This window comes from Poecilia reticulata, chromosome 4 (assembly GCF_904066995.2).
Source record: "Poecilia reticulata chromosome 4, P_reticulata-male-v2, whole genome shotgun sequence".
NCBI classification, from domain to species: Eukaryota; Metazoa; Chordata; class Actinopteri; order Cyprinodontiformes; family Poeciliidae; genus Poecilia; species Poecilia reticulata.
The window spans coordinates 324,400-396,488 of NC_088833.1; the positions used below are offsets into that span (position 1 = coordinate 324,400).

At 42.2% G+C, this 72,089-nt stretch overlaps 1 protein-coding gene, 2 long non-coding RNA genes and 1 pseudogene across 4 annotated transcripts; all 4 read right to left on the minus strand.

The window, feature by feature from the left end:
- Positions 1-13,588: 13,588 nt before the first annotated feature.
- LOC145551290 (uncharacterized) lies at positions 13,589-15,926 on the minus strand. Its single transcript, XR_014087098.1, has 3 exons — positions 15,316-15,926; positions 14,202-14,375; positions 13,589-13,681 (listed from the first exon to the last, which is right to left on the minus strand). It is a non-coding gene; the product is annotated as an uncharacterized LOC145551290 (long non-coding RNA).
- A 6,634-nt stretch (positions 15,927-22,560) lies between these two features.
- LOC145551357 (uncharacterized) lies at positions 22,561-31,013 on the minus strand. Its single transcript, XM_081605865.1, has 6 exons — positions 30,792-31,013; positions 28,176-28,281; positions 28,025-28,099; positions 26,799-26,877; positions 26,471-26,693; positions 22,561-23,198 (listed from the first exon to the last, which is right to left on the minus strand). The coding sequence occupies exons 2-6, from the start codon at positions 28,205-28,207 to the stop codon at positions 22,660-22,662; spliced, it is 948 nt and encodes a 315-aa protein (XP_081461991.1). The 5' UTR covers positions 28,208-28,281; positions 30,792-31,013; the 3' UTR covers positions 22,561-22,659.
- A 17,648-nt stretch (positions 31,014-48,661) lies between these two features.
- Positions 48,662-59,355, minus strand: LOC145551256 (NLR family CARD domain-containing protein 3-like; annotated as a pseudogene). Its single transcript, XR_014087086.1, has 7 exons — positions 59,106-59,355; positions 58,779-59,000; positions 53,584-55,338; positions 51,686-51,865; positions 50,572-50,745; positions 49,898-50,050; positions 48,662-49,386 (listed from the first exon to the last, which is right to left on the minus strand). The product of XR_014087086.1 is annotated as an NLR family CARD domain-containing protein 3-like (transcript).
- A 974-nt stretch (positions 59,356-60,329) lies between these two features.
- Positions 60,330-62,553, minus strand: LOC145551296 (uncharacterized). The gene is made up of 3 exons (XR_014087103.1): positions 62,339-62,553; positions 60,480-60,585; positions 60,330-60,403 (listed from the first exon to the last, which is right to left on the minus strand). It is a non-coding gene; the product is annotated as an uncharacterized LOC145551296 (long non-coding RNA).
- Positions 62,554-72,089: the final 9,536 nt, after the last annotated feature.

Genomic DNA, 72,089 nt, shown 5'->3' on the forward strand with positions numbered 1-72,089 from the left:
TAATTTATTAAGTACTGTATCATTTGTGTGCTCTAAAAACAACAATGTAAAAGAAACAAAACTTTGTTGTTTTTTCTTACAGAACGAACAAACATCAGTTGTTCCTGTTAATTCAGGAGCTGCAGAAGAAGAGAGGAGCAGATCCAGTAGAGATTATTGATTAGGACATTATTTACCAACTATCATGTAGCTTATTAGCATGATGTTACATAAAACCTAAAGATAAAAATAAACCTAAAGATAATAAAATAAAATAAAAAAAAAAACCTAAAGATAAAAATAAAACCTAAAGATAAAATAAACCTAAAGATAAAATAAACCTAAAGATAAAATAAACCTAAAGATAAAAATAAACCTAAAGATAAAAATAAAAAAAAAAACCTAAAGATAAAAATAAACCTAAAGATAAAAATAAAACCTAAAGATAAAAATAAAACCTAAAGATAAATGTACACTTGTGACTTATAAAGCAACATTTTCACTGGTTGTTCTCTGTGTTTCTCTTTCTTGTTAAAACTCTGACATGTTAAACAAACGTTGGATGATGGTTGTGGGGAGGATCGGTTCAGCATGAGGCGTTCTGATTGCGTCTTAATGTGATTTTACTACGAGACTTTATGGAACTCCAGTGGTGTCCATTAATAAAGATACAAAAAAGAAGGCAGCAAATGTTCATGTTGGCTCCACAGGGTCCCCCTGAAAATATAGATCAAATCAGACATGACAGGGTAAAAGTCATCTGAACAGGGGGAAGCATATAAACAAGTCAATAACAAGTCAATGACATGATGCAATCTGCATTTTTAACTCAGATAACTTATTATTTTTTTACTGACTTAATACATTTTAATTGCTGCACTGTTAAGTAGAATGGAAATGACTTTTTTGGAAACTGTCTCGAGATTACCTATTGTAAATTAGTGTAATTTAAATCAACTGAATTGTTTTAAGAAAGGTTACAATTTGCCCAACGGACTGGACCGTTGGTATGGACATACCATAGCCTGGTGTCTGAGCAGGTAAAGGTCAGCCCTTGTGATAATAAGAAGCTGTTGTCAGAAACCGTGATGTTAAGTTTGACTTGCGAAGCAATTTTCTGAGACACGAGTCATAATATCCTGTTCAACATAATTCTCAGTAAACAGAGTATTAAAAGTCTAAAAACGAGCATAAGAATCAGCATAAAGTCATGAGAAAAATGCTTGTGAAAACATTCTTGCTCCTGAATCTGGATCAGGAAAATTAAAATGTGAAAAAATAATAAAATCAGCTAAAGTGGGTGGAGCTTTAAGGTACAGAGAGACACAGCCAAGTGTTGGGGTAGATGGAGAGGAGTTAACCAAGGCTGTAGTAGCGCTGTTACCAACTTGGTACTTTATTGTTATAGTTTTCTCCAAGTCCTGCTTGAAGAAAGTACCAACATGTGCAAAACTGAGAAACTCTATCGGTCAACCAGCTGGACATTGAACTGCAGATGTATGCCATCTAGTACATTTCCTTTGTTTTTGTTTGGTTTGAGGCAAATATCTCCATCACAGTGTAAAGCCTGACACAAATTAAATTTAAAGATTCACAGGAAAGTTAAATTTTAATAAATAAAATAAATTATAAATAACTAATGAATTTAATCTGCCTCATGTTCTTTGTTGGATCATTTTTGAGCTGGATGTAGTAGTAGTAGTAATATCATGTGGTGCGATAGTGACAGAGATACTTGATATTTATCATTTATATGGAGGACCAAAACTGACATAATAAAAATTATATATATATATATATTTATATTATATATTTCTTTTATTTATATCTTTATTTTGTATTTATTTTATTTATATATTTATCTTTTATTATTATGTTGTGTGTGTATATATATATTTTTTTCTTTTTTTGCTAAAAATAAAAGCATAAATACATATTTTATAAATATATTATTCTTTATATATTTTTATTGTATTTATATTTATATTTATATGGAGGACCAAAACTGACATAATAAAAATTATATATATATATATATATATTTTATTTATATTTTTATTTTTTATTTATTTTATTTATATATTTATCTTTTATTATTATGTTGTGTGTGTGTATATATATATATATATTTTTTTTTGCTAAAAAATAAAAGCATAAATACATATTTTTATAAATATATTATTCTTTATATATTTATTATTTTATTTATATATTTATATTTATATGGAGGACCAAAACTGACATAATAAAAATAAAATAAAATAAAAATATATATATACACTGCTCAAAAAAATAAAAGGAACACTTAAGTAAACACTTAAGTGTTCCCTTTATTTTTTGAGCAGTATATATCAGGCTGCACAGCTGGTGGCATGGCTGGTTCCTGAACGCCATCCTGTTTTTCTCCGTCCGCCGCAGTCTTCTCGCCTTCGTCCGCCGCAGTCTTCTCGCCTCCGTCCGCCGCCGTCTTCTCGCCTTCGTCCGCCGCAGTCTTCTCGCCGTCGTCCGCAGACTCCATCCGCCGCAGTCTTCTCGCCGTCGTCCGCCGCAGTCTTCTCGCCTCCGTCCGCCGCAGTCTTCTCTCCTTCGTCCGCCGCAGTCTTCTCTCCTTCGTCCGCCGCAGTCTTCTCGCCGCCGTCCGCCGCAGTCTTCTCTCCTCCGTCCGCCGCAGTCTTCTCTCCTTCGTCCGCCGCAGTCTTCTCGCCGCAGTCTTCTCGCCTCCGTCCGCCGACTCCATCCGCCGCAGTCTTCTCTCCTCCATCCGCCGCAGTTTTCTCGCCTCCGTCCGCCGCATCTTCTCTCCTCCGTCCGCCGCAGTCTTTTCGCCTGCATCCACCGCAGTCTTCTCGCCTCCGTCCGCCGCAGTCTTCTCGCCTCCGTCCGCCGCAGTCTTCTCTCCTCTGNCCGCCGCAGTCTTCTCTCCTCCGTCAGCCGTAGTCTTCTCGCCGCAGTCCATCCGCCGCAGTCTTTTCGCCTCTGTCCGCCGCAGTCTTCTCGCCTCCGTCCGCCTCCAAGTCATTCTCCATGGGCTCTGGGAACTTCCTCTACACCCGAGTTTCTCCCTTTGCGACCACCCGAGCTGCATGCTAGTTGGACTGCCAGTATCCATCAGCTGCTTCCAGGGTGTCAGTCCAAAAAGACCTGATAGTTCTCTATCTTTGGTTTGAGAGCATCCCTCCCTTCTGGTGCCTACGAGCTGATTTTAGGGTCGTCCCCAAACCAGGCACAGAAAATCTTGTGGCCACATCTCCGATAAGCCGCATTGACAATGGGGCGATGTTCTATCCACTTTCTCCAAAATGTGTTCAAGTTCTTCCAGAGGTGAAATTTGAAGCTCTGTTTCACAGACTCTGCCAGGATCCTCACAACACTTTTGGGCCTCTCTGGTTTGACTGGAAGTTGACTGATGATTGGGAGGATGCCAACCAGGGAGTGGTCAGTGGACAGCTCTGCCTGTCTTCACCCAAGAGTCCAAGACATACAGCCACAGATCAGATGGGAAACAACAAAGTCTACCATAGAACTGTGGCCATGGTGTCCTTGTGCTATGAGCACAAATGGACACCCGTATGCTTGAACAAGGTGTACATTATGGACAGTCCATGACGAGCACAGAAGTCACATAACAGTACACTACTCGGGTTTAGATCAGGGTGGCCGATCCTCTCAACCACCAGCCTCCAGGTCTCACTGTGAGTGCCCATGTGAGTGTTGAAATCCCCCAGCAGAAAGAGGAGTCTCTTGGAGGGACACTCTCCAGCACCCCTCCAACAGCTCCACAAAAGGTGCCCAATGCGAACTGTTACTTGTTGGCTTTTCTCCTTGGTAGCAGATTAGCCAACCTACTGCCCTGCTGGCGAAGCCACTCGGAAACTCGTGACCTTAAATTTCCGGCATTTCTGCTTTCAGAAGGGACGTCCTCAAAAGAAACATCCACTTCTTCAACATCATTGCTTTCATGATGTTGTGGCTCAATCTGAACATGTTCTGAGCTTTCTTCAGAATCCATTTCTTCTGAGGTTGAACACTCAGAAATTCTCTCTAAAGGTGGCACGTAATTCTCCAAATTTAAATATCCCCGGATGGATGATCTCCTAGAGGAAAACCCTCCTGTAATAATTTTTGAAGAATTCAATGTCATCTTCTGTGAGAATTTCTGAAGAAGATGGTTTTTCTGAAGAATGCTCAGAAACTTCTTCAAAATGTGCCACACATTATCAGCAGCTGTGTCAGAAGAAGGGATTTCCTTTGAGGCGACGTCCGTATCTGCAGCGTCCATGCCATCAAAATGGTCTGCGTAATTCTGAACTCCGTCTTCTGAGTTTCCATCAACAGAAGACGCCTCTTCTACCAATGGATCCTCATAGACTGGTTCTAAATTTATCGCATCTTCCTGGCCGTCACAGCTCGTTTCAACGGCCAGGTCCATTTCGTCAAGGGGAACATCGACACTTGTACAGACATCAGTGTCTGCGTCCCCTGGACAAGTTTCCAAGTGGAGTCCACAGATGTTTTCCAAAGCCACAGGAGCTTCATCAGTAAAAGATTCCAAACTTGTCAAGACACCTGAAGTGCCACTGACAAGGCTGGCAGAAGCGTCCATGTCACTTTGGTCTTCATCTGCGTCTCAGGGCATGTTTCTAAGTCCAGTTCACATCTGGTGGCAAAAGCCACGGTGTCTTCAGGGGTAAAATCAGGTAAAGGTGTCAATACCCCTGAAGCGGCACTGACAGGGTTGGTGGAAGCGTCCATGTCATCTTTTTCTTCATCTGTGTCCTCAGAGCAAGTTTCCCAATTCATTGCACAGATGGTCTCCAAAGCCACGGCGTCTTCAGGGGTGAAACTTGTAATCTCGTCACAACACCTGAAATGGCGCTGGCGATGTTGGCGGAAACGTCCGCGTGGCTTTGGTCCTCTGGAATTAACTCCTCAAACCCAAAATATCTCCACCTGATATCCTCGTCTCGGTCTTCGACAACTTCTTCTTTATGTTGTCCTAGAAGTTTTTCCACTCCTTTAGAGGCTAAGTAGCCCAGGCCCCAACCGATCGATAGCATCATTTTTCAGTTGAAATGGTGTGAAATTCTCTTTACGTGGATTCTAAGGCAGCTGGAGAGCAAACTGACAATTCTTGTATTCCAAATGATAATAATAATCTTTTGAACCTTTATGACATCATAGATGAGAACATTGGTGGCATGATGATGTCAAACAATCTGTGACAGGTTCTTGTTTGTTTTAGTTGCTATGGAAACACAGAGTTATGTGTAAGGTGGGACTACTGTCAATAAAAAATGCATGGTAGACATTTAAATCCATGAATGAAAGTCAATAAATGTGCATAAATTTAAGTTTTGTATTTGTCCTGTTTTTCAATTCATACGTGTAAAAATCAAACAAAGTGTTTTATAGAATATTTTTCCAGAAGTTAAACACATCAGTCACATTTAGAAACTGTCTCTAAGCCTCTGCTGATCTATTTTGAACCGTCAGTGAGGAGGATCCCCTTAAACAGATCATATTTGCCTTAATTGCTTGTTTTGTTCATAAGGAAAATATTTAACATCTAACAATTAGATTTTTTTTTACATTTGAATCAGTGACAAGGATGATGCACCAAGCAGATCAGCCAATTAATTAATTAATCTCACCTTCTTTATTTATTTTTGTACCTTTTCTCATTCTCTAACCTCTCAGCCTCTTCACTGTGTGTTTATGAATCGCCCCTCTGTGAGATCTCCTGTTTACTCTTAGCACCGCAGCATAAAGTGACAGTCCACCCAAAACATTTTGCTTCTCTGATTGCAGGACCAGTTAATGTTGTTCTGTCAGTTTAGTTGAGTTTTGTTGCCTCTCCTAGTCATTTTTGAGTAAATGAGGTTTTTTCCCCTGTTGCGTTATTAAGCATGTTGCGATAAAAAACCATAATAAAAGTAGCAGGGAGAACCTGATACCACAGTTATGAATAGTTCCCCATTCATTTCCATGAAGCATTTGGAACAAACAGCAAATACCTGCAGCGATGCTACAGCTGGGTTGATGGAAACATCCATACAGGTCAGCGTGTGTCCAGATTGAAAAGAGGCGAGTGGGATCCGAGCTGAGGTCAACTCAATCCAGCTACGGCAACGCGCAGAGGCAACGCGCCGCAGAGGCAACACGCCGCAGAGGCAACACGCCGCAGAGGCAACACGCCGCAGAGGCAACACGCCGCAGAGGCAACGCACAGGGGCAACACGCCGCAGAGGCAACGCGCAGAGGCAACACGCCGCAGAGGCAACACGCACAGGCAACGCGCAGAGGCAACACGCAGAGGCAACGCGCAGAGGCAACGCGCAGAGGCAACACGCAGAGGCAACACGCAGAGGCAACACGCCGCAGAGGCAACACGCACAGGCAACGCGCAGAGGCAACGCGCAGAGGCAACACGAAGAGGCAACACGTAGAGGCAACACGCCGCAGAGGCAACACGCAGAGGCAACACGCCGCAGAGGCAACACGCCACAGAGGCAACGCGCAGAGGCAACACGCACAGGCAACACGCAGAGGCAACACGCCGCAGAGGCAACACGCAGAGGCAACGCGCAGAGGCAACACGCAGAGGCAACACGCCGCAGAGGCAACGCGCAGAGCCACCACGCCGCAGAGGCAACACGCAGAGGCAACGAGAAGAGGCAACACGCCGCAGAGGCAACACGCAGAGGCAACGCGCAGAGGCAACACGCAGAGGCAACACGCCGCAGAGGCAACACGCCACAGAGGCAACACGCAGAGGCAACGCGAGAGGCAACACGCAGAGGCAACACGTAGAGGCAACACGCAGAGGCAACACGTAGAGGCAACACGCAGAGGCAACACGTAGAGGCAACACGCAGAGGCAACACGTAGAGGCAACACGCCGCAGAGGCAACAGCAGAGGCAACACGCCGCAGAGGCAACACGCAGAGGCAACACGCAGAGGCAACACGCAGAGGCAACACGCAGAGGCAACACGTAGAGGCAACACGCAGAGGCAACACGTAGAGGCAACACGCAGAGGCAACACGTAGAGGCAACACGCCGCAGAGGCAACACGCAGAGGCAACACGTAGAGGCAACACGCAGAGGCAACACGTAGAGGCAACACGCAGAGGCAACACGTAGAGGCAACACGCAGAGGCAACACGCAGAGGCAACACGAGAGGCAACACGCCGCAGAGGCAACACGAGAGGCAACACGCAGAGCAACACGTAGAGGCAAAGCGCAGAGGCAACGGCCCAGAGGCAACATGCCGCAGAGGCAACACGCAGAGGCAACACGCCGCAGAGGCAACACGCCGCAGAGGCAACACGCCGCAGAGGCAACAGCAGAGGCAACACGCCGCAGAGGCAACACAAAGAGCAACACACAGAGGCAACACGCAGAGGCAACACGCAGAGGCAACGCGCAGAGGCAACGCGCAGAGGCAACACACGCAGAGGCAACACACAGAGGCAACGCGCCGCAGAGGCAACGCGCAGTGGCAACACACAGAGGCAACACGCAGAGGCAACACACAGAGCAACACACAGAGGCAACACGCAGAGGCAACACGCAGAGGCAACACGCAGAGGCAACACGCAGAGGCAACACACAGAGGCAACACGCAGAGGCAACACACAGAGGCAACACGCAGAGGCAACACGCAGAGGCAACACGCAGAGGCAACACGCAGAGGCAACACCAGAGGCAACGCAGAGGCAACACCAGAGGCAACACCAGAGGCAACACGCAGAGGCAACACAGCCACAGAGCAACACCAGAGCAACACGCAGAGGCAACACGCAGGCAACGCGCAGACCGCCAAGCAACGCGCAGAGGCAACACGCCGCAGAGGCAACACGCCGCAGAGGCAACGCCGCAGAGGCAACACCGCAGAGGCAACGCGCCGCAGAGGCAACGCGCCGCAGAGGCAACGCGTCGCAGAGGCAACGCGCGCAGAGGCAACACGCCGCAGAGGCAACGCGCCGCAGAGGCAACGCGCCGCAGAGGCAACGCGCAGAGGCAACGCGCAGAGGCAACGCGCAGAGGCAACGCGCAGAGCAACGCAGAGACACACGCAGAGCAACGCGCAGAGGCAACACGCAGAGGCAACACGCCGCAGAGGCAACGCGCAGAGGCAACGCGCCGAAATGGCAACACGCAGAGGCAACACGCAGAGGCAACGAGCAGAGGCAACACGCAGAGGCAACACGCCGCAGAGGCAACGCGCAGAGGCAACACGCCGAAATGGCAACACGCAGAGGCAACGCGCAGAGGCAACATGCAGAGGCAACACGCAGAGGCAACACGCCGCAGAGGCAAAGCGCCGAAATGGCAACACGCAGAGGCAACGCGCAGAGGCAACACGCAGAGGCAACACGCAGAGGCAACACGCAGAGGCAACACGCAGAGGCAACGCGCAGAGGCAACGCGCCGCAGAGGCAACACGCAGAGGCAACGCGCCGCAGAGGCAACGCGCAGAGGCAACACGCAGAGGCAACACGCAGAGGCAACACGCAGAGGCAACACACAGAGGCAAAGCGCAGAGGCAACACGCCGCAGAGGCAACACGCAGAGGCAACGCGCAGAGGCAACACGCAGAGGCAACACGCAGAGGCAACGTGCAGAGGCAACACGCCGCAGAGGCAACGCGCAGAGGCAACACACAGAGGCAACACGCCGCAGAGGCAACACACAGAGCAACGCGCAGAGGCAACACGCCGCAGAGGCAACACGCCGCAGAGGCAACACGCAGAGGCAACACACAGAGGCAACGCGCAGAGGCAATGCGCAGAGGCAATACGCAGAGGCAACACGCAGAGGCAACGCGCAGACAAGTGTTTTGTTGTTGACTTACCGTCAGGAAACCACTTGCTGCGTTCTTGTTGGTTGTGAAGTAGGTTCCACTTCTACTATTCAAGGATGTACAGTTGTACTATTGCACATCTGTTTGCAGCCATTTTCATTTCCGAGTGTAAACGTTGAGCCGGGGAGCGTGGCTAGGTGCAGCACATTTGGATTTAAAGTGGCCATAAAACGACTCTTACTGAAAGAAGCTCAAAATAGGTAGAAGAAAAGAAAATGTCTCTAAAATGCCCTTTGGTCTGAGCGTGTCTGGATTTTATGTGTCAGATTAGATGGTGAGAGTCTGTGGATATCATCAGTTTTTATTTTTAGTTATTGATTTAGCTTTGAATTCAGGTTTGGTCTTTGACTAGGCCATTTTAACACATGAATGTTCTTTGAGTTAAACAATTCCTCTATAGTTCTGACTGCACATTTAGGCTGTTGAACCATTTTCATACGTGTAGATCTTGAAAGTATAACTTATCTTCCAAGACTGGAAAACTATTTTCTGTTTTGATGAATTTTGCTTTAAAGCTTTGGTAAAATGTAGTATTTTAAATCCATGCATCACTTACAGCATCTGCAACTGGGGATATCAGAGCTCTGAGCCAGTTTAGATGAAAATATCCTACCCTGGCTAACTTTGAGAGTCAAAGTCTGGAAAACATTTAAACTAAAAACATTTATTGTTAATCAGCTTCAACCAGCTGAGATCAGGACCTCAAGCAGGTAGAACCACCTAAAGAACAATTAATACAATTAAAAAGTCAATGAAGCTTTTAAAAATATTAAACTGTAGTAAACAGAAGATTATTTTACATTTTTGTTTTTGCCACTCGCTCTCTTCCGCCCTCATGTGGTCACACATTGTAACTACACACTAAAATCCTTCAAACTAACGTAGAAGAATATAATTATATTAATAGTTAAATGTTATGTTAATTCACATAAAGATATGTTTTACTGAAAAGGAATGTATTATGTCGAATGTGCGGGTCAATCTGACCCAGTAAGTTGTTGTGCAAGGAATTCCTGGCAAGTGTCCTTTCATTATGTCGGAGCTGAAATATTATTATATATTATTATATTATTCTGTTTGAACAGATAAGAACTAACAATTGACTAATGATCCTCTGAAGGAGCAGATTTAACTTCCACGAGGTCAAACCCAGAATTCTTGGAACTTCCAACACAGACTCAATGTAAAACAGAGCCAGAAGCAAGATTCAGAACGCCATTGGTCAGACGGTTTCCAATACACAATAGCAGACTGAAACGGTATAAATGCTCGAAGCCAGAAGCAGGAGACAAGACATTTTGGATTCTGAGACGATGAAAATGAGATGATGAAAATGTAATGTGTGATTCCGCAGATGTGCATTAAATGTCTTCCTGTTTGCCTGTGAGCCGGAGAGAATGGAGTTTTGTGTATCGTCTCTTAATTCATGAGTTTAGCACCTTTGAATTCCTCCATAAAGTGGTGACCCCGACGTGATTCCTTTATTGTATTGTCACAGTTTTGTTCAATTCTGATTTACGTTGTTCCTTCACTGAGTGATAGTGGGGAGGAATGTTGAGGTGGTAATAATATGACATGGACAATATGTTAAATGTATATGGAAGGTCCTCATGCGCAGGTCACATGTGAGTTATTAATAGGACTTTAGAATCCAATAAGGAGCATCAAGGATTTCTCCAACAAGTAATGAAGACCTTTAATTGGAACATGTTGTACTATAAGATACTGCTCAGTTTTCCTGTCTTTCAGGGCAACCAGAGTGACTGGCGGTTCAGGGACCCTCTGTGTGTTGGACTCAGAGACTCATGGACATGGGAATGTGATGGGACCCTGAACCTGGACAGTGAGAAGGCAGAGTAATAAATTCAAGGCAACATCAACCCGGAACAACAATTTGCATCTGCGACCGAGGACAGGAACTGTACTACACAACGCTGCACTGCATCGCTGCAGAGAAGTCAAGCTTACTACTACTCGGTTCAAACCAAGCCGATTGTCCTATGATGGTGTTTGAGTAGAAATCATTGTGGGTACCATGGTCATTGATTTCACTGGTGCCTGAGGGTGGTTGCCTGGAGGGCCATAGGATAATGTTTCCCCTCGGATGAAAGGATTGTCAGAGAGGGTTTTTCGATTCTATACCATTGGAACCTCTGACCATGGGAGAGCAATGCACTACAGATTAACAAGAAAATAAGTGTACTTATTTTAGGGGGGATTGTAGAATATAATTATATTAATAGCTAAAAGTGATGTTAATTCACATTAAGATATGTTTTACTGAAAAGGAATTCAGTAAGATTGAATGATGAATCGGTTTAATGATAAAATCACAACCGATTATCAGTGAACTGAAGGACAGACTCCATTGTTCAGCATCAGAGTTTAGATCTGCAGCTGCTGATAATCAGTTTGTGTTTAAAACGAGCTGCTGCTTAAACCTGTTAGCATCGTTAGCATCGTTAGCTCCGCTCAGAGTCTCTGCCGGCTGACAGAGAAACCATTACAGTGAACCCAGGAGAAGAATCTGCCTTCATTTATATCACTGGGAACCAGTTAACCTGCTAGTCTGAAGCTGGAAAATGGTTAACCTGCTAGTCTGAAGCTGGGAACCAGTTAACCTGCTGGTCTGAAGTTGGAAACCAGTTAACCTGCTAGTCTAAAGCTGGGAACCAGTTAACCTGCTAGTCTGAAGCTGGAAACCAGTTAGGCTGGGAACCAGTTAACCTGCTAGTCTGAAGCTGGAAAATGGTTAACCTGCTAGTCTGAAGCTGGGAACCAGTTAACCTGCTAGTCTGAAGCTGGGAACCAGTTAACCTGCTAGTCTGAAGCTGGGAACCAGTTAACCTGCTAGTCTGAAGCTGGAAACCAGTTAGCCTGCTGGTCTGAAGCTGTAAACCAGTTAACCTGCTAGTCTGAAGCTGTAAACCAGTTAGCCTGCTAGTCTGAAGCTGTAAACCAGTTAACCTGCTAGTCTGAAGCTGGGAACCAGTTAGCCTGCTAGTCTGAAGCTGGGAACCAGTTAACCTGCTAGTCTGAAGCTGGAAACCAGTTAGCCTGCTAGTCTGAAGCTGGGAACCAGTTAACCTGCTAGTCTGAAGCTGGGAAACAGTTAACCTGCTAGTCTGAAGCTGGTAACCAGTTACCTGCTAGTCTGAAGCTGGGAAACCAGTTAGCTCGTGTATTTTATTTAAATATTCTTGGTCTAAACAATGAAAATAAACTGCTCTCTAAATTAGAAGCTTAAAGCTCAGATCAAGTGAACAGGATGTTTCTGTTGTTACTAAATAAACCTAAATTATTTAGTCAACCTAAATAAAAAAAGTAAAAATAAAAACTTTAATATATTTTAATTTCTTTGTTGATCCAAATACAAAAAGCTGGACAGCATGAAGGATTAAAATAAAAGGTGCAGTTATTATATTTGTACAAAGAACATTATTAAAATCTTTATTAACCAAATAACACATATTAGGTTAGAAGAAATATAAAAATAACATAAACCAATCAGCACATTATCCCAGTGATTCTCTGAGGTCTGAATAAGTCAATAAAATCTCAGTAAAGAGCCTGATGTGACACATCGAGTCCTAAAGTTCTCTAGAAAACTAAAACATGAAACATGGAGTTAAAAAGTAAAACACAAAAACAATCAGAGTTTCTGTGGGACATCCAGTTCTAAACTGGTTCAACTGGTTTCTGTGATGGAAGCTGAAGTTTCTCTGCAGTTTCCAGTAAAGCATCTTTTTATCTGTGGAGCTTTGAGGAACATTTTCCTGTCAGCAGAAGAAGAAGCAGCAGAGAAAAGAGGTTTGAATGTCTTTCATGATTCAGAGCTGAACTGAAATGATTCCCATGTTTCCATCTCAGACCATTTCTGGTTCCAGGATGAAAATGAACCAGAGAGAAAAAAGATCAACTTTCCAGTTGAATCCAGTTCAGATCAAAACTCCATGAAGCCTCTAAATGGAGCCCAGTTTGAATCGGAGGATCTTTATTGATCCAAAGAGACAAACAACATCAGACACTAAATGACAGACATCTTGGAGGTCAGAGGTCATCATCAGGATCCAGTCAGAGTCTCTTTAGACTCAAACTGCTGCAGCTTCAACCTCTGAGGATCAGCAGGACACAGAGACCGTTCTCTACTTTACAGAGATCATCAGTCCTCCCACCTGCAGAGAGAAGAAGGATCAGATCAGTGAGTGTTTCCAGCCTCTCCTGCAGCAGTCAGTGACGCAGCACATCCAGTAGACGGTTTCCAGGCTGCAGTCAGACTGATCTCAGAGCTGTGACCAAGATGAACCTGATCATTTGTTTCCTGTTGAACTGAGAGAACAAGCAGATCTGAGATCAGATCTGCTGCTGCCACAGTCTGATGAATGAGGACCACTGTCTCTAGACATGCTGGACGGCTGGACGCTGGAGTCCAGCTGGACGTCCTGGAGACATGGACACAGCAACAACACTCATCTTCACACCAACACAAACACAGGAACACAGCAAGCTGCTGCTGCTCTGATTGGCTGGTTGCTGTCTCTGTGTCCAATCAGGAAGCCTGAACCATTCTCCTCCCACTGAGAAGCTGCAGCTTTACTGGGAACACTGGAGCTTTGCTCTGATGCTAACTGGGTTTAGCTCAACATGCTGACAGCAGATGGACTCACTACAAACATTTACTTACAGTAAAGTCTCTACAAAACGTTTCAGCTGCTGAACATCTGAATCCTTCAGGTTGTTTCTCCAGGTCCAGTTCTGTCAGACGGAGGCTGTTGGACTTCAGAGCTGAGGCCAGAAAATCACAGCTGATCTTTGACAACCTGCAGCTGATCAACCTGAATAAAGAATAAAAGATGAGCTGAAGCCAACAGGATGCAGGTGAACCAGTCCAACAGAACCAGTTAAAGATTATCAATAATATTAAAGCCAATAAGCTGCTGCTTCAATAAAGTCCTGCTGACTTCAGAACCAGAACCATAACCGGGTACTGGGTAATGTTGTGTTCGAGGATTTTAGTCAGTAAAATCAGTCCAGGTTCTGATCAAGTGTTGAAGCATCAATCATTGATTATTGATTTGTTCCTGTCAGATTCCAGGAGCTGGAATTCACTTTTCTAGACTGGGTTGAATGACCTTTGACCTCCTTCAGAGGAGGGGGATTTCTACACAATGGGGGTCCGAATGCTGTCCTGTTCTGACCCGAGATCAGCAGGTCCAACTCAGAGGGACTAAATTAAACTCTGGATCCAGGAACAAACTCAGAAAATATTGATTAGATCAGAAGAAATGAACTTTGATTTATGATCAATTATAGATAATTATTCACTCAAATATCAATAATTATATAATTACAAACCTCAATGTTTCCAGTCTGCAGCCTTCAGTCTGTAGAAAACCACAGAGCTCCTTCAGTCCAGAACCTTCCAGGTTGTTGTAGCTCAGGTCCAGTTCTGTCAGATGGGTCGGGTTGGACTTCAGAGCTGAGAACAGAGACGTCCAGCTGGTCTCTGACAAACTGCAGCTATAAAATCTGAATAAAGAATAAAAGATGAGCTGAAGCAACAGGATGCAGTTAAAACTGAAACATGAACAAATAATAAAATGTAGAAAATTAATTTCCCTGAATGTAAAAGAAACTTGATGAACTGATTCTAACATCTGATCCAGTCAAACTGGGTTAAAGAGTCCAAACCAGCAGAACCAGAACATTTGATCAACAAAGAAACTCAAAGTTTTCTCTGAGCAGCAGCCTGGATGAGCTGAGCTATTTCTGCTGGTTCTGATCATCAGCTGGAGACCCGACTTGGTAACCGGATCAGAACCACTCAGTTTATCCATGAATGGCTTTGGGTTCTTCTTAAAGCTGCTGAAATCAATGGAGGCCATTATTTCCTCAGGAGACGAGACCTGATGAAGCTTCATCACAGAGACGAGGCTCCAACCGACTGAAGAGGACGGTTCCTCTCTGACCCGGCCCAACAGAACCACAGCTTCAGGACAGAGGGAGGAACCTGCTGCTGCAAACCTCACTGTCATTCAGCTCATCTAGATTTGCTTTTCTACAATCAGTCACTTCTTAGATGTTTCATTAATGGTGATCTGAACTGGTCAGTGTTTGTGGCTCGACTGGAGGATCAACATTTCATTCTGGATGTAAAGATGAGAATCAGAAATAAAACCATCTGAATCTTTACCAACCAAACTGAAACATCTCCATCATTAATTCACTTCATTTGGATTATTTTACTCAGTTTGTTCATCAGTCAGAAACATTTTAAAAACTGAGAAACAAAGTTCAATAACCTCAAAGTCTGAAATGAGAAAATAATTCATTTATAAGGTTAAATGTTTTAGACATTTTAATCTGACATTTAAACATGTTGGTTTAAAATATTACAATAAAATTATTAATTAAACTAAGAACTAAAGTATCAATGAATAATTTTATTGGATAAATAGAGAAGACAAACCTCAGATTCTTCACTTTACTGACTGAACTCGCTAGGATTTCAGACAGATTTTTCATATCAGAGTCTCCAATGGCATCACCAAACAGTGTTCCCAGTTTGATCTGACTTATTTCCAGTTCAGTCAGATGTTGGTTGGACTTCAGAGCTGAAGCCACAACTTCACATTCAGCCTTTCGGATCAAACAGCCACCAAGTCTGTGATGAGAGAAGAAATAAATTCAGTTCTAATGAAATCAATCTGGATCATAAACAGGTAAAATATGATAACAGTGATGTCATCATGATGTCATCATCTGATCAACATCTGATCTTCAGTTTCCCGAGTTTGACCCGACAGAGAGTCTGTGCAGCTCCTGACTACAGTCCAGGTTCTGGTTCTGGTTCTGGTCCAGGCTTCATGTCCTCAGACCTTCAGCTCAGTCAGATGTTGAAGATCTTCTATCATCTGTGAAGGAAAGTTCAGTTTCTCTGCAGCATCAGAGCCTCAAAGGAGCTGCAGCAGCTGATGCAGAGGCTGACTGAGCTGGATGAAGGAAACTACTGGAGATGATGGAGAGGAGGAGGAGCTGCTCACAGCTCTGACTTGGACTAGACCGTTTGGCTCCTTGAGATCTTCCATCCAGCAGGAAGTGAGTTATAAATGAAGTGAGCAGAGCAGGAAGTCCAGCCTGCTGTGGACCTCTGGCCTCTCTGGGTTTGTTTAGCCCATATCTGCTGCTGCAGCATCTAGAATCCTCCTCATCATTAATAATAGTAGCATATTCTATAGAAACGTGGCTCCCAGCAGCAGATGATTAAATGCTGCCACAGAGGAAACTGGGAGCAGACCAGACACATGATGCTCCCAGTTGTGTCTCCGTCATCTGCTGGATTTGATGCTTTAACAAAGTAGAAAGTGGACAGTCGTCAACCTGCTTCAGCTAAAAGCTGCAGATTGTTCTGGTCGTCCTGCAGAGCAGCAGCAGAACCGGTCCTGCTGCTCCTTCGGTCTGGACCGTCCTCTGTTGGTCTGAGAGGAACTGGGACAAACTGCTTGGAAGAGGGACACATGTCTCTGCAGTGGTCTGTCCATCGTCTCAGAGGAACAAAGGTTTGGATGTCAGAAGAAATTGTTGCTAAACTCCTAAAGAGCTGAAGAGCAAAACCCCTGGAGGAGACGGAGCGTTTGGGTCCAGCAGCATCTTCATGGTGAAGCAGTGAAAGTTCTCCAGGAACTAAAGAGGCTGGGATGTCTAAAGAGGTGAAGCTCATGTCTCTGCAGGTCTTCATGGAGGACAGCTAACAGCTTCAACAGAGGCTGCAGATGAAGAGCTGATGAGGAAAATGGTTCCAGCTCTGGAAGCAGATTCTCAGAGCTTTGGGAGGATCTGACAGAAACCAGGACTTTTTCTGGAACCAGACAACAATCACCACATTTTGGTCTCACACTCTAAAAGTGTTTTTGGGCTGAAGTTCATCTTATGGACTTATTGACATTAATTTAACTTAATTCTTTTGCTGTTGCTATGCCAACTTACTGTTTGTGTTCATTTAACTCAAAACTTACACTAAATAGTTGAACCAACTTAATTGAATTGCTTCCAGAGGTAACAAGCAATTCAATTAAGTTTATCCAACTTAATTTATTAAGTTTAACCAATTCAATATATTCTAATCATCCAACTCAATTTGTTAATTTTATTTAACAAATGTATTAAGTATGTTTAAGATAACAGATTTAAGTCACTCTTACTCAAATCATTTATTTTCTTCTAATAAACATTTAAAATCTCTTTGTCTTAATTCTACAGAAAGTCAACTCAAACTTTTAAGTTGTTCCAAACTAAATATTTTGAAAAACTCTTTTTACAGTGTCCTCTAAATATGCTCTAATTTAAAAGTTACAAATCTTTTCCTTAAAGGACCTTTTTACTTTGACTTTACTTGAAATAATTAAGTTCAATATTTGTATCCCACGTCTGACCATGACTCCAGCTACCAGGACAGATTCCCCAGTAAGCGACTGTGTCTCTGTGGGTAGAGCAGTCGTCTTGTGATCGGAAGGTTGTAGGTTCAATTCCAGCTTCCTCCTGCCACACATCGATATGGATATTGGTGTGTGAATGTGACTCTAATGTGAAGAGCTTTGAGTGGTCAAAGTGACTGGAAAGGTGCTGTGTAAGTTCAATGATTTGAGTAAGACTGACTTAAATCTGTTAATACATTTGTTTAAATTGAGTTGGATGATTAGAATATATTGAATTGGTTAAACTTAATTAAGTTGGATAAATGTGAAGTCAAATCAGGAAAGAAAAAAAAAGGAACAAAAAAGTGACGCGCTTCCACACGGACCTAAAAGAGGGACGGACAAGGAAAAAAAAGAAAAGACGGAAGAGAAAGCATAGACATCAATACTAGACGCCTCATGGAGCGCTGAGTCGTACGTAAAAGCGTCCGCCATCTTGAATGTGGCAACAGGGGATCGGAGCTCCTTAAGTCCTTTGCTGTGTGTTTCAACCGTTTTACAAAACAAACTGGATTCATTAGGATTACCTTCCCCAGGTAAGGAAGAAAGATCAGAATTACTTTACAGCCAGAAATTTGCTTCTAAACAACCGGAAAATATTTCCTATGTAGCTAAATTGGCCAGCAAAATAACCGCTGATTGTTAGCATAGCAGCTAATATAACCGCTGATTGTTAGCGTACCAGCTAATATAACTACTGATTGTTAGCGTACCAGCTAATATAACTACTGATTGTTAACGTAGCAGCTAATATAACTGCTGATTGTTAGCATAGCAACAATATAACCGCTGATTGTTAGCGTAGCAGCTAATATAACCGCTGATTGTTAACATAGCAGCTAATATAACCGCTGATTGTTAGCGTAGCAGCTAATATATTCACTGATTGTTAACATAGCAGCTAATATAACCGCTGATTGTTAGCGTAGCAGCTAATATAACGCTGATTGTTAGCGTAGCAGCTAATATAACCGCTGATTGTTAGCGTAGCAGCTAATATAACGCTGATTGTTAACATAGCAGCTAATATAACCGCTGATTGTTAGCGTAGCAGCTAATATAACCGCTGATTGTTAGCATAGCAGCTAATATAACCGCTGATTGTTAGCGTAGCAGCTAATATAACCGCTGGTTGTTAGCGTAGCAGCTAATATAACCGCTGGTTGTTAGCGTAGCAGCTAATATAACTGCTGATTGTTAGCATAGCAGGTAATATAACCGCTGATTGTTAGCGTAGCAGCTAATATAAACGCTGATTGTTAGCATAGCAGCTAGTGTTTCATACTGTTTTGTAATGAGAGCTGATGAGAAACGGCTGTTAGAGGAGAAGTTAGTTAAAAACCAGAGGATTTAGTGAGTAAAGATCAGTCAGGATCAGAGCTGGAGCTGCTGGTCTTCAGTCTGTTTCCAGCTCAGCTTCACCATGTCGGTATTTAGCTATAAAGATGCTACGAGTCAGAGCCCAACATGCTAAAAATGGCTTTTTATGAATGTGAAGGAACATTATGTATTTTCTATTTCACTTTGGGATAATTTCTCTTTATTCTTGGCTTTAGCCTGTGAACCAGGACGTCTCAGAAGTCATTGAGTTCTCCCAGTGTGACCAGCAGACTGAAGCCTGTGACCAGTGTTCCCAGTATAATAAATACATGTTTTATTCTTTCACTTTGTGTATTTTTAAATACCTCAATCTGAAGCATTAGTGTAATAATGTAGCTTTTGTAATGAAATATAATTTACTCTGTTAGAATTATTTTCACTCTTTGCTGTCAATAGTAGAGCTGACAAACTGTAATATATATATACTGCTTAAAAAATAAAGGGAACACTCAAATAACACATCCTAGATCTGAATGAATGAAATATTCTCATTGAATACTTTGTTCTGTACAAAGTTGAATGTGCTGACAGCAGGTGAAATTGATGGTCAATCAGTGTTGCTTCCTAAGTGGACAGTTTGATTTCACAGAAGTTTGATTTACTTGGAGTTATATTGTGCTGTTTAAGTGTTCCCTTTATTTTTTGAGCAGTGTATATTCTCTGGAAAAAAAGTAAGAAAAATATGTAGTTTAATTTTTGACAATTATTGATTTATAAATCAAGTCATTTCTCAATAACATATAAAAATACAGGAAAATTATTTGTTTGTCTTGAAATGTTAAATGTATGGAATTATGTAAATATATTATTTAATAAAACACTGTAAAAGTGTGTCTGTTCATCAATTTCAATATAAAATGATCAGAATCATTTCTATCAAATAAAACATTGTGCTCTTTATTCAGAAATGCCTCAAAACAATTAAATAATCACAGTCCATTCACTTTTATCAGCTACTGGCAGAGATGCCACATTCAATATGGCGGACGCTGTTACGTATCGCAGCAACGGGCCGGCCCGCTCCATGACCTTTGACCCGCTCCATGAGGCGTCTACGTATTAATGTCTATGAGAGAAAGCCGCCAAACAAAGAGGGCAGGAGTTTGCGGACTTGTTGAATCACAGATCCAAGTCAACCTGTGTAAAACTGGATGATCTTGTAGATGAGCAGAGAGGCAGCCGGTAAGACATGAGCTGTATTGTTATGAGATCGGACCGCAAAGTTGTCTACATTCCTCCAGCCAGGCTTCCAGTTTGGCCGATCGGATCATTAACACCTAATAGTGACGCTTGCCGTTCATTGATTGATGGACTTTTATGATTGAATTGTTTATTGTATTGATGAAATGGATTTGGGTACCGAGTTTAATTGTTAATTCATTTATCATCTACTTGAAAGAATAATTTAAAGCTAAATTTATAATAAATATTATTATTAATGTTGAGAGCGGCTGCACAGTGCGCAGTGGAAGAGCTGTTGCCTTGCAGCAGAATGTTCTGGGTTCGATCCCGCCCGTCTTTCTGCATGGAGTTTGCATGTTCTCCCTGTGCATGGTGGTTTTCTCCGGTACTCCGGTTTCCTCCACAGTCCAAAACATGACTGTTAGGTTAATTGGCCTTTCCAATTGCCCTAGGTGTGAGTGTGTGTGCATGGTGTGTGTCCTGTGTGTCTCTGTGTTGCCCTGCGACAGACTGGCGACTGTCCAGGGTGACCCCACCTCTCACCAGAACGTTAGCTGAGATGGCACCAGCACCTCCTGACCCACTGAGGACAAGGGTGAAAGAAAATGGATGGATGTGAGAAGCTGATGTTGTATGTATGAAATGTAAAATAATATTAACTTGAAATGCACTTTAAAGTTAACATATGTTTAGTTACTTGTGTATTTAATTTTGATTACTTTATATGTTTAATTTGTGATGGGTTGCTTGGTATTATCTAATTTGCCATTTCCTTTGCAATTGAGTGAAATTAATTTATACAGATTAGTAATTATTATTTTTGGGTTTGTTAAAAGGTTTTTACCTGCACTTTCTGGATCAACGGTGAACATGTCCATACACTGTAAAATAAATGGAAGTAAAAGCAAGGAAAACTGTTTGGTCCTTCGAGTAAATCCCTGTCATTAAGAGTCTCCATGGGATCATCCATCCCTTTTCAAGTGGGGAATTTGCACAGTTTAAAAATAACTTGACAATAAACTTAATTGAATTGCTTGTTACCCATAGAAGCAATTCAATTAAGTTGGTTCAACTTTTTCTTTTTAGGGTGCAGTTACAAACTCAGAGGAAACTAGTGGGAGGAGGAAGAGGTGAGGATGATGACGGGATGAAGAAGATCAACACTGTTCACAAAGTTTATAATTAATGCAATGGTTTATTTTAATGGTCCAAATTTCCATCAAACCTAAACAATTATTTTATAAAAACAGTCAAAGATCCTAAAAGGTGAATTATGGAGCAGCAGCTCAATGAGTGAAGAGGAGTTTAAAGTTTAAAATGTCTCTCTGGCTGATTGGATCTTAGAGAAAATAGACATTTTCTAGAGTTCAGGGTTTTCTATTAATTTCAACCGGAAAACTGATAAAAAGTTAAATATTTTAAATGATCCAAACGTCTAAAACCAGAACTGCAGCTGTCCTGGATGAACTGAATGTTAAGATGTTTGGCTGAAATATCCAGAGGATGAAGGAAGAAGAAGAAACAGGAGGACAATAGTGCTGAATCAGCATTCACACAATGAAAACATCTGGACTCACCGAGCCTTTCTGCAGTTCTTCACAGCTGGAACCAGTCTCCGTCGTCCATACTCTGATGTGTTGTACTTCTCAGGTCCAACTCATCCAGAACCTCTGACATCTGCAGCATGAAGGCCAGAGCTGAACAGTCAGTCACTGAGAGCTGCTTCCCTGAATCCAGCAGCCGTTGGATCTCCTGATAAAATGAGACGTCGTTCATCTCCACCAGACAGTAGAAGATGTTGATGCTTCGTCAGCAGAGATTCATCAGTGTTCATCTCCTTCAGGTTGGTGATGATTCTCTGGATGGTTTCTGGACGGTTCTCTGTCTGACCCAGCAGATCCTCTAAGAGTCTCTGGTTGGACTCCACGTGAGACCATGAAGGAAGCGGACAAACAGGTCCAGGTGGCCATTTTTACTGCTGAGGATTTCCCATGACTTTCTCATGAACTCATCTAGAGATGTTTTATTGTATTCTTCTCCCAGGAATGTCTTGATCACCTCTGACCTCCTGCTGGTGAAGCAGTGGAGCATGTAGACGGCAGCCAGAAACTCCTGGATGCTCAGATGAACAAAGGAGTAGACGGAGATGTTGTGCGTTCCTTCTCCTTTTTAAACATCTCAGTGAAAACTCCTGAGAACAACGCAGCATCTTTGATGTCGAGCCGCACTTATCAAGATCTTTGTCATAGAAGACAGGTTTCCCTCCAGCAGCTGATCTAAGCCAGACTACCTAAAGAATCAATCAGCTTCTTGTTCTCTGGACTCCAGATATATTTTGTCTTTTGTCGTCCATGAATTTTTTCTCCTTGATTGTGAACTGAAGCAGCAGGAACTTGATGTACATCTCAGTCAGGGTCTTGGGCAGCTCTCCTCCCTCTCTGGTCTCCATCACATCCTCCAGAACTTTAGCAGTGATCCAGCAGAAAACTGGGATGTGACACATGATGTGGAGACTTTTTGATTTCTGGATGTGGGAGATGATCCTGCTGACCTTCTCTTTATCTCTGAATCTCTTCCTGAAGTACTCCTCCTTCTGGGGTCAGTGAACCCTCTGACCTCTGTTACCATGCCGACCACTCAGCAGGGATCTGATTGGCTGCTGCAGGTCGTGTGTTATCCAGAGGAGAGCAGAGGGAAGCAGATTCCCCCTGATGAGGTTTGTCAGCAGAACATCCAGTGAGCTGGACTCTGTAGCATCAGTCAGGATCAGATTATTATCAAAGTCCAGTGGAAGTTGCTCTCATCCAGACCATCAAAGATGAACAGACCTGGAACTTTTTAAAGCTGCGGATTCCTGCATCTTTAATATCTTCAAAGAAGTGATGAATCAGTTCCACTAAACTAAACTGTTTCTCTTTCAGCACATTCAGCTCTCTGAAAGTGAATGGAAATATAAACTGGATGTTCTGGTTGGTTCTGCCTTCAGCCCAGTCCAGAGTGAATTTCTGTGTTAACAGTGTTTTCCCAATGCCAGCCACTCCCATGGTCATCACTGTTCTGATTGGTTCATCACTTCCAGGTGGGGCTTTAAAGATGTCTTCTCTTCTGATTGTTTCTTGTTTCCTGGATGCTGTTTCAATCAGTCTGACCTCATGTTCCTGGTTGACCTCTTTAGTTAACCCCTCTGTGATGTGGAGCTCTGTGTAGATCTGGTTCAGAACCGTTTTATTTCCAGGTTCAGCGATGCCTTCAGAAAGACTCTGGAACTTCTTCTTCAGATGGTCTTTAAGCTCCTTTTGACACCAAACATCAAAATCTGAAGAAAAAAAACAATAAAAACCATTTCTGATATTCTAAGAAGGGTTTGTGTATGAACTTCTATGATGGAAAAATAATTACAGAAAGCGAATTATTTTTGGGGCTGCACAGTGGCGCAGCTGTAGAGCTATTGCTTGCAGCAAGAAGGTTCTGGGTTTGATTCCCGGCCCCAGTCTTTCTGCATGGAGTTTGCATGTTCTCCCTGTGCATGGTGGGTTTTCTCCAGGTACTCTGGTTTCCTCCCACAGTCCAAAAACATTACTGTCAGGTTAATTGGTCTCTCTAAATTGTCCCTAAGTGTGAGTGTGTGTGCGTGCATGGTTGATTGTCCTGCGTCTCTCTGTGTTGCCCTGCGACAGACTAGCGACCTGTCCAGGTGACCTGTCCAGGTGACCCCGCCTCTCGCCCAGAAGTTAACTGGAGAGGCACCAGCACCTCTGACCCACTAAGGGACAAGGGTGTTAGAAAATGGATGGATAATTATTTTCTACCAAGGTGTCTAAACCTGAAAGTAATTCCAATTTCAGTCATTGAGGAAATAGAAAATTATAATTCGATTTTCTGAATAAAACTCCCACTGAGGCGACGGATAAAAGAAAACAGCAAATAAATAAACCAGGTTCTTTCTGCACAGACTTAATTCAATCAGTTTTGATCATTAAAACTGATTGTTTTTCTCTGGTTGAAGGTTTCAGTTAATCAGACATGTTTCCCACAGAGCGACCTCTGACCTTCAGAGTTTTGTCAAAGTGTTTAATTTGAAATATTTTTTTTAGCAGTGTGTGGTGGAAAATGACTACAAGTTAACATCTGCTGATCATGTTATATGAAATGCTTGTGAATTCTCACCACAGTGAAGTTATTTGGGTTCCATGAACCAGGTTGGGACTCGTTTCCCACAGCTGCATGAGAACCAGACTGTCTCAGCCATTGTTTTGGACTCTTTATCCTGGTATAAACTCATGTGTGTCTCTGGCAGAGCTTTTCATCCAGACCTGCTTCATCACTGATTGTCCTACAAGCTCTGAGTTCTGCACAATTCACAAATAGACCTGATTGAGTGATTTCACCTGAACAGTGCTTGGTCATCATATTTCCCACAACAGTGTCTGCAAGCTGGAAACAAAGAGCCAAACTGGCCACTTTATTAGGTACACCTGTATAGTTGTTAATGGTTGGAGGTTTTAGAAAGGCAGCAGGAGCTGAGATGAAATCTGGTTACAGCCTTAAAGGCATTCACCATTAGATGCAATAATAGATTGAGAAACATTTATTTAAATGTAAAAAAATAAAAAAAGAAAAAATGTTGTTGACTGTTCAGTTTTGATAAAAACTAAATATTCATCATCTTCCATTTCTTTTATTTTACTTTAGCTCCAGTTGATGGATTTAGGCCAGCTAATATATACACTGGTCAAAAAAATAAAGGAACACTTAAACAACACAATATATCTCCAAGTAAATCAAACTCTGTGAAATCAAACTGTCCACTTAGGAAGCAACACTGATTGACCGACGAGGGTCACTTAGGAAGCACACTGATTGACCGACAAGGTCCCGTTGATTTACTTGGAGTTTTAACTAACAACATACGCTTTTGTCTGATGTGTAAACAATGTGTCAGCATACATTTGCAGATTGACTTCAGGACAAATTCAGGAAGACTATTAACATACAAACTAAAAAGGACCGACTAAGATGGTTCCCTGTGGAATCCTGTTGCAATTTGCAGAAGACAGATTTACTGTTATAATGACAACACATTGTTCACAATCTTCCAAATATGATTTAAACCAAGACAATGACCGTTCTGAGAAATTAAATGATGAAAGCCTTGAGATCAGTAAATTGTGATTCACCGTATCAAAGGCCTTTTTCAAAACAAGAAAAACTGCACCAGTAATTTGTCCCTTGTCAAGTGATTGTTTAACCTTTTCAAGCAGCAGACTTACAGCGTCTCTGTGGAATGTTGACGTCTGAAACCAAACTGAAGTGGATGCAGAAGATTGTTACTATCTAAATAAAGTAGTAGCTGTTCCAGAATAATTTTCTCCAGCACTTTTGACATGACCGAACCAGACTTATTGGCCTGTAGTTGCTGATTTCATGTCGACTTCCTGATTTAAAAATCGGTTTCACCAAAGCTTTTTCCATGCATCGGGAAATTGCCCTGTTCTGATGGAAATGTTGATTATATGACTTAAAGGCTCTGCTAAAATGTTACTGTATTTTTGTAAAAACATAGCGTCTAAATTATACATATGCTTTGCGTGAGAATTATTTAAACTGTTAATGGCTTTTTGAACATCCGAGTAATGAATTTCCTTAATCTCAAAGAGATCAGAACAGTTTTTGGTTGGTTTTGTACCGTGTGTTTCCATCGGAGCTGACAGAAACTTTGATGCCAAGTCTTTAACTGAAGAGAGGAAATAATCATTAAACATTGTCGCTAGCTTAGCAGGATCAGTTATGGTTTTTCCTGCTATTGCAAGTTCATATTTATGTTTAGTGTTTGCATTGGGATTCAGTAAACTGTTTAGTAGTTTCCACATCGTCTTACCATTCCCTCCAGTTTCTAAGACATTTGTGTAATATTTAGCTTTAGATTTGTACATTTCTTTAACACTCTGTTCCTCAAACTGTTAAAAAGCAGCCAATCTGTGGTCCTTTTATTTTTAAGAAAATATTTTAAAGCATAGTCTCTCTTTTTCATTAACAGCCGAATGTCATCCGATACCCAAGGTATATGCATTTGTTGAGCTGGAAAACTATTAAACTGACAAAAGCAGTGATGGTCCAGCAACACCGATGTGTTAAGGCTGTAGATGGACGGTAGACAGTCGGAGAGATCATGTCATGCAGATCAGCAGTTTATCATTTACTCCATGTTGGCGCTGCTGCATCACAGTGTGAATTTGGTAGCTGTCTGTGTGTTTCTGCAGGTTCTTCATCTGTAGCTGAATGTTACATTTTTATGTACTGGGTACAGGAATCAAAACTAAAATGGGTTTTTATCTTGTGCATTGCTGCCATGTTTGTTTTTTTACAATATTTTACAGTAAATATAAAGTTCCCAAAGTTTATATTTCATGAGCAGCAACCAGTCACCACAGGTGATGTTTAAATAAAAGCTGCTGAATCCAGAACGTCATTGAGCTCATGTGACTGTTTGATTAAGATTTTCTGTATTTGTTGGTTTCTCTTGTTTGGTTTCAGTTGAATTCATTTTCACATGTCATCATGTTTTAATTGTTGTAGAAATCCTCTTACCCTGCAGACGGTCAGCCAGCTCCTCCTGCTTCATCTTCCTCAGGAAGTTCAGGGTGATCTTCATCACCGCCTCTCTGCTGCTCCTCTGCTCTTCATCCTCACCCCTCATCACCTCCTCATCCTCACTCTGACCCTCTGAGCATTCTGGCTCATCTGGACTCAGAAGCTTTTGGATCTTCTTCAGCTCGTTCTTCACGAATGTGACAATGTTTTCCTCCAGCAGCTGGAACAGAATGAGAAGATATCAGACTAGATCTGGACATCAGGTCCATGTTGGACAGACTGACAGTCCTCTGGTCTACAGACTGAACAGAACCAAAGTACAGACCATAAATATGGAGTCCAGCTGTGTTTGGTGCTGCTGGGCAGACGGATCAGTGGGAACCTCTGGGCTCTGCAGATCCTCTCTGTGGAGGAACCGGGACAAATGAACCAGAATCTGTCTGTCCACACAGAGACAAACTGAGATGATGCTTCTCTGCAGATTGGAGGCAGAATTAGCTCTGCATGGTTCTTTAGTTTTCTAAAGCTTAAAAACGGCAGCACAGGTTCCATCGGTGTCTAACTGAGACATTTTAGGATCTGTTTTCTGATGACTGGGACTGAAACGCTGAAAGAAGGACAGCAGCAAAAGTCTGTTTGGTTTAGGTTTAAATATCCAGAACAGAATAAAACATGATCCACCTTCTTTATGCAGAAACAATTAAATTAGCTCTGATTTTAGAATTCAGACCAAAATTATTCATACCCTGGCAGATTTAATTTTTAATAAAATTAGTCAATTTAAAAGGAAAAAAAATTATGTAATTCATACTTTTCTCCATAATCAGAATTACAGGAATCAACTGTTTTAACCTTGGAGCTCCACTAATGTTTATCTCCTCCACAGATTCTCAACATTGTATCAGCATTTCTTTAGATAAATCCCTAAAATGCTCCAACAGGAGGTTTCCACAGAGCTGGAATCTAAGATGGCAGCAGGTGGTGCAGCTCTCAGATCATTACATGTTTTCTCCCTGTTAATAAACTTTCACATCTTGTTCTGCAGCTGCAGAGTTTTCTAGGTTCCTCATGTCTCCCAAACGTTGCTAAAGACCCAGAAAGTCCCTAAAAACATTCAATCATGATACTTTTTAAAATACAAAACAGAAAATCAAATGTGACCAGAACTGGTATATTTTATGATCATGTCAGTTGAACATTGAACAGAACCTTTGGACCCGGCTCTTTGCTGCTGGAGGCTGGTCTGATTTAAATAGCAATAATCCTAGATCTGTTGCTCTTCCATGACACACAGCTGGGCTCAGCTGCACGACTCCTGCAAATTAATGAAAAGGTCATATTAGAAATGGATTGGTGATAAAAAGCCTCCCTGGTTGTTAGCAGCACGACTGGATTGTTTTCCAATAATCACATTAATATATTTGTATAAAACCGTCAAATTTCAGAGGAGAAATATTTCTTCAGGTGATAAAAGGCCGAATTTGTAAAGGTAATATTTGTTGGGCTCACATGAACTCATTTAAAAAAATAACAAACTTAGACCCAGCTCACCTCTTTGAGTTGTTACTGCTGAAGGAAACACAGCTGGGTCCGGGTCCAGGTTCTGGTTCTGGTTCTGATGGCTTCCTGTGAATGGAGACAGTTTGGTGATTCCACTGCTGAACTTTGACCTTTCCTGCACAGGTAAAGGTCATGACCTCACCTGTGGTCCAGGTGTTCCCCACTAAGAGACATTTTAGAGGGAAGGACTGTGTCCTCTCCGTCCTCACACTGATCCTGCTGCCACTAGGTGGCGCTCCTCCACTCACCTGAAAACACAAATAAGTTTGAAACTTTAATTATTTTATATTCATGTTTCATTGAATTTATATTTATTTTCTAAATAAAGTTAGAATCAAATGTTGAAATGATTAATGATTTGTTGAATCAATGAATAGAGTGGAAAATAATTGATCATTTTGTGTTTTGAGGAATCTTGATGAATCTGAGACTTTGAGAGAAAATGGCAGGAGACACTCGTCCACATGACCTGTTAGTAAAACAGCTGGAGAATAAAAACATGAAGCTCATTGATTCAGAACTAAAATAAAATCAAGTAAGAGTAGAAATACGTCATAGTAAAATTACTCAAGTAAAAGTAAAAGCAAAGCGTAGAAAGTATTTCTGAAAATACATTTTTCAAAGAAGTTACTCAAGCAAATAAAAACTAACTCTGACTGAAGTGGAGTTTTGAATAAGTGACATTTCTCCAGTGGTGGAGACAGTACTCAAAAAATGTACTTAAGTAAAAGTACAAATACACAGACAAAAATGTAACAAGTAAAAGTAAAAGTACCACATTAACATTTTACATAAGGAAAAGTAAAAAAGTACTGGCTTTTAAAAATACTTAAGTATTAAGTAAAAGTACTTGCTGAATGGATTACCTAATCGCTAATATCATTAAGTGAACCGATCATATTTAATTTTAATACATTAGAAATGTGCCATTTTAATGAACAGCCACAGATAAAGCATGTTTTTATTGTGTTTACTCTGTAACACAGTTTAGACTTAGATATGTGATTCTATGCATCATAATTTCAAGATGAAAACATCTTGTCTCCTGTCCTAACATAACATGAACTTCACCTTTTTTTTTTTTTTTTACCACTAGTGGCTTTTATTTAAAAGAAATCCAACTGGCAGGGAAGGACATGGAACCAAGGAGCCACGTAGCAGAGTTGTAGTCTAGACCACCGAACCTGAGACCAAATCAAGACCAAATCAGTGCCTGCCGCTACATGACACAATAAAATTAAGTGCACCTATCAAAATTGCTTCTCTAATTGATCTGAAAGATCCACATTCCCATAAAACACCTAGATATTAAATACTTAGAGCTGAAATAAATGTAACCATTATCAATTCAAACTCTTCATTCTGTTTTGCTTTCATCTCTGTGCTACAATCTGCAGAGGTCTCCTGCTATCACTAAAAAAAATAACGCCTTGGGCAGTTGCCCAATTTGCCCATGTCAGAAACCACAACTGTCTGCACCATTAAACATAGCAATTAACGGTAAACAACTGTAAACAATAAAGACTGTCCAAGATGCAATAAGCAAGAAGTAACCAAACAGAAGGAGGTGACTGTTCTCATCCTCCCTCCTGCTGCAACGTCTGCCACCATGACAGGAGACGAAAACAAAGAGCAATGAGCATGCTCTGTGTTCTTACGTTGTTGTTTTATTTATTCACCAATTAAATATATATTTATTTAATATGTTATATATATATTTTTTAATAAAATAAAATACTAGCTACTGCAGTGTACACACAGTGCTACAAGAACACAGACCGGTTCTCAGTGAGGCTTCAGTCCTATAGGACTTAGTAAAGATCCGTTCAGAAGGATCGGATCGCTCCTGGTCACAGCATTTTGCTGTGACCAAAATGCTGTGACCATTGCACTTTGGTCACAGCATTGTCCCATATATGTGACACCTCAGTCAACACCTCCACACAATAATTCAGCTCATGAGTGACAACTTGTTTTCATCGCAGATGCATCATGTGTCTCTGTACAGCTAGCTCAGCTAGCATCACGTCCACAGATCTTACCTTTCTTTAAGCTTTCTTTCCACGTGACGCTAAAAGTTGGACAAAGTCCCCACCGTGATTTTTCATGTCGCCATATCAATTTATGCAGCGCTATTATATTACTGACATTAGACAGACATCTTCTCCCGCTCAGAGGAAACCACTGCGCATGTCTGGAGCTCCGCAGCGAGTAAAGGTGGAGCCGATGGGTGACAACAGACACTAAGTCACGTTATTGCTTGGATTTTACGGCGCCATCTTAAATCCCTGAACTTCACATTTTAACGGACAAAAAGAGCAACGAGACTTGGATGTAACGAGTAACGCGACAGTTTAGTAGAAACGTAGTGAAGTAGAAAGTACAGATACTTACTGTAAAATGTAGTGGAGTAAAAGTAGAAAGTATACATTATTAAATCTACTTAAGTACAGATACACAAAAATATACCTAAGTATTTCTCTATGAAATGTTAAAATTGTCATCAAGGATTAATGTCACATTCTTTTACCTCAGCAGTATTTAGTATTTCATATAAATATCTATGGATCCTATGAACGTCTTGCAGCTCCAGGCCGCCCGTGTTTTCTGCTGCGGGCAGATTTTCATCGGTTCCTTCCAGTTTCGGCTGGGAATCTGTTACTGGGAACTATGGAGCGGAAGTTTCTGCTGATTCTGAACGCAACGACCCTTAAAACGATCTAAACCATCACAACGAAAGAAATGTTAAGTTTCTTACCCACAGATTGCGGCAAATCCAAACTGCGTCAAAATGAGGAAAGTGAAAATAAAACTCAGAGACGTTCAGGGACCAAAGAAAAAGTCAGAAGAAGTCAGACTCAATCTAAAATAGACGGGAAATACGGTATATTTAAAGAAATGATCCTATTTAACTGATTATATTTTCTCCCTCTAAATCAGAGGTTCCCAAACTGTGGGGCGCGCCCCCTAAGGGGGCGCCGTGCCATTGCAGGGGGGCGCGGGAAGCCATCTGGATGAAAAAAAAAACATGAACTCTGTATGCGCTGGGTTTTTACCTTACAATGGCCAACTCTCTGTTATTCCTCTGTCAATTTGATACAGTAGGGCTTCCACACTTCCCATATCTGTGTCCTCTGTCACTTTTATCAGCAGTTAATACTGTTTAATCCGGTGTTAACTTGTGGTAACCTGTTTTTCCGAGCCGCCATTAAACGCAACATGAGCGCTACGACGCTCGCGCTGGGTTTCCACCTGTGCGGCAGTGAAGGAGACCTGCTGCTGCTGGGCGGAGCTGCACAGGTGTTAGAATCATGGCAGCAAACCAGCAAAACGCAAAGAACTTTTCACAGTTTTTCCCCAAACTAACAGACTGAGTTGAGTGAAGCTGCTGGATGCTGGTAAAGTTAGTTAAAAGATGACTAGCTAATACCAATACAGCACCTGAAGCTTAACAAGTAGCCTGTAGGCTACCGGTGTTGTTGTCTATGTCCAGCTACGTACAATCATTTTGTTTGCCCCCAAAAAGTTCCAGCTCAGCTTCACCATGTCGGTATTTAGCTATAAAGATGCTACGAGTCAGAGCCCAACATGCTGAAAATGGCTTTTTATGAATGTGAAGGAAACATTTATGTATTTTCTATGACACTTTAGGATAATTTCTCTTTATTCTTGGCTTTAGCCTGTGAACCAGGACGTCTCAGAAGTCATTGAGTTCTCCCAGTGTGACCAGCAGACTAGAGAGATATATAGACACCCTTCTGTCAAATTTTAATCCGAGTTTGAAGGATTAATTGATATTAACCCCCTCCCCCCCACGAACAAAGACTTTAATCACACGGGAACTTTGTAACCTCCTGACCTCCCTCTGTGACCGTCTGCTCACCGTTAACTCCTCCCAAACTCTTTGAATTAACCAATAGGAATCATTTACTTGTAAGTGAATAAATAAATATACTATATTCTAAACCATGTTGAACTAGATTAGGAATAATGTAACTATCTCAGGTTTTAAACAGATTGTCATGCTGCGTGCGTGTGTGTGTGTGTGTGTGTGTGTGTGTGTGTGTGTGTCGATGAGAACAGGTAGTCGACTTCTTTGACAATGTTAGTGCATTTGTGTTAGACAACAGACTATAGCTGATAGGGAACCTCTGAAGGAAAACAACAGTTTAACTGTTTTACTGTAAATATTTAAGGTAGCAGGACTAGTCAGTACTGACTGAGTTTGTAATTTCCTTCATCCGTTCCGAAAACAGTCACTTAAATTTTAAACTCTATAGATACTTTTCTGTAACACCTGCTAGTGAAACATTTCAGTAAAAGTTCCTCATCTGTAATTGTATTTGAAGTGGCACTCTTTCTTCGGTTTTTTAAAAGAAACCACTCAGAGCTGCAGACACAATAACTTCTTCACTCGCACGACATGACGAGTCCTTTAGGTTTAGATGTCTTTACTTAAAAATAAAGAGGTTACAAGTCATTTGCACGCACGGTAAGAAAACTATATGCTCTCGTACAGCTCTGTCTAATATGGCACTGCACGTTCTCCATTACGTCACTACAAGGGAGCGTCAAGCATTTTTCATAGCAATAATTTTCTCAGAACTAAAACTACATAAGATGAATTAAGAATTATATAAAATATAAACTGCAACTATAAAATGTACTTTTCCACATTCTATCTTTCCTGCTTTATGGCTCTTACAGTATTTCTTAAAGATATGTGGCAAGTAGTAAACAGGCCTACATGAGGCTCCTCAAATGTAACTTTTAGTTTTCTGCAGTGAAAGTGAGACAAACTGTAACATCGCTGCCTTTCCAGGATTTGTTCTCACATCATTGTGAATTCTACTTTGCTTCAGTCTTTTTCCTGCTGTTGAATCAACACTGATCGTCTCAGTGCTTCATGCTTTCTCCAAAATAGTAAAGGTTGGTTGAAACTTATAGATGTTTTTCTTCAACACTTGCTAGTGTGAAACATTTCAGTAAAAGTTCCTCATCTGTAAATGTATTTCTTAAGAATATGTGACAGGACTAAACAGGCCCAGGTGAGGCTACGGCTCATATTTATCTTTCAGTTTCCCCAAAGTTTAAAGTTTTACGCTGCAAAATATTGTATTTGCAGAATCCTGATAATAAAACTTCAATTGTGAACTGAATGATTAGATTGCAATTAGACACAAAAGAATCGACTGTTAATTAGTAATGTAGGAGCTATTTTCCCATTTTTTGGTTAAATCTTAGAATTTAAATTGTTTAGTTTATTCTTATTGTTTATTTCCTAGTTGATTTATCATTAGAATTTTTGTTTAATTTGCTGTTTAGAATAAGTTCTTTGATTAGGAATTCACTTAATAGTTAATGAATTTCAGGTTGGGCTGTGGGTATTTCACGGTATAACTAGGTGGGTCTTAGGTAGCTTATTATGCACGTGGTGGTCATGAGGTTTGTTACCAGCCTACAGAATCAGCCAATAAGTCATATCGGTTTCTATTGTCAGTCAGAGAGCAGGTGCAGGAATAGGAGCAGAAGCCTGGAACCTTTTGCCTGATCTGCAAATCAAACCAAATAACTATATTTTGACCTTTGATCCTCTTTTTGCTGCGTAAACCAGAATCCACGGTGCATCAGGTGACTATTTGAGTTTATTCACTTTTTCTTTAGATCACCTTTGAGTTTTGAGTTTTTTGAATTTAAGTTTTGGGACAAATGGTCACTACAAGTAACCATACTATGGAAATGACTAGCAAGATCTGAACAAACAAGAAACGTGACGACCTGAAGAGATTTCACTCTAATGAACCGTCTGACTTTCTTTAGCCGACTAAATTTAATCTTACCAAATTGTTGCCGTAGAGCAAACAGGTACCGAGTTTGAAGCGGGTCAGATGCCTCCAGCCGTCTGCTAAAGCTGGACTCCGGCCTTCCTCACTGTAAAATAAAACATTCTGCTTAATAAAGAGTTCAAGTGAACATCACTTAATTCTCATCAACTTGTTGTTTGTACTCATCTTAAACAAGCGGCAGGAACTTTTGGATTTAAAAAGAAAAAAAAAGATTCTTTACAAGTTTATCTATTTAAGTTGAGTCTGCAACAACTAGAATAAAATAAAAAGTGAACTATTTGAAAGTAGTGAGGATTTTGGGTGGTAAATGTTTAACATACACAGACTTTACTCCATTTCTACTCAAGCAAACCAAAAGGTTTTGAACAGTACAACTATGTCATGTAATGACATGTAGTAAATATATTGCTGCTGCTGTAAGCAGAAAGTAAAATACATTTTGCATTGAATAACATTTTGGATGAGTTTAAGAATATTTGCCAAAATCACACAATGTAACTACACTTGTCTTTTACATGTTGCAGTAATTGAATCTTTTGAGGCAACTGGTTTGGATAAATTTAAGTAACTACAACCTATTTTCCTGCTCCACATACTTGGCTAGCAATGTTCCAGTTAGCTTCCCAGTCTGAACTTCTGGACAATGTCTTGATTCAGTCAAATCTTCTATCCTGTATCTCCTGTACTCTGATATTCTACAGAATTCATTCTGTGAAAGCTTTGCTTGCTGGTCTTCATGCTATGAATGCAGCATCTGGTTTCTCTTACTTTAACCGCCCAACTTGCACCTGATTGGCATGTTGGCCTTTCGATTCCCTCCCAGTGAGGCGATGCTTCACAAAGCAAACTGTTGATCTCCCTCAGAAGATGAGAAGACATGGTGACTGAGTTTTAGACACTAGTTGACAGCTCATGCAGCTTTTTACTAAACGGCAGTCCTAAAAGTTTATATCTTTAAACTATGAATAAATACGTAAAATTTTGTAATTATTCGATCCAGCGGTTATAGAAGTTTGATAATAATGCAATTCAGGGATTGTTGTTTCTTAATGTCAGGTTTCTGCTACTGGAGTGAGACAGTGAGAAAACAAGGAATAGGGTTAGAAGAGGATTTAGAAATAAAAATACACAGATGATGGTTGTATTTACTGGGAGAAAGACTTTGACTAGTTATCAGGACAGAATGAGACCCGTAAAACTGTTGGGTCCATACAGTCATCTGCAGTCACCTGCTCCAACAATTTATTACCCTTTAGGAACCATGTCTGGACACAAGGAGCAGGAACATCACAACATCCTTATATCAGATATTTAAAACTATTTTTAATTTTTGATACCATACAGCAGAAAGCAAAGTTGTGCTGAATGTAAAAGTCAATTATTTTCTTCACCTATAGAAAAGTGTAACATGTTTATTATGAGTAGGATTAACTGAGCTGAAGGAAAACAAGGAGAAATAAATATTCATTGAAACAGAATCAGGAAATATGAACTTATGAAACTATTGAACCTTCAAGAATCTTATGTTGTGTAAGATATTTAAGAAAATAATACTGAAACCGCACTCATGAATTTCTTTGACTGTTATCTCTATAAAATGTTACTTTTTATGTTGAACACCAGATGTCTCACCTCTTTCCCAGTTTTTCACGTAGTTCCACGACTGCAGTGGATTTTATAGTCAGTGTTTAAAGCAGCACTGAGTCTGAAGTGATGGAGGAAATTTACGTCAACATGGAGCCTGTTAGACAAACTGCATCTAATCACACAGGTAAGAATAAAGTTTCAGATAAATCTAGTATGTATTTAATTACATTTTGCTAAGGTTCAAGTTTTTTGTTAAGGTTCAAGCAAAGAGAGGCTCTGCCTCGGTGTGGCTTTGGGAATCCTGAATGTTTTACTTTTGGCCGAACTCATCGGCATCAGTGTAGCAGTGAGTCTCGTTCATCTTAAAGATGAGAAACTTTTATGTTTCTGTAATAAAAAATGTCATCGGCTCTTCTGAAATCAAACTGATCAAATAGCAACGGTTTTAAAAGCATAAAGTTTGGTGACTCAAAGTGTTTCAGAGGTGAATCATTACACTGTTACATGAGTTTGATTCATTTTCAGCCATTTATATCTTTATCATCTCCTCTTTTTCACACTATCTACCCAACGATTTATTGTTTAGTGTTACCTCAGTTTAAATTCTACAACCATAACCAAAATCATGAAACTATTTTATAAGTCTTAAGTGAAACTACTTCTATCTTGGCAAACATACTTGTTGATTTTTTTTTCAGCTCATGACATGACAGCAGATTTTTCTGACATTAGTAACTTTCTGACTGATCAGAACAGCGACAGCAAGTTTCCCTCCACGAACGCTAACTTCACTGAAACGACTCCAGGAGACGAAGAGACTTTAAGGTTTGTCAAAACTTTGAAAAAAATGTGGATCTCATTAACACGTCTAAAACATTTTCCCCTCTGAATTATCGTAGAGTATAACTAATAACTTTCCTTTGGTGGCTAAATGAATATAATGAACAACTTTTATTTTAATTTATTAAGTACTGTATCATTTGTGTGCTCTAAAAACAACAATGTAAAAGAAACAAAACTTTGTTGTTTTTTCTTACAGAACGAACAAACATCAGTTGTTCCTGTTAATTCAGGAGCTGCAGAAGAAGAGAGGAGCAGATCCAGTAGAGATTATTGATTAGGACATTATTTACCAACTATCATGTAGCTTATTAGCATGATGTTACATAAAACCTAAAGATAAAAATAAAACCTAAAGATAAAAATAAAACCTAAAGATAAAAATAAAACCTAAAGATAAAAATAAAACCTAAAGATAAGAATAAAACCTAAAGATAAAAATAAAACCTAAAGATAAAAATAAAACCTAAAGATAAAATGTACACTTGTGACTTATAAAGCAACATTTTCACTGGTTGTTCTCTGTGTTTCTCTTTCTTGTTAAAACTCTGACATGTTAAACAAACGTTGGATGATGGTTGTGGGGAGGATCGGTTCAGCATGAGGCGTTCTGATTGCGTCTTAATGTGAATTTTACTACGAGACTTTATGGAACTCCAGTGGTGTCCATTAATAAAGATACAAAAAAAGAAGGCAGCAAATGTTCATGTTGGCTCCACAGGGTCCCCCTGAAAATATAGATCAAATCAGACATTACAGGGTAAAAGTAATCTGAACAGGGGGAAGCATATAAACAAGTCAATAACAAGTCAATGACATGATGCAATCTGCATTTTTAACTCAGATAACTTATTATTATTTTACTGACTTAATGCATTTTAATTGCTGCACTGTTAAGTAGAATGGAAATGACTTTTTTGGAAACTGTCTCGAGATTACCTATTGTAAATTAGTGTAATTTAAATCAACTGAATTGTTTTAAGAAAGGTTAGAATTTGCCCAACGGACTGGACCGTTGGTATGGACATACCATAGCCTGGTGTCTGAGCAGGTAAAGGTCAGCCCTTGTGATAATAAGAAGCTGTTGTCAGAAACCGTGATGTTAAGTTTGACTTGCGAAGCAATTTTCTGAGACACGAGTCATAATATCCTGTTCAACATAATTCTCAGTAAACAGAGTATTAAAAGTCTAAAAACGAGCATAAGAATCAGCATAAAGTCATGAGAAAAATGCTTGTGAAAACATTCTTGCTCCTGAATCTGGATCAGGAAAACTAAAATGTGAAAAAAATAAAAAAATCAGCTAAAGTGGGTGGAGCTTTAAGGTACAGAGAGACACAGCCAAGTGTTGGGGTAGATGGAGAGGAGTTAACCAAGGCTGTAGTAGCGCTGTTACCAACTTGGTACTTTATTGTTATAGTTTTCTCCAAGTCCTGCTTGAAGAAAGTACCAACATGTGCAAAACTGAGAAACTCTATCGGTCAACCAGCTGGACATTGAACTGCAGATGTATGCCATCTAGTACATTTCCTTTGTTTTTGTTTGGTTTGAGGCAAATATCTCCATCACAGTGTACAGCCTGCCACAAATTAAATTTAAAGATTCACAGGAACGTTACATTTTAATAAATAAAAAAAATGATGCATCACTAATGTATTTCATCTGCCTCATGTTCTTTGTTGGATCATTTTTGTAGCTGGATGTAGTAGCAGTAGTAATATCATGTAGTGCGATAGTGACAGAGATACTTGATATTTATCATTTATATGGAGGACCAAAGCTGACATAATAACAATTATATATATATATATATATATATATATATATATATATATATATATATATATATTTTTTTTTTATATATATTTATTTTTTTTTTTGCTAAAAAATAAAAGCATAAATACATATTTTTATAAATATATTATTCTTTATATATTTATTATTTTATTTATATATTTATATGAGGACCAAAACTGACATAATAAAATTATATATATTTCTTTTACTTATATCTTAATTTTTTATTTATTTTATTTATGTATTTATCTTCTATTATTATGTTGTGTATATATATATATATATTTTTTTTTTGCTAAAAAATAAAAGCATAAATACATATTTTATAAATATATTATTCTTTATATATTTATTATTTTATTTATATTTATATTTATATGGAGGACCAAAACTGACATAATAAAATAAAATAAAATAAAAATATATATACACTGCTCAAAAAAATAAAGGAACACTTAAGTGTTCCCTTTATTTTTTTGAGCTGTGTATATCAGGCTGCACAGCTGGTGGCATGGCTGGTTCCTGAACGCCATCCTGTTTTTCTCCGTCCGCCGCAGTCTCCTCGCCTCCGTCCGCCGCAGTCTTCTCACCTCCGTCCGCCGCAGTCTTCTCACCTCCTGCTGCCGCAGTCTTCTCGCCGTCGTCCGCCGCAGTCTCCTCGCCTCCGTCCGCCGCAGTCTTCTCGCCTCCTGCCGCCGCAGTCTTCTCTCCTCCGTCCGCCGCAGTCTTCTCGCCTCCGTCCGCCGCAGTCTTTTCGCCTGCGTCCACCGCAGTCTTCTCGCCTGCGTCCACCGCAGTCTTCTTGCCTCCGTCCGCCTCAGTCTTCTCGCCTCCGGTCGCTGTTCACCTGCGCTGCCTGGACATGGTGTTTTTGTCATGGGTCCACTATGTCAACCTCATGACCTACAAACCGCAATTTATGACGATCTGTCCAAGTCATTCTCCATGGGCTCTGGGAACTTCCTCTACACCCGCGTTTCTCCCTTAGCGACCACCCGAGCTGCATGCTAGTTGGACTGCCAGTCTCCATCAGCTGCTTCCAGGGTGTCAGTCCAAAAAGACCTGATAGTTCTCTATCTTTGGTTTGAGAGCATCCCTCCCTTCTGGTGCCTACGAGCTGATTTTAGGGTCGTCCCCAAAACAGGCACAGAAAATCTTGTGGCCACATTTCCAATAAGCCGCATTGACAGTGGGGCGAGGTTCTATCCACTTTCTCCAAAATGTGTTCAAGTTCTTCCAGAGGTGAAATTTGAAGCTCTGTTTTCACAGACTCTGCCAGGATCCTCACAACACTTTTGGGCCTCTCTGGTTTGACTGGAAGTTGACTGATGATTGGGAGGATACCAACCAGCGAGTGGTCAGTGGACAGCTCTGCCTGTCTTCACCCAAGAGTCCAAGACATACAGCCACAGATCAGATGGGAAACAACAAAGTCTACCATAGAACTGTGGCCATGGTGTCCTTGTGCTATGAGCACAAATGGACACCCGTATGCTTGAACAAGGTGTACATTATGGACAGTCCATGACGAGCACAGAAGTCACATAACGGTACACTACTCGGGTTTAGATCAGGGTGGCCGATCCTCTCAACCACAAGCCTCCAGGTCTCACTGTGAGTGCCCATGTGAGTGTTGAAAGCCCCCAGCAGAACGAGGAAGTCTCTTGGAGGGACACTCTCCAGCACCCCTCCAACAGCTCCACAAAAGGTGCCCAATGCAAACTGCTACTTGTTGGCTTTTCTCCTTGGTAGGAGATTAGCCAACCTACTGCCCTGCTGGCGAAGCCACTCGGAAACTCGTGACCTTAAATTTCCGGCATTTCTGCTTTCAGAAGGGACGTCCTCAAAAGAAACATCCACTTCTTCAACATCATTGCTTTCATGATGTTGTGGCTCAATCTGAACATGTTCTGAGCTTTCTTCAGAATCCATTTCTTCTGAGGTTGAACACTCAGAAATTCTCTCTAAAGGTGGCACGTAATTCTCCAAATTTAAATATCCCCGGATGGATGATCTCCTAGAGGAAACCACCCTCCTGTAATAATTTTTGAAGAATTCAATGTCATCTTCTGTGAGAATTTCTGAAGATGGTTTTTCTGAAGAATGCTCAGAAACTTCTTCAAAATGTGCCACAACATTATCAGCAGCTGTGTCAGAAGAAGGGATTTCCTTTGAGGCGACGTCCGTATCTGCAGCGTCCATGCCATCAAAATGGTCTGCGTAATTCTGAACTCCGTCTTCTGAGTTTCCATCAACAGAAGACGCCTCTTCTACCAATGGATCCTCATAGACTGGTTCTAAATTTATCGCATCTTCCTGGCCGTCACAGCTCGTTTCAACGGCCAGGTCCATTTCGTCAAGGGGAACATCGACACTTGTACAGACATCAGTGTCTGCGTCCCCTGGACAAGTTTCCAAGTGGAGTCCACAGATGTTTTCCAAAGCCACAGGAGCTTCATCACTAAAAGTTTCCAAACTTGTCAAGACACCCGAAGTTCCACTGACAAGGCTGGCAGAAGCGTCCATGTCACTTTGGTCTTCATCTGCATCCTCAGGGCGTGTTTCTAAGTCCAGTTCACATCTGGACACCGTGGCAAGATCCACGGTGTCTTCAGGGGTAAAATCAGGTAAAGGTGTCAATACCCCTGAAGCGGCACTGACACGGTTGGTGGAAGCGTCCATGTCATCTTTTTCTTCATCTGTGTCCTCAGAGCAAGTTTCCCAATTCATTGCACAGATGGTCTCCAAAGCCACGGCGTCTTCAGGGTGAAACTTGTGAATCTCGTCACGACACCTGAAATGGCGCTGGTGATGTTGGCGGAAACGTCCGTGTGGCTTTGGTCCTCTGGAATTAACTCCTCAAACCCAAAATATCTCCACCTGATATCCTCGTCTCGGTCTTCGACAACTTCTTCCTTCTGTTGTCCTAGAAGTTTTTCCACTCCTTTAGAGGCTAAGTAGCCCAGGCCCCAACCGATCGATAGCATCATTTTCAAGTTGAAATGGTGTGAAATTCTCTTTAACTGGATTCTAAGGCAGCTGGAGAGCAAACTGAAATTCTTGTATTCAAAATGATAATAATAATCTTTTGAACCTTTATGACATCATAGATGAGAACATTGGAGGCATGATGATGTCAAACAACCTGTAACAGGTTCTTGTTTGTTTTAGTTGCTATGGAAACACAGTTATGTGTAAGGTGGGACTACTGTCAATAAAAAATGCATGGTAGACATTTAAATCCATGAATGCAAGTCAATAAATGTGCATAAATTTAAGTTTTGTATTTGTCTTGTTTTTCAACTCATACGTGTAAAAATCAAACAAATTAGTACAAGAGTTTTATAGAATATTTTTCCAGAAGTTAAACACATCAGTCACATTTAGAAACTGTCTCTAAGCCTCTGCTGGATCTATTTTGAACCGTCAGTGAGGAGGATCCCCTTAAACAGATCATATTTTGCCTTAATTGCTTGTTTTGTTCATAAGGAAAATATTTAACATCTAACAATTAGATATTTTTTTACATTTGAATCAGTGACAAGGATGATGCACCAAGCAGATCAGCCAAATAATTTTATGTTTAATCTCACCTTCTTATTTATTTTTGTACCTTTTCTCATTCTCTAACATCTCAGCCTCTTCACTGTGTGTTTATGAATCGCCCCTTTGTGAGATCTCCTGTTTACTCTTAGCACCGCAGCATAAAGTGACAGTCCACCCAAAACATTTTGCTTCTCTGATTGCAGGACCAGTTAATGTTGTTCTGTCCGTTTAGTTGTGTTTTGTTGCCTCTCCTAGTCATTTTTGAGTAAATGAGGTTTTTCCCCTGTTGCGTTATTAAGCATGTTGCGATAAAAACCATAACAAAAGTAGCAGGGAGAACCTGATACCACAGTTATGAATAGTTCCCCATTCATTTCCATGAAGCATTTGGAACAAACAGCAAATACCTGCAGCGATGCTACAGCTGGGTTGATGGAAACATCCATACAGGTCAGCGTGTGTCCAGTTTGAAAAGAGGCGCGTGGGATCCGTGCTGAGGTCAACTCAATCCAGCTACGGCAACACGCAGAGGCAACACGCAGAGGCAACACGCAGAGGCAACACGCACAGGCAACACGCAGAGGCAACGAGCAGAGGCAACACGCAGAGGCAACACGCCGCAGAGGCAACACGCCGCAGAGGCAACGCAGAGGCAACGTGCCGCAGAGGCAACACGCAGAGGCAACACGCAGAGGCAACGCGCAGAGGCAACGAGAAGAGGCAACACACAGAGGCAACACGCACAGGCAACGCGCAGAGGCAACACGTCGCAGAGGCAACACGTCGCAGAGGCAACACGCAGAGGCAACACGCACAGGCAACGCGCAGAGGCAACACTCAGAGGCAAAACGCAGAGGCAACGCGCAGAGGCAACGCGCAGAGGCAACGCGCAGAGGCAACACGCAGAGGCAACGCGCAGAGGCAACACGCAGAGGCAACACGCAGAGGCAACGAGCAGAGGCAACACACAGAGGCAACGCACAGAGGCAACGCGCAGAGGCAACACGCAGAGGCAACACGCCGCAGAGGCAACACGCCGCAGAGGCAACACGCCGCAGAGGCAACACGCCGCAGAGGCAACACGCAGAGGCAACACGCAGAGGCAACACGCCGCAGAGGCAACACGCCGCAGAGGCAACACACCGCATAGGCAACACGCAGAGGCAACACGCCGCAGAGGCAAAACGCAGAGGCAACACGCAGAGGCAACACGCCGCAGAGGCAACACACCGCAGAGGCAACACGCCGCAGAGGCAACACGCCGCAGAGGCAACACGCCACAGAGGCAACGCGCAGAGGCAACACGCAAAGGCAACGCGCAGAGGCAACACGCACAGGCAACGCACAGAGGCAACGCGCAGAGGCAACACGCAGAGGCAACACGCACAGGCAACGCGCACAGGCAACACGCCGCAGAGGCAACACGCCGCAGAGGCAACGTGCCGCAGAGGCAACGCGCAGAGGCAACACGCCGCAGAGGCAACACGCAGAGGCAACACGCAGAGGCAACACGCACAGGCAACGCGCAGAGGCAACACGCACAGGCGACAAGCAGACGCAACACGTCGAAGAGGCAACACGCAGAGGCAACACGCAGAGGCAACATGCACAGGCAAGGCGCAGAGGCAACACGCCGCAGAGGCAACGCACAGAGGCAACACGCCGCAGAGGCAACATGCAGAGGCAACACGCAGAGGCAACACGCCGCAGAGGCAACACGCCGCAGAGGCAACACGCCGCAGAGGCAACACGCCGCATAGGCAACACGCAGAGGCAACACGCAGAGGCAACACGCCGCAGAGGCAACACGCCGCAGAGGCAACACGCAGAGGCAACACGCAGAGGAAACACGCCGCAGAGGCAACACGCCACAGAGGCAACACGCAGAGGCAACACGCCACAGAGGCAACGCGCAGAGGCAACATGCACAGGCAACGCGCAGAGGCAACACGCACAGGCAACGCGCAGAGGCAACGCGCAGAGGCAACACGCAGAGGCAACACGCACAGGCAACGCGCACAGGCAACGCGCAGAGGCAACACGCCGCAGAGGCAACGTGCCGCAGAGGCAACGCGCAGAGGCAACACGCCGCAGAGGCAACACGCAGAGGCAACACGCACAGGCAACGCGCAGAGGCAACACGCACAGGCAACGCGCAGAGGCAACACGCACAGGCAACACGCAGAGGCGACAAGCAGACGCAACACGCCGAAGAGGCAACACGCAGAGGCAACGCAGAGGCGACACACAGACGCAACACGCAGAGGCAACACGCCGCAGAGGCAACACGCAGAGGCAACACGCAGAGCTAACACGCACAGGCAACACGCAGAGGCGACACGCAGAGGCAACACGTCGCAGAGGCAACACGCAGAGGCAACACGCAGAGGCAACACGCACAGGCAACACGCAGAGGCGACACGCAGACGCAACACGCCGCAAAGGCAAAACGTCGCAGAGGCAACACGCAGAGGCAACGCGCCGAAGAGGCAACACGCATAGGCAACGCGCAGAGGCAACACGCAGAGGCAACGCGCAGAGGCAACACGCACAGGCAACACGCAGAGGCAACACGCAGAGGGAACGCGCCGAAGAGGCAACACGCAGAGGCAACGCAGAGGCGACACGCAGACGCAACACGCAGAGGCAACACGCCGCAGAGGCAACACGCAGAGGCAACGCGCAGAGGCAACACGCAGAGGCAACGCGCCGAAGAGGCAACACGCAGACGCAACACGCAGAGGCAACACGCAGAGGCAACGCGCAGAGGCAACACGCAGAGGCAACGCGCAGAGGCAACACGCAGAGGGAACGCGCCGAAGAGGCAACACGCAGAGGCAACGCAGAGGCGACACGCAGACGCAACACGCAGAGGCAACACGCCGCAGAGGCAACACGCAGAGGCAACACGCAGAGGCAACGCGCAGAGGCAACACGCACAGGCAACACGCAGAGGCAACACGCATAGGCAACGCGCAGAGGCAACACGCAGAGGCAACGCGCAGAGGCAACACGCACAGGCAACACGCAGAGGCAACACGCAGAGGCAACGCGCCGAAGAGGCAACACGCAGAGGCAACGCAGAGGCGACACGCAGACGCAACACGCAGAGGCAACACGCCGCAGAGGCAACACGCAGAGGCAACGCGCAGAGGCAACACGCAGAGGCAACGCGCCGAAGAGGCAACACGCAGACGCAACACGCCGCAGAGGCAACACGCAGAGGCAACGCGCCGAAGAGGCAACACGCATAGGCAACGCGCAGAGGCAACACGCAGAGGCAACGTGCAGAGGCAACACGCACAGGCAACACGCAGAGGCAACACGCAGAGGCAACGCGCCGAAGAGGCAACACACAGAGGCAACGCGCCGAAGAGGCAACATGCATAGGCAACGCACAGAGGCAACACGCAGAGGCAACGCGCAGAGGCAACACGCACAGGCAACACGCAGAGGCAACACGCAGAGGCAACGCGCCGAAGAGGCAACACGCAGAGGCAACGCAGAGGCGACACGCCGCAGAGGCAACACGCCGCAGAGGCAACACGCAGAGGCAACACGCAGAGGCAACACGCACAGGCAACGCGCAGAGGCAACACGAAGAGGCAACACACAGAGGCAACGCGCAGAGGCAACACGCACAGGCAACGCGCAGAGGCAACGCGCAGAGGCAACACGTCGCAGAGGCAACACGCCGCAGAGGCAACACGCAGAGGCAACGTGCCGAAGAGGCAACACGCATAGGCAACACGCAGAGGCAACACGCACAGGCAACACGCACAGGCAACACGCACAGGCAACGCGCCGAAGAGGCAACACGCACAGGCAACGCGCAGAGGCAATACACAGAGGCAACACGCAGAGGCAACACGCAGAGGCAACACGCCGCAGAGGCAACACGCAGAGGCAACACGCAGAGGCAACGCGCCGAAGAGGCAACGCGCCGAAGAGGCAACGCGCCGAAGAGACAACACGCCGAAGAGGCAACACGCAGAGACAACGCGCAGAGGCAACACGCACAGGCAACACGCACAGGCAACGCGCAGAGGCAACACGCAGAGGCAACACGCACAGGCAACGCGCAGAGGCAACACGCAGAGGCAACACGCAGAGGCAACACGCCGCAGAGGCAACGCGCAGACAAGTGTTTTGTTGTTGACTTACCGTCCAGAAACCACTTGCTGCGTTCTTGTTGGTTGTGAAGTAGGTTCCACTTCTACTATTCAAGGATGTACAGTTGTACTATTGCACATCTGTTTGCAGCCATTTTCATTTCCGAGTGTAAACGTTGAGACGGGGAGCGTGGCTAGGTGCAGCACATTTGGATTTAAAGTGGCAAGTGGCCATAAAACGACTCTTACTGAAAGAAGCTCAAAATAGGTAGAAGAAAAGAAAATGTCTCTAAAATGCCCTTTGGTCTGAGCGTGTCTGGATTTTATGTGTCAGATTAGATGGTGAGAGTCTGTGGATATCATCAGTTTTTATTTTTAGTTATTGATTTAGCTTTGAATTCAGGTTTGGTCTTTGACTAGGCCATTTTAACACATGAATGTTCTTTGAGTTAAACAATTCCTCTATAGTTCTGACTGCACATTTAGGCTGTTGAACCATTTTCATACGTGTAGATCATGAAAGTATAACTTATCTTCCAAGACTGGAAAACTATTTTCTGTTTTGATAAATTTTACTTTAAAGCTTTGGTAAAATGTAGTATTTTAAATCCATGCATCACTTACAGCATCTGCAACTGGGGATATCAGAGCTCTGAGCCAGTTTAGATGAAAATATCCTACCCTGGGTAACTTTGAGAGTCAAAGTCTGGAAAACATTTAAACTAAAAACATTTATTGTTAATAAACTTCAACCAGCTTAGATCAGGACCTCAAGCAGGTAGAACCACCTAAAGAACAATTAATACAATTAAAAAGTCAATGAAGCTTTTAAAAATATTAAACTGTAGTAAACAGAAGATTATTTTACATTTTGTTTTTGCCAGACTCGCTCTCTTCCGCCCTCATGTGGTCACACATTGTAACTACACACTAAAATCCTTCAAACTAACGTAGAAGAATATAATTATATTAATAGTTAAATGTTATGTTAATTCACATAAAGATATGTTTTACTGAAAAGGAATGTATTATGTCGAATGTGCGGGTCAACCTGACCCAGTAAGTTGTTGTGCAAGGAATTCCTGGCAAGTGTCCTTTCATTATGTCGGAGCTGAAATATTATTATATATTATTATATTATTCTGTTTGAACAGATAAGAACTAACAAATTGACTAATGATCCTCTGAAGGAGCAGATTTAACTTCCACGAGGTCAAACCCAGAATTCTCGGAACTTCCAACACACTCAGTGTAACACGGAGCCAGAAGCAAGATTCAGAACGCCATTGGTCAGACGGTTTCCAGTACACATTAGGAGACTGAAACGGTATAAATGCTCGAAGCCAGAAGCAGGAGACAAGACACTTTTGATTCTGAGACGATGAAAATGAGATGATGAAATGTAATGTGTGATGCCGCAGATGTGCATTAAATGTCTTCCTGTTTGCCTGTGAGCCAGAGAGAATGGAGTTTTGTGTATCGTCTCTTAATTCATGAATTTAGCACCTTTGAATTCCTCCATAAAGTGGTGACCCCGACGTGATTCCTTTATTGTATTGTCACAGTTTTGTTCAATTCTGATTGACGTTGTTCCTTCACTGAGTGATAGTGGGGAGGAATGTTGAGGTGGTAATAATATGACATGGACAATATGTTAAATGTATATGGAAGGTCCTCATGCACAGGTCACATGTGAATTATTAATAGGACTTTAGAATCCAATAAGGAGCATCAAGGATTTCTCCATACAAGCAATGAAGACATTTAATTGGAACATATTGTACTATAAGATACTGCTCAGTTTTCCTGTCTTCTCAGGAAAACCAGAGTGACTGGCGGTTTAGGGACCCTATGTGTGTTGGACTCAGAGACTCATGGACATGAGAATGTGATGGGGCCCTGAACCTGAACAGTGAGAAGGCAGAGTAATAAAATCAAAGAAACATCAAACCGGAACAACAAATTGCTTCTGCGACCCGAGGACAGGAACTGTACTACACAACGCTGCACCACATCGCTGCAGAGAAGTCAAGCTTACTACTACTCGGTTCAAACCAAGCCGATTGTCCTAGGATGGTGTTTGAGTAGAAATCATTGTGGGTACCATGGTCATTGATTTCACTGGTGCCTGAGGGTGGTTGCCTGGAGGGCCATAGGATAATGTTTCCCCTCGGATGAAAGGATTGTCAGAGAGGGTTTTTCGATCCTATACCAATGGAACCTATGACCATGGGAGAGCAATGCACTACAGATTAACTAGAAAATAAGTGTACTTATTTTAGGGGGGAATGTAGAAGAATATAATTATATTAATAGTTAAAAGTTATGTTAATTCACATTAAGATATGTTTTACTGAAAAGGAATTCAGTAAGATTGAATGATGAATCGGTTTAATGATAAAATCACGACCGATTATCAGTGAACTGAAGGACAGACTCCATTGTTCAGCATCAGAGTTTAGATCTGCAGCTGCTGATAATCAGTTTGTGTTTAAAACGAGCTGCTGCTTAAACCTGTTAGCATCGTTAGCATCGTTAGCTCCGCTCAGAGTCTCTGCCGGCTGACAGAGAAACCATTACAGTGAACCCAGGAGAAGAATCTGCCTTCATTTATATCACTGGGAACCAGTTAACCTGCTAGTCTGAAGCTGGGAACCAGTTAGCTCGTGTATTTTATTTAAATATTCTTGGTCTAAACAATGAAAATAAACTGCTGTCTAAATTAGAAGCTTAAAGCTCAGATCAACTGAACAGGATGTTTCTGTTGTTACTAAATAAACCTGTCAAAGTAAAAATGAACTTTAATATATTTTAATTTCTTTGTTGATCCAAATACAAAAAGCTGGACAGCATGAAGGATTAAAATAAAAGGTGCAGTTATTATATTTGTACAAAGAACATTATTAAAATCTTTATTAACCAAATAACACATATTAGGTTAGAAGAAATATAAAAATAACATAAACCAATCAGCACATTATCCCAGTGATTCTCTGAGGTCTGAATAAGTCAATAAAATCTCAGTAAAGAGCCTGATGTGACACATCGAGTCCTAAAGTTCTCTAGAAAACTAAAACATGAAACATGGAGTTAAAAAGTAAAACACAAAAACAATCAGAGTTTCTGTGGGACATCCAGTTCTAAACTGGTTCAACTGGTTTCTGTGATGGAAGCTGAAGTTTCTCTGCAGTTTCCAGTAAAGCATCTTTTTATCTGTGGAGCTTTGAGGAACATTTTCCTGTCAGCAGAAGAAGAAGCAGCAGAGAAAAGAGGTTTGAATGTCTTTCATGATTCAGAGCTGAACTGAAATGATTCCCATGTTTCCATCTCAGACCATTTCTGGTTCCAGGATGAAAATGAACCAGAGAGAAAAAAGATCAACTTTCCAGTTGAATCCAGTTCAGATCAAAACTCCATGAAGCCTCTAAATGGAGCCCAGTTTGAATCGGATCTTTACTGATCCAAACAGACAAACAACATCAGACACTAAATGACAGACATCTTGGAGGTCAGAGGTCATCATCAGGATCCAGTCAGAGTCTCTTTAGACTCAAACTGCTGCAGCTTCAACCTCTGAGGATCAGCAGGACACAGAGACCGTTCTCTACTTTACAGAGATCAGACCCTGCAGAGAGAAGAAGGATCAGATCAGTGAGTGTTTCCAGCCTCTCTCCTGCAGCAGTCAGTGACGCAGCACATCCAGTAGATGGTTTCCAGGCTGCAGTCAGACTGATCTCAGAGCTGTGACCAAGATGAACCTGATCACTTGTTTCCTGTTGAACTGAGAGAACAAGCAGATCTGAGATCAGATCTGCTGCTGCCACAGTCTGATGAATGAGGACCACTGTCTCTAGACATGCTGGACGGCTGGACGCTGGAGTCCAGCTGGACGTCCTGGAGACATGGACACAGCAACAACACTCATCTTCACACCAACACAAACACAGGAACACAGCAAGCTGCTGCTGCTCTGATTGGCTGGTTGCTGTCTCTGTGTCCAATCAGGAAGCCTGAACCATTCTCCTCCCACTGAGAAGCTGCAGCTTTACTGGGAACACTGGAGCTTTGCTCTGATGCTAACTGGGTTTAGCTCAACATGCTGACAGCAACTGGACTCACTACAAACATTTACTTACAGTAAAGTCTTTACAAAACGTTTCAGCTGCTGAACATCTGAATCCTTCAGGTTGTTTCCTCCCAGGTCCAGATATGTCAGACGGAGGCTGTTGGACTTCAAAGCTGAGGCCAGAAAATCACAGCTGATCTTTGACAACCTGCAGCTCCTCAACCTGAATAAAGAATAAAAGATGAGCTGAAGCCAACAGGATGCAGGTGAACCAGTCCAACAGAACCAGTTAAAGATTCTCATGAATATTAAAGCCAACAAGCTGCTGCTTCAATAAAGACCTGCTGACTTCAGAACCAGAACCAGAACCAGAACCTGGTACTGGGTCATGATGTGTTGGAGGATTTTAGTCAGTAAAATCATTCCAGGTTCTGATCAAAGTGTTGAAGCATCAATCATTGATTATTGATTTGTTCCTGTCAGATTCCAGGGATTCACTTTTCTAGACTGGGTTGAATGACCTTTGACCTGCGTGACCTGAGGAGGATTTCTACACACTGGGGGTCCGAATGCTGTCCTGTTCTGACCTCAGATCAGCAGGTCCAACTCAGAGGGACTCAATTAAACTCTGGATCCAGGAACAAGCTCAGCAAATATTGATTAGATCAGAAGAAATGAATTTTGATTGATGATCAATTATAGATAATTATTCACTGAAATATCAATAATTATATAATTTCAAACCACAATGTTTCCAGTCTGCAGCCTTCAGTCTGTAGAAAACCACAGAGCTCCTTCAGTCCAGAATCTGTCAGGTTGGTTCCGTCCAGGTCCAGTACTGTCAGATGGGTCGGGTTGGACTTCAGAGCTGAGAACAGAGACGTCCAGCTGGTCTCTGACAAACTGCAGCTATAAAATCTGAATAAAGAATAAAAGATGAGCTGAAGCAACAGGATGCAGTTAAAACTGAAACATGAACAAATAATAAAATGTAGAAAATTAATTTCCCTGAATGTAAAAGAAACTTGATGAACTGATTCTAACATCTGATCCAGTCAAACTGGGTTAAAGAGTCCAAACCAGCAGAACCAGAACATTTGATCAACAAAGAAACTCAAAGTTTTATCTGAGCAGCAGCCTGGATGAGGTGAGCTATTTCTGCTGGTTCTGATCATCAGCTGGAGACCCGACTTGGTAACCGGATCAGAACCACTCAGTTTATCCATGAATGGCTTTGGGTTTTTCTTAAAGCTGCTGAAATCAATGGAGGCCATTATTTCCTCAGGAGACGAGACCTGATGAAGCTTAATCACAGAGACGAGGCTCCAACCGACTGAAGAGGACGGTTCCTCTCTGACCCGGCCCAACAGAACCACAGCTTCAGGACAGAGGGAGGAACCTGCTGCTGCAAACCTCACTGTCATTCAGCTCATCTAGATTTGCTTTTCTACAATCAGTCACTTCTTAGATGTTTCATTAATGGTGATCTGAACTGGTCAGTGTTTGTGGCTCGACTGGAGGATCAACATTTCATTCTGGATGTAAAGATGAGAATCAGAAATAAAACCATCTGAATCTTTACCAACCAAACTGAAACATCTCCATCATTAATTAACTTCATTTGGATTATTTTACTCAGTTTGTTCATCAGTCAGAAACATTTTAAAAACTGAGAAACAAAGTTCAATAACCTCAAAGTCTGAAATGAGAATATAATTCATTTATAAGGTTAAATGTTTTAGACATTTTAATCTGACATTTAAACATGTTGGTTTAAAATATTGCAATAAAATTATTAATTAAACTAAGAACTAAAGTATCAATGAATGATTTTATTGTATAAATAGAGAAAACAAACCCCAGAATCTTCACTTTACTGACTGAACTCTCCAGAATCTCAGACAGATTCTTCACATCAGAATCTCCACCTTCAGTTATGAAGATCTGATTTATTTCCAGTTCAGTCAGATGTTGGTTGGACTTCAGAGCTGAAGCCACAACTTCACATTCAGCCTTTTGGATCGAACAGCCACCAAGTCTGTGATGAGAGAAGAAATAAATTCAGTTCTAATGAAATCAATCTGGATCATAAACAGATAAAATATGATAACAGTGATGTCATCATGATGTCATCATCTGATCAACATCTGATCTTCAGTTTCCTGAGTTTGACCCGACAGAGAGTCTGTGCAGCTCCTGACTACAGTCCAGGTTCTGGTTCTGGTCCAGGCTTCATGTCCTCAGACCTTCAGCTCAGTCAGATGTTGAAGATCTTCTATCATCTGTGAAGGAAAGTTCAGTTTCTCTGCAGCATCAGAGCCTCAAAGGAGCTGCAGCAGCTGATGCAGAGGCTGACTGAGCTGGATGAAGGAAACTACTGGAGATGATGGAGAGGAGGAGGAGCTGCTCACAGCTCTGACTTGGACTAGACCGTTTGGCTCCTTGAGATCTTCCATCCAGCAGGAAGTGAGTTATAAATGAAGTGAGCAGAGCAGGAAGTCCAGCCTGCTGTGGACCTCTGGCATCTCTGGGTTTGTTTAGCCCATATCTGCTGCTGCAGCATCTAGAATCCTCCTCATCATTAATAATAGTAGCATATTCTATAGAAACGTGGCTCCCAGCAGCAGATTATTAAATGCTGCCACAGAGGAAACTGGGAGCAGACCAGACACATGATGCTCCCAGTTGTGTCTCCGTTCATCTGCTGGATTTGATGCTTTAACAAAGTAGAAAGTGGACAGTCGTCAACCTGCTTCAGCTAAAAGCTGCAGATTGTTCTGGTCGTCCTGCAGAGCAGCAGCAGAACCGGTCCTGCTGCTCCTTCAGGTCTGGACCGTCCTCTGTTGATCTGAGAGGAACTGGGACAAACTGGTTGGAAGAGGGACACATGTCTCTGCAGTGGTCTGTCCATCGTCTCAGAGGAACAAAGGTTTGGATGTCAGAAGAAATTGTTGCTAAACTCCTAAAGAGCTGAAGAGCAAAACCCCTGGAGGAGACGGAGCGTTTGGGTCCAGCAGCATCTTCATGGTGAAGCAGTGAAAGTTCTCCAGGAACTAAAGAGGCTGGGATGTCTAAAGAGGTGAAGCTCATGTCTCTGCAGGTCTTCATGGAGGACAGCTAACAGCTTCAACAGAGGCTGCAGATGAAGAGCTGATGAGGAAAATGGTTCCAGCTCTGGAAGCAGATTCTCAGAGCTTTGGGAGGATCTGACAGAAACCAGGACTTTTTCTGGAACCAGACAACAATCACCACATTTTGGTCTCAGTTACAAACTCAGAGGAAACTAGTGGAGGAGGAAGAGGTGAGAATGATGATGGGATGAGGAAGATCAACACTGTTCACAAAGTTTATAATTAATGCAATGGTTTATTTCAATGGTCCAACTTTCCATCAAACCTAAACAATTATTTTATAAAAACAGTCAAAGATCCTAAAAGGTGAATTATGGAGCAGCAGCTCAATGAGTGAAGAGGAGTTTAAAGTTTAAAATGTCTCTCTGGCTGATTGGATCTTAGAGAAAATAGACATTTTCTAGAGTTCATGGTTTTCTATTCATTTCAACCTGAAAACTAATAAAAAGTTAAATATTTTTAAATGATCAAAATGTCTAAAAACCAGAAGCTGCAGCTGTCCTGGATGGACTGCATGTTTAGATGTTTGAATGGCTGAAATCATACAGAGGATGAAGGAAGAAGAAGAAACAGGAGGACAATAGTGCTGAATCAGCATTCACACAATGGAAACATCTGGACTCACCGAGCCTTTCTGCAGTTCCTCACAGCTGGAACCAGTCTCAGTCGTCCATTATCTGATGTGTTGTACTTCTCCAGGTCCAACTCATCCAGAACCTCTGACATCTGCAGCATGAAGGCCAGAGCTGAACAGTCAGTCACTGAGAGCTGCTTCCCTGAATCCAGCAGCCGTTGGATCTCCTGATAAAATGAGACGTCGTTCATCTCCACCAGACAGTAGAAGATGTTGATGCTTCTGTCAGTAGAGATATCATCAGTGTTCATCTCCTTCAGGTTGGTGATGATTCTCTGGATGGTTTCTGGACTGTTCTCTGTCCGAGCCAGTAGATGCTCTAAGAGTTTCTGGTTGGACTCCACAGTGAGACCATGAAGGAAGCGGACAAACAGGTCCAGGTGGCCATTTTTATTGCGGAGCGATTTCTCCATGACTTTCTTCATGAACTCATCTAGAGATGTTTCATTGTATTCTTCTCCCAGGAACGTCTTGATCACCTCTGACCTCCTGCTGGTGAAGCAGTGGAGCATGTAGACTGCAGCCAGAAACTCCTGGATGCTCAGATGAAGAAAGGAGTAGACGGAGATGTTGTGCGTTCCTTTCTCCTTTTAAACATCTCAGTGAAAACTCCTGAGAACAACGCAGCATTTTTGATGTCGAAGCCGCACTTATCAAGATCTTCGTCATAGAAGACCAGGTTTCCCTCCAGCAGATGATCTAAAGCCAGACTACCTAGAGACTCAATCAGCTTCTTGTTCTCTGGACTCCAGATATTTTTTGTCTTTCGCTGTCCATGAAATTTTTTCTCCTTGATTGTGAACTGAAGCAGCAGGAACTCTATGTACATCTCAGTCAGGGTCTTGGGCAGCTCTCCTCCCTCTCCGTTTTCCATCACATCCTCCAGAACTTTAGCAGTGATCCAGCAGAAAACTGGGATGTGACACATGATGTGGAGACTTTTTGATTTCTGGATGTGGGAGATGATCCTGCTGGCCATCTTTTCATCACCTCTGAATCTCTTCCTGAAGTACTCCTCCTTCTGGGGGTCAGTGAACCCTCTGACCTCTGTTACCATGCTGACGCACTCAGCAGGGATCTGATTGGCTGCTGCAGGTCTTGTGGTTATCCAGAGGAGAGCAGAGGGAAGCAGATTCCCCAGATGAGGTTTGTCAGCAGAACATCCAGTGAGCTGGACTCTGTAGCATCAGTCAGGATCAGATTATCATCAAAGTCCAAAGGAAGTCTGCTCTCATCCAGACCATCCAATATGAACAGAACCTGGAACTTTTTAAAGCTGCGGATTCCTGCGTCTTTAATATCTTCAAAGAAGTGATGAATCAGTTCACTAAACTGAACTTTTTCCCTTTCAGTACATTCAGTTCTCTGAAAGTGAATGGAAATATAAACTGGATGTTCTGGTTGGTTCTGCCTTCAGCCCAGTCCAGAGTGAACTTCTGTGTTAACAGGGTTTTCCCATGCCAGCCACTCCCATGGTCATCACTGTTCTGATTGGTTCATCACTTCCAGGTGGGGCTTTAAAGATGTCTTCTCTTCTGATTGTTTCTTGTTTCCTGGATGCTGTTTCAATCTGTCTGACCTCATGTTCCTGGTTGACCTCTGTAGTTAACCCCTCTGTGATGTTGAGCTCTGTGTAGATCTGGTTCAGAACCGTTTTATTTCCAGGTTCAGCGACACCTTCAGAGAGACTCTGGAACTTCTTCTTCAGATGGTCTTTAAGCTCCTTTTGACACCAAACATCAAAATCTGAAAAAAAAAAACCCAATAAAGACCATTTCTGATATTCTAAGAAGGGTTTGTGCATGAACTGCTATGATGGAAAAATAATTACAGAAAGCTAATTATTTTTTGGGGGCTGCACAGTGGCGCAGCTGGTAGAGCTACTGCCTTGCAGCAAGAAGTTCTGGGTTCGATTCCCGGCCCCAGTCTTTCTGCATGGAGTTTGCATGTTCTCCCTGAGCATGGTGGGTTTTCTCAGGGTACTCTGGTTTCCTCCCACAGTCCAAAAACATGACTGTCAGGTTAATTGGTCTCTCTAAATTGTCCCTAAGTGTGAGTGTGTGTGCGTGCATGGTTGATTGTCCTGCATCTCTCTGTGCTGCCCTGCGACAGACTAGCGACCTGTCCAGGTGACCTGTCCAGGTGACCCCACCTCTCGCCCAGAACGTTAACTGGAGAGGCACCAGCACCTCCTGACCCACTAAGGGACAAGGGTGTTAGAAATTGGATGGATAATTATTTTTCTACCAAGGTGTCTAAACCTGAAAGTAATTCCAATTTCAGTCATTGAGGAAATAGAAAATTATAATTCTGATTTTCTGATAAAACTCCCACTGAGGCGACGGATGAAAGAAAAAGCAAATAAATAAACCAGGTTCTTGCTGCACAGACTTGATTAAATCAGTTTTGCTCATTAAAACTGATTGTTTTCTCTGGTTGAAGGTTTCAGTTAATCAAACATGTTTCCCACAGAGCGACCTCTGACCTTTTGTCAAAGTGTTTAATTTGAAATGTTATTCTGTTTAGCAGTGTGTGGTGGAAATGACTACAAGCTAACATCTGCTGATCATGTTATATGAAATGCTTGTGAACTCTCACCACACTGAAGTTATTTGGGTTCCATGATCCAGGTTGGGACTTGTTTCCCACAGCTGCATGAGAACCAGACTGTCTCAGCCATTGTTTTGGATTCTTTATCCTGGTATAAACTCATGTGTGTCTCTGCCTGGCAGAGCTTTTCATCCAGACCTGCTTCATCACTCATGGTCCTAAAAGCTCTCTGAGTTCTGCACAGTTCACAAATAAACCTGATGAGTGATTTCTCCTGAACAGTGCTTGGTGATCATTTTTTCCACAACAGTGTCTGCAAGCTGGAAACAAAGAGCCAAACTGGCCGCTTATTAGGTACACCTGTCCAGTTGTTAATGGTTGGAGGTTTTAGAATGGCAGCAGGAGCTGAGATGAAATCTTGTTGCAGTCAAACACATGAAACCTTAAAGGCATTCACCATTAGATGCAATAATAGACTGAGAACATTTATTTCAAATGTAAAAAAATAAAAAACAGAAATTATTGTTGCCTGTTCAGTTTGATAAAAACTAAATATTCATCATCATTTTCCATTTCTTTTATTTTACTTTAGCTCCAGTTGATGGATTTAGGCCCAGCTAATATATATCAGACAGGTTTACTACTGTTCACATTATGAAAATGTTTTTTTATTTTAATTATTATTGCTTTGTAATATAGTTTAACTGAATATTGCTCAAAATGTATTTATATAAGAGCCCAGATGAACATTATTATAAAGTTTATTTGATAGGGACAGATACACATCAACATGGACAAACTGAATAAACATCATTCCTTGTTAGCATCATAGCAACAGCTGATTCGCAGCACTTGTCCTAGATGGGCTTTTTAAAAAGTGACTCTAAAATTGAAGTGATAATCAGTTAAAATAACTGTTCTGAAGTTTTTCACTAACAACAATACGCTTTTGTCTGATGTGTAAACAATGGTGTCATTAGCATACATTTGCAGATTGACTTCAGGACAAATTTCAGGAAGACTATTAACATACAAACTTAAAAGGACCGGACCTAAGATGGTTCCCTGTGGAATCCCTGTTGCAATTTTACAGAAGACAGATTTACTGTTATTAATGACAAAACATTGTTCACGATCTTCCAAATATGATTTAAACCAAGACAATGACCGTTCTGAGAAATTAAATGATGAAAGCCTTGAGATCAGTAAATTGTGATTCACCGTATCAAAGGCCTTTTTCAAGTCAAGAAAAACTGCACCAGTAATTTGTCCCTTGTCAAGTGATTGTTTAACCTTTTCAAGCAGCAAACTTACAGCATCTCTGTGGAATGTTGACGTCTGAAACCAAACTGAAGTGGATGCAGAAGATTGTAACTTTCTAAATGCAGTAGTAGCTGTTCCAGAATAATTTCTCCAGCACTTTTGACATGACCGGAACCAGACTTATTGGCCTGTAGTTGCTGATTTCATGTCGACTTCCTGATTTAAAAATCGGTTTCACCAAAGCTTTGTTCCCTGCATCGGGAAATTGCCCTGTTCTGATGGAAATGTTGACTATATGAGTTAAAGGTTCTACTAAAATCTAACTGTATTTTTTAAAAAACATAGCGTCTAAATTATACATATGCTTTGCGTGAGAATTATTTAAACTGTTAATCGCTTTTTGAACATCCGAGTAATGAATTTCCTTAATCTCAAAGAAATTAGAACAGTTTTTGGTTGGTTTTGTACCGTGTGTTTCCATTGGAGCTGGCAGAAACTTTGATGCCAAGTCTTTAACTGAAGAGAGGAAATAATCATTAAACATTGTCGCTAGCTTAGCAGGATCAGTTATGGTTTTTCCTGCTATTGCAAGTTCATATTTATGTTTAGTGTTTGCATTGGGATTCAGTAAACTGTTTAGTTGTTTCCAGATCGTCTTACCATTCCCTCCAGCTTATGATAAGACATTTGTGTAATATTTAGCTATAGATTTGTACATTTCTTTAACAACTCTGTTCCTCAAACTGTTAAAAAGCAGCCAATCTGTGGTCCTTTTAATTTTAAGAAAAGATTTTAAAGCATAGTCTCTCTTTTTCATTAACAGCCGAATGTCATCCGATACCCAAGGTATATGCATTTGTTGAGCTGGAAAACTATTAAACTGACAAAAGCAGTGATGGTCCAGCAACACCAATGTGTTAAGGCTGTAGATGGACGGTAGACAGTCGGAGAGATCATGTCATGCAGATCAGCAGCAGTTTATCATTTACTCCATGTTGGCGCTGCTGCATCACAGTGTGAATTTGGTAGCTGTCTTTGTGTTTCTGCAGGTTCTTCATCTGTAGCTGAATGTTACATTTTTATGTACTGGGTACAGGAATCAATACTAAAATGGGTTTTTATCTTGTGCATTGCTGCCATGTTTGTTTTGCAATATTTTACAGTAAATATAAAGTTCCCAAAGTTTATATTTCATGAGCAGCAACCAGTCACCACAGGTGATGTTTAAATAAAAAGCTGCTGAATCCAGAACGTCATTGAGCTCATGTGACTGTTGATTAAGATTTTCTGTATTTGTTGGTTTCTCTTGTTTGATTTCAGTTGAATTCATTTCACATGTAATCATGTTTTAATTGTTGTAGAAATCCTCTTACCCTGCAGACGGTCAGCCAGCTCCTCCTGCTTCATCTTCCTCAGGAAGTTCAGGTGATCTTCATCACCGCCTCTCTGCTGCTCCTCTGCTCTTCATCCTCACCCCTCATCACCTCCTCATCCTCACTCTGACCCTCTGAGCATTCTGGCTCATCTGGACTCAGAACCTTTTGGATCTTCTTCAGCTCGTTCTTCACGAATGTGACAATGTTTTCCTCCAGCAGCTGGAACAGAATGAGAAGATATCAGACTAGATCTGGACATCAGGTCCATGTTGGACAGACTGACAGTCCTCTGGTCTACAGACTGAACAGAACCAAAGTACAGACCATAAATATGGAGTCCAGCTGTGTTTGGTGCTGCTGGGTAGACGGATCAGTGGGAACCTCTGGGCTCTGCAGATCCTCTCTGTGGAGGAACCGGGACAAATGAACCAGAATCTGTCTGTCCACACAGAGACAAACTGAGATGATGCTTCTCTGCAGATTGGAGGCAGAATTAGCTCTGCATGGTTCTTTAGTTTTCTAAAGCTTAAAAACGGCAGCACAGGTTCCATCTGTGTTTAACTGAGATATTTTAGGATCTGTTTTCTGATGACGGACTGAAACGCTGAAAGAAGGACAGCAGCAAAAGTCTGTTGGTTTAGGTTTAAATATCCAGAACAGAATAAAACATGATCCACCTTCTTTATGCAGAAACAATTAAATTAGCTCTGATTTTAGAATTCAGACCAAAATTATTCATACCCTGGCAGATTTAATTTTTAATAAAATCAGTCAATTTAAAAGGAAAAAAAAATGTAATTCATACTTTTCTCCATAATCAGAGAATTACAGGAATCAACTGTTTTAACCTTGGAGCTCCACTAATGTTTATCTCCTCCACAGATTCTCAACATTGTATCAGCATTTCTTTAGATAAATCCCTAAAATGCTCCAACAGGAGGTTTCCACAGAGCTGGAATCTAAGATGGCAGCAGGTGGTGCAGCTCTCAGATCATTACATGTTTTCTCCCTGTTAATAAACTTTCACATCTTGTTCTGCAGCTGCAGAGTTTTCTAGGTTCCTCATGTCTCCCAAACGTTGCTAAAGACCCAGAAAGTCCCTAAAAACATTCAATCATGATGACTTTTTAAAATACAACACAGAAAATCAAATGTGACCAGAACTGGTATATTTTATGATCATGTCAGTTGAACATTGAACAGAACCTTTGGACCCAGCTCTTTGCTGCTGGAGGCTGGTCTGATTTAAAACGAATATTAAAGTCCTTAGATCTGTTGCTCTTCCATGACACACAGCTGGGCTCAACTGCATGACTCCTGCAAATTAATGAAAAGGTCATATTAGAAATGGATTGGTGATAAAAAGCCTCCCTGGTTGTTAGCAGCACGACTGGATTGTTTTCCAATAATCACATTAATATATTTGTATAAAACCGTCAAATTTCAGAGGAGAAATATTTCTTCAGGTGATAAAAGGCCAAATTTGTAAAAGTAATATTTGTTGGGCTCACATGAACACATTTAAAAAAATAACAAACTTAGATCCAGCTCACTTCTTTGGGTTGTTACTGCTGAAGGAAACACAGCTGGGTCCGGGTCCAGGTTCTGGTTCTGATGGCTTCCTGTGAATGAAGACAGTTTGGTGATACCACTGCTGAACTTTGACCTTTCCTGCACAGGTAAAGGTCATGACCTCACCTGTGGTCCTGGTGTTCCCCACTAAGAGACATTTTAGAGGGAAGGACTGTGTCCTCTCTGTCCTCACACTGATCCTGCTGCCACTAGGTGGCGCTCCTCCACTCACCTGAAGACACAAATAAGTTTGAAACTTTAATTATTTTATATTCACTTTTCATTGAATTTATATTTATTTTCTAATCAAGTTAGAATCAAATGTTGAAATGATTAATGATTTGTTGAATCAATGAATAGAGTGGAAAATAATTTATCATTTTGTGTTTTGAGGAATCTTGATGAATCTGAGACTTTGAGAGGAAAATGGCAGGAGACACTCGTCCACATGACCTGTTAGTAAAACAGCTGGAGAATAAAACCATGAAGCTCATTGATTCAGAACTAAAATAAAATCAAGTAAGAGTAGAAATACGTCATAGTAAAATTACTCAAGTAAAAGTAAAACAAAGCGTAGAAAATATTTCTGAAAATACATTTTTCAAAGAAGTTACTCAAGCAAATAAAAACTAACTCTGACTGAAGTGGAGTTTTGAATAAGTGACATTTCTCCAGTGGTGGAGAAAGTACTCCAGAAACCAACATGTCAGAAACCACAACTGTCTGCACCATTAAACATAGCAATTTACGGTAAACAACTGTAAACTATGCACACTGTCCAAGGTGCAATAAGCAAGAAGTAACCAAGCAGAAGGGGGTGACTGTTCTCATCCTCCCTCCTGCTGCAACGTTTGCCACCATGACTGGAGACGAAAACAAAGAGCAATGAGCATGTTCTGTGTTCTTACGTTGTTTATTTATTCACCAATTAAATATATATTTATTTAATATGTTATATATACATATTTTTTTTCCAATTAAATAAAATAATAGCTACTGCAGTGTAGCACGCAGAGCATTACAAGAATACAGAACGGCTCTCAGTGAGGCTTCAGTCCTTTAGGATTCAGTAAAGATCCGTCCAGCAGAATCGGATCGTTCCTGAATGTTATACCACTATATTGCACTTTGGTACCAGCGTTGTCCCATATTTGCGACACCTCAGTCAACACCTCCACACAATAATTCAGCGCATGAGTGACAACTTTTTTCATCGCAGATGCAACATGTGTCTCTGTACAGCTAGCTTTGCTAGCATCACGTCCACAGATCTTACCTTTCTTTAAGCTTTCCTTCCAAGTGACGCTAAAAGTTGGACAAAGTCCCCACCGTGATTTTACATGTCGCCATATATATGATTTATGCAGCTATTATCGATCAAACAGATATCTTCTCCCGCTCAGAGGAAACCACTGCGCATGTCTGGAGCTCCGCGTGCGAGTAAAGGTGGAGCAGATGGGTGACAACAGACACTAAGTCACGTTATTGCTTGGATTTCACGGCGCCACCTTAAATCCCTGAACTTCACATTTTAACCGCAAAAAGAGCAACGAGACTTGGATGTAACGAGTAACGCGACAGTTTAGTAGAAATGTAGTGAAGTAGAAAGTACAGATACTTAATGTAAAATGTAGTGAAGTAAAAGTAGAAAGTATACATTATTAAATCTACTTAAGAACAGATACACGAAAATATACTTAAGTATTTCTCGATGAAATGTTAAAATTGTCATCAAGGATTAATGTCACATTCTTTTACCTCAGCAGTATTTAGTATTTCATATAAATATCTATGGATCCTATGAACGTCTTGCAGCTCCAGGCCGCCCGTGTTTTCTGCTGCGGGCAGATTTTCATCGGTTCCTTCCAGTTTCGGCTGGGAATCTGTTACTGGGAACTATGGAGCGGAAGTTTCTGCTGATTCTGAACGCAACGACCCTTAAACGATCTAAACCATCACAACGAAAGAAATGTTAAGTTTCTTACCCACAGATTGCGGCAAATCCAAACTGCGTCAAAATGAGGAAAGTGAAAATAAAACTCAGAGACATTCAGGGACCAAAGAAAAAGTCAGAAGAAGTCAGACTCAATCTAAAATAGACAGGAAATACGGTATATTTAAAGAAATGATCCTGTTTAACTGATTATATTTTCTCCCTCTAAATCAGAGGTTCCCAAACTGTGGGGCGCGCCCCTAAAAGGAGCGCCATGCCTTTGCAGGGGGGGCGCGGGAAGCCGTCTGGACGAAAAAAGAAAAAACATGAACGCTGTATGTGCTGGGTTTTTACCTTAGAATGGCCAACTCTCTGTTATTCCTCTGTCAGTTTGATACAGTAGGGCTTCCACACTTCCCATATCTGTGTCCTCTGTCACTTTTATCAGCAGTTAATACTGTTTAATCCGGTGTTAACTTGTGGTAACCTGTTTTTCCGAGCCGCCATTAAACGCAACATGAGCGCCACGACGCTCGCGCTGGGTTTCCACCTGTGCGGCAGTGAAGGAGACCTGCTGCTGCTGGGCGGAGCTGCACAGGTGTTAGAATCATGGCAGCAAACCAGCAAACGCAAAGAACTTTTCACAGTTTTTCCCCAAACTAACAGACTGAGTTGAGTGAAGCTGCTGGATGCAGGTAAAGTTAGTTAAAAGATGACTAGCTAATACCAATACAGCACCTGAAGCTTAACAAGTAGCCTGTAGGCTACCGGTGTTGTTGTCTATGTCCAGCTACGTACAATCATTTTGTTTGCCCCCAAAAAGTTCCAGCTCAGCTTCACCATGTCGGTATTTAGCTATAAAGATGCTACGAGTCAGAGCCCAACATGCTGAAAATGGCTTGTTATGAATGTGAAGGAAACATTTATGTATTTTCTATTAACTTTTGGATAATTTCTCTTTTATTCTTGGCTTTAGCCTGTGAACCAGGACGTCTCAGAAGTCATTGAGTTCTCCCAGTGTGACCAGCAGACTGAAGCCTGTGACCAGTGTTCCCAGTATAATGAATAAATGTTTCATTCTTTCACTTTTTGTGTATTTTTAAATACCTCAATCTGAAGTATTAGTGTATTAATGTAGCTTTTGTAATGAAATAAACATAATTTACTCTGTTAGAATTATTTTCACTCTGCTGTCAATAGTTGACAAACTGTAATAAATATTTATTCTCTGGAAAAAAGTAAGAAAAATATGTAGTTTAATGTTTGATAATGACTGATTTATAAATCAAAAGTAATTTCTCAATAACGTCTAAAAAATACAGGAAAATTATTTGTTTCTTGTCTTGAAATGTTAAATGTACATTAAATGATCTGCAGCTGCTTTAAATACACTTTGAAACCACGACAACGCATGTATATCTATCTAGTTATCGGATTCTAAACAATTTCATGACTTATTCTCGTCATAACTTGTTGCGTCTGCTGAACTGACAACTCCGCTGCCGGTCGATCTACTCCTCGTACTGGACGATGGTTTTTTCCAGCTGGGTGAAGATTTCTTCAGCAGCAGCAGTTAGTCTCTCTCTGATAAACTCTCTCAGAGGCTCAACGGAACACATTGTTGCTGCGCAGACTCACAACACACCTGGACACGGCCTGAGACACACGAGCTAACGAAGCTAACCGGAAGCGGTAAAATGCAGCCTGCTGCTGCCACCTGCTGGACAGAAGTGAAGCTCAAACATGTGAACGTCAGAATAAATAATAATATAGGTATTATCTAATAATACCTGCTGGTTAAATGCTTGTGGTCTCACCAGCTCAAGCGGTTCGAGTCTCACGCAAAAGGCTGGAAGTTGTTTTTCCTGCAGCTGCATGAGAACCAAACTGTCTCTGGGGTCAAACTCTCAGCCTGCAGAGCTTTCAGTCCAAACAGTGACCGTCTAATATGCTCTGTTCTGGTCACAATATATGAAGAAACCTGATTCAGCGATTTCACCCAGCAGTGCTCGATATATAAAGAAACTAAATATTTATATAGCACTACATTTAGTTATTTCTTTAAAGAAACTACCATTTATCTCCTTACACAAATCAGAGTTTATAGTTTCTCCTGGTCTTTGCTAAATTAAGGGCCTTTTGTGCTACAGCAGAAATATTTAAAACTATTTTACTTTTAGCTCATGATGAGAAAAAACATCAACCATCAAACCCAAACCATCTACTGGTGTTTATCTGCAGCAGTCTGGTCATCACACACACACACGTATACAGGTATATGTGGTTTAGCATGCCTTTTTCGCCAAACAGGCCCGATGGTGGTTTAGATGGACTACCCTTTCCAAGTAGCTAGAGCAACGAGAGATGGCTTAAAACACTGCAAAAATGTTAGCTAACTTTAGGTTTCAGATAGCAGCTACACAGCCTTTGTTTCAGCAATCTGACACCATGGTGAGTTATATGTGTCATAAGGTGTGGTAGGTTGGAAGTGGTGAGGAGAAACGCGGGACCCAGGATATAGATGAAATGATGAATTTATTGATAAATAATGCTCGGAGTCCAGGACAGGCAGCTCAGCAGGAAAACAAGCACACAGCTAATCCGTTAGCAACTGACTTGAAGGACTAAATAAGAGCGGACACAAACCAGGACTTCACAGTTCTACTGGAGCGTGACAACAATAGACGGAGAGCAATAGACAAGGACCCGACGAAGAACACAGACAACAGGTGAGACTAAATACACACGGGGCATCACGGGAACGAGACACACCTGGGAGACAATCAACGGGGAAAGACGCAGAGACAGGACTAACAGGGAACAGGATCACACAGAAACTCAAAATAAACACATAGAAACACGGATCACAACAGTACCCCTCCTCAAGGTGCGACTACCAGGCGCCCAACAGAAAAAAGTCCAACGATCAAAAACAACCAACAGGGTGGGCGGAGGGGCGACGGCAGGAGGGCCAGAGTCCAGAAAACAAAACCCGATCCAAACAGGAACCAAACAACAACAACAACAACAAAAACCTTCCGGGGGCCGTCCCCGGCACAGGAGGAAGACCTCTCCTGGGAGGCCCGGCGGGCGGCGACGAAGGAGGCGGAGCTTGAGACGCGGCGGGCGGCGACGCAGGAGGCGGAGCTTGAGCCGCGGCGGGCGGCGACACAGGAGGCGGAGCTTGAGCCACGGCGGGCGGGTCTGAGCGCCGGCTGCTAAAGGCGCTGGAGACTGGGGCTCGGTCGGAGCCCCCGGCCTCTGCTCCGACCAGAGCCAAATACGGAGATTTAAACAATTTGTTCTTCGTAAATTTGTCAGTAAAATAGCAAAACCTCTTGGGAGCTTTAGACATTGTCTAGAGGAGACAGTGACATCTCTGACTTTATGTCAGTGGAGCATATTTTTATATCTTCTGAAAATGATCAACTTTCTTCTCACAACGAGAAATGTTCTCATTAAAATGAGATACCGCTCCTGAATCTATTGACACACTTTTACATTATATTTAGAATTAATAATCACATTTTCTGCAGCATTTGAAAGGAGATTTGTTGCAGTTTATTTTTACATGTTTGACCAAACATGTGACACTATCGGTGTGTTAAATTGTGCTGAACTAAACCTCAAAATATCGGTATCTGTAGAGACAAAGAGGATCGGTTCAACTCTTGTTGTCAAAGCTGGTTATTAAGTGCAGGGGGAGACAAATTATTTTTCAATTCTACAATAAATTCAAGTGTTTTGGAAAAGAAGAAGGAGGAAAGGTGGGGTGCACTCATAACGAAAGGAAAAGATGATCCTTTCAGTCGCTTGATGAGATTAATCCTCAAAGCCATTAGTTCGTTGGAGACGTTTTGAACGAGAAGCTATCAGAAGAAGAGTCAGGGGCCTCCTCTTCCTCCTGCCTCTGTCTTCATCTCCGTCCCTTGGCAACGGCGAAATCCCTCCACAAGATGGCGGTGTGTGCAGCCAGAACCACATGGGATGTAACTACAGAGTTTCAAAGCAGGGAAGTGTTGAAATGAGGGGACAGAAGTGAACTGATTGAACGACAGAAGCAATAATGGCCGCCTTGCTCCAAACGCTGATGGGGAATCTCTTGACAAATGGCCGCCGGGCCCTGTGAGCGGGAAGAGTCCCTCACTCATCAATACTCACAGAAGGGAAACAAGCCGGACCGGACCAGAGGGGCTCCTGTAGTTTGGGAATGTAATTGTGACGTTTGAACAACTTTTGCCAGGTTTTGTAGGTTTTCTGGTGGAACGAAACGGCCCAGATGTCTTTAGGGAGCCTTTACATGAGGCACATAATCAATATTCATCAAGAGAAAAATGAGCTTTTTATGACAGAAATAAAAAACTGGAAGCAAAAAGTACGAGTAATAACACTATTATCTTTATCATTAGCATCTGATGCCTCAAGACAGCATTATGTAGTGTTTTTATACTTAGAGGGGCTCTCTTATGCTAAATTCACATTTTGCACATTTTTGTACTTGTGTTTCACTGCTTCTAAAATGCCCGTTACCTAGCAACCCTACCAGAGCCCAGCGCCGTTACCTAGCAACCCTACCAGAGCCCAGCACCGTTACCTATCAACCCTGCCAGCCAGAGCCCAGCCCCGTTACCTAGCAACCCTACCAGAGCCAGCACCGTTACCTAGCAACCCTACCAGAGCCCAGCCCGTTACCTAGCAACCCTACCAGAGCCCAGCTCCGTTACCTAGCAACCCTACCAGAGCCCAGCCCGTTACCTAGCAACCCTCCCAGAGCCCAGCCCGTTACCTAACACCTACCAGAGCCCAGCCCCGTTACCTAGCAACCCACCAGAGCCCAGCCCCGTTACCTAGCAACCCTACCAGAGTCCAGCCCCGTTACCTAGCAACCAAGCTGAACTACAGCACATTTGGTCAGCTGTATTTATGCACTGTACAATGACTGCTGTAAAAGGCAAGTGTTTTGTTGTTGACTTAACGTCCAGAAACCACTTGCTGCGTTCTTGTTGGTTGTGAAGGAGGTTCCACTTCTACTATTCAAGGATGTACAGTTGTACTATTGCACATCTGTTTGCAGCCATTTTCATTTCCGAGTGTAAACGTTGAGACGTGGGCCAGGCTAGGTGCAGCACATTTGGATTTAAAGTGGCAAGTGGCCATAAAACGACTCTTACTGAAAGAAGCTCAAAATAGGTAGAAGAAAAGAAAATGTCTCTAAAATGCCCTTTGGTCTGAGCGTGTCTGGATTTTATGTGTCAGATTAGATGGTGAGAGTCTGTGGATATCATCAGTTTTTATTTTTAGTTATTGATTTAGCTTTGAATTCAGGTTTGGTCTTTGACTAGGCCATTTTAACACATGAATGTTCTTTGAGTTAAACAATTCCTCTATAGTTCTGACTGCACATTTAGGCTGTTGAACCATTTTCATACGTGTAGATCTTGAAAGTATAACTTATCTTCCAAGACTGGAAAACTATTTTCTGTTTTGATGAATTTTGCTTTAAAGCTTTGGTAAAATGTAGTATTTTAAATCCATGCATCACTTACAGCATCTGCAACTGGGGATATCAGAGCTCTGAGCCAGTTTAGATGAAAATATCCTACCCTGGGTAACTTTGAGAGTCAAAGTCTGGAAACATTTAAACTAAAAACATTTATTGTTAATAAGCTTCAACCAGCTGAGATCAGGACCTCAAGCAGGTAGAACCACCTAAAGAACAATTAATACAATTAAAAAGTCAATGAAGCTTTTAAAAATATTAAACTGTAGTAAACAGAAGATTATTTTACATTTTTTTTGCCAGACTCGCTCTCTACCGCCCTCATGTGGTCACACATTGTAACTACACACTAAAATCCTTCAAACTTATGTAGAAGAATATAATTATATTAATAGTTAAAAGTTATGTTAATTCCCATTAAGATATGTTTTACTGAAAAGGAATGTATTATGTCGAATGTGCGGGTCAATCTGACCCAGTAAGTTGTTGTGCAAAGAATTCCTGGCAAGTGTCCTTTCATTATGTCGGAGCCGAAATATTATTAATAGACTTGTTTTTGCAGAAGATTTTGGTGTGTCTCTTTTCCTTCCATTGTGCGTTGCACACAAACATTGTGCGTTGCACACAAATGGAACGAAAACAGAACATGGAAAGGATGTCTGTTTGGACAGATAAGAACTAACAAATTGACAAATAGTCCTCTGAAGGAGCAGATTTAACTTCCACGAGGTCAAACCCAGAATTCTCGGAACTTCCAACACACTCAGTGTAACACGGAGCCAGAAGCAAGATTCAGAACGCCATTGGTCAGACGGTTTCCAGTACACATTAGGAGACTGAAACGGTATAAATGCTCGAAGCCAGAAGCAGGAGACAAGACACTTTTGATTCTGAGACGATGAAAATGAGATGATGAAATGTAATGTGTGATGCCGCAGATGTGCATTAAATGTCTTCCTGTTTGCCTGTGAGCCGGACAGATTGGAGTTTTGTGTATCGTCTCTTAATTCACGAGTTTAGCACCTTTGAATTACTCCATAAACTGGTGACCCCAACGTGATTCCTTTATTGTATTGTCACAGTTTTGTTCAATTCTGATTTACGTTGTTCCTTCACTGAGTGATAGTGGGGAGGAATGTTGAGATGGTCAAAATATGACATGGACAATATGTTAAATGTATATGGAAGGTCCTCATGCGCAGGTCACATGTGAGTTATTAATGGGACTTTAGAGTCCAAAAAGGAGCATCAAGGATTTCTCCATACAAGTAATGAAGACCTTTAATTGGAACATGTTGTCCTATAAGATACTGCTCAGTTTTCCTGTCTTTTCAGGGCAACCAGAGTGACTGGCGGTTCAGGGACCCTCTGTGTGTTGGACTCAGAGACTCATGGACATGGGAATGTGATGGGACCCTGAACCTGGACAGTGAGAAGGCAGAGTAATAAAATCAAGGAAACATCAACCCGGAACAACAATTTGCTTCTGCGACCGAGGACAGGACCTGTACTACACAACGCTGCACTGCATCGCTGCAGAGAAGCCAAGCCTTACTACTACTCGGTTCAAACCAAGCCGATTGTCCTATGATGGTGTTTGAGTAGAAATCATTGTGGGTACCATGGTCATTGATTTCACTGGTGCCTGAGGGTGGTTGCCTGGAGGGCCATAGGATAATGTTTCCCCTCGGATGAAAGGATTGTCAGAGAGGATTTTAGATCCTATACCAATGGAACCTATGACCATGGGAGAGCAATGCACTACGGATTAACTAGAAAATAAGTGTACTTATTTTAGGGGGAATGTAGAAGAATATAATTATATTAATAGTTAAAAGTTATGTTAATTCACATTAAGATATGTTTTACTGAAAAGGAATTCAGTATCATTGAATGATGAATCGGTTTAATGATACATCCACGATCGATTATGAGTGAACTGAAGGACAGACTCCATTGTTCAGCATCAGAGTTTAGATCTGCAGCTGCTGATAATCAGTTTGTGTTTAAAACGAGCTGCTGCTTAAACCTGTTAGCATCGTTGGCATCGTTAGCTCTGCTCAGAGTCTCTGCCGGCTGACAGAGAAACCATTACAGTGAACCCAGGAGAAGAATCTGCCTTCATTTATATCACTGGGAACCAGTTAACCTGCTAGTCTGAAGCTGGGAACCAGTTAACCTGCTAGTCTGAAGCTGGGAACCAGTTAACCTGCTAGTCTGAAGCTGGGAACCAGTTAACCTGCTAGTCTGAAGCTGGAAACCAGTTAACCTGCTAGTCTGAAGCTGTAAACCAGTTAACCTGCTAGTCTGAAGCTGGAAACCAGTTAGCTCGTGTATTTTATTTAAATATTCTTGGTCTAAATAATGAAAATAAACTGCTGTCTACATTAGAAGCTTAAAGCTCAGATCAACTGAACAGGATGTTTCTGTTATTACTAAATAAACCTGTCAAAGTAAAAATGAACTTTAATATATTTTAATTTCTTTGTTGATCCAAATACAAAAGCTGGACAGCATGAAGGATTAAAATAAAAGGTGCAGTTATTATATTTGTACAAAGAACATAATTAAAATCTTTATTAACCAAATAACACATATTAGGTTAGAAGAAATATAAAAATAACATAAACCAATCAGCACATTATCCCAGTGATTCTCTGAGGTCTGAATAAGTCAATAAAATCTCAGTAAAGAGCCTGATGTGACACATCGAGTCCTAAAGTTCTCTAGAAAACTAAAACATGAAACATGGAGTTAAAAAGTAAAACACAAAAACAATCAGAGTTTCTGTGGGACATCCAGTTCTAAACTGGTTCAACTGGTTTCTGTGATGGAAGCTGAAGTTTCTCTGCAGTTTCCAGTAAAGCATCTTTTTATCTGTGGAGCTTTGAGGAACATTTTCCTGTCAGCAGAAGAAGAAGCAGCAGAGAAAAGAGGTTTGAATGTCTTTCATGATTCAGAGCTGAACTGAAATGATTCCCATGTTTCCATCTCAGACCATTTCTGGTTCCAGGATGAAAATGAACCAGAGAGAAAAAAGATCAACTTTCCAGTTGAATCCAGTTCAGATCAAAACTCCATGAAGCCTCTAAATGGAGCCCAGTTTGAATCGGAGGATCTTTATTGATCCAAAGAGACAAACAACATCAGACACTAAATGACAGACATCTTGGAGGTCAGAGGTCATCATCAGGATCCAGTCAGAGTCTCTTTAGACTCAAACTGCTGCAGCTTCAACCTCTGAGGATCAGCAGGACACAGAGACCGTTCTCTACTTTACAGAGATCAGACCCTGCAGAGAGAAGAAGGATCAGATCAGTGAGTGTTTCCAGCCTCTCCTGCAGCAGTCAGTGACGCAGCACATCCAGTAGACGGTTTCCAGGCTGCAGTCAGACTGATCTCAGAGCTGTGACCAAGATGAACCTGATCACTTGTTTCCTGTTGAACTGAGAGAACAAGCAGATCTGAGATCAGATCTGCTGCTGCCACAGTCTGATGAATGAGGACCACTGTCTCTACACATGTTGGACGGCTGGACGCTGGAGTCCAGCTGGACGTCCTGGAGACATGGACACAGCAACAACACTCATCTTCACACCAACACAAACACAGGAACACAGCAAGCTGCTGCTGCTCTGATTGGCTGGTTGCTGTCTCTGTGTCCAATCAGGAAGCCTGAACCATTCTCCTCCCACTGAGAAGCTGCAGCTTTACTGGGAACACTGGAGCTTTGCTCTGATGCTAACTGGGTTTAGCTCAACATGCTGACAGCAACTGGACTCACTACAAACATTTACTTACAGTTAAGTCTTTACAAACGTTTCAGCTGCTGAACATCTGAATCCTTCAGGTTGTTTCCTCTCAGGTTCAGTTCAGTCAGACGGAGGCTGTTGGACTTCAGAGCTGAGGCCAGAAAATCACAGCTGATCTTTGACAACCTGCATCTCCTCAACCTGAATAAAGAATAAAGATGAGCTGAAGCCAACAGGATGCAGGTGAACCAGTCCAACAGAACCAGTTAAAGATTTTCATGAATATTAAAGCCAACAAGCTGCTGCTTCAATAAAGACCTGCTGACTTCAGAACCAGAACCAGAACCTGGTACTGGGTCATGATGTGTTGGAGGATTTTAGTCAGTAAAATCATTCCAGGTTCTGATCAAGTGTTGAAGCATCAATCATTGATTATTAATTTGTTCCTGTCAGGTTCCAGGAATTCACTTTTCTAGACTGGGCTGAATGACCTTTGACCTGCTTGACCTGAGGGGATTTCTACACACTGGGGGTCCGAATGCTGTCCTGTT

Bases quoted from the DNA above. Each gene is read 5' to 3' on its own strand.
- LOC145551357 (XM_081605865.1), bottom strand. From the start codon at position 28,207: ATGTCTCTTAGTGGGGAACACCTGGACCACAG. The intron at 26,878-28,024 runs GTGAGCTGGGTC...GTTCCTCCACAG, and splicing joins AGCAGTAACAACTCAAAGAG to AGAGGATCTGCAGAGCCCAG. The intron at 26,694-26,798 runs GTCTGTACTTTG...ATTCTGTTCCAG, and splicing joins AGCTGGACTCCATATTTATG to CTGCTGGAGGAAAACATTGT.